The sequence below is a fragment of the Cenococcum geophilum genome (genome assembly GCF_001692895.1).
Source record: "Cenococcum geophilum 1.58 unplaced genomic scaffold K441scaffold_5, whole genome shotgun sequence".
Lineage (NCBI taxonomy): Eukaryota > Fungi > Ascomycota > Dothideomycetes > Gloniales > Gloniaceae > Cenococcum > Cenococcum geophilum.
The window spans coordinates 3,569,586-3,638,099 of record NW_027137563.1 but is presented as its reverse complement, the minus strand read 5'-3'; the positions used below and the strand labels follow the sequence as shown (position 1 = coordinate 3,638,099).

General features: G+C 41.9%; 13 protein-coding genes and 1 non-coding gene across 14 annotated transcripts; 10 read left to right on the top strand and 4 right to left on the bottom strand.

Moving 5' to 3' along the window:
- Positions 1-15,911: 15,911 nt before the first annotated feature.
- K441DRAFT_674053 (uncharacterized protein) lies at positions 15,912-16,581 on the top strand (the record flags this gene model as incomplete). The annotated part of the gene is made up of 2 exons (XM_067650707.1): positions 15,912-15,957; positions 16,064-16,581. The coding sequence occupies 2 exons, from the start codon at positions 15,912-15,914 to the stop codon at positions 16,579-16,581; spliced, it is 564 nt and encodes a 187-aa protein (XP_067508618.1).
- A 1,188-nt stretch (positions 16,582-17,769) lies between these two features.
- Positions 17,770-19,086, top strand: K441DRAFT_258356 (uncharacterized protein). The gene has a single exon (XM_067640813.1). It carries the CDS (start codon positions 18,145-18,147, stop codon positions 18,844-18,846), a length of 702 nt encoding a protein of 233 aa, XP_067508617.1. The 5' UTR covers positions 17,770-18,144; the 3' UTR covers positions 18,847-19,086.
- A 5,246-nt stretch (positions 19,087-24,332) lies between these two features.
- On the bottom strand, positions 24,333-24,790 carry K441DRAFT_540713 (bola-like protein; the record flags this gene model as incomplete). The annotated part of the gene is made up of 2 exons (XM_067642607.1): positions 24,333-24,497; positions 24,635-24,790. 2 exons carry the CDS (start codon positions 24,788-24,790, stop codon positions 24,333-24,335), a joined length of 321 nt encoding a protein of 106 aa, XP_067508616.1.
- A 7,034-nt stretch (positions 24,791-31,824) lies between these two features.
- On the top strand, positions 31,825-34,564 carry K441DRAFT_258147 (carbohydrate-binding module family 21 protein). The gene is made up of 4 exons (XM_067640811.1): positions 31,825-31,954; positions 32,040-32,403; positions 32,455-33,983; positions 34,040-34,564. The coding sequence occupies exons 2-4, from the start codon at positions 32,139-32,141 to the stop codon at positions 34,403-34,405; spliced, it is 2,160 nt and encodes a 719-aa protein (XP_067508615.1). The 5' UTR covers positions 31,825-31,954; positions 32,040-32,138; the 3' UTR covers positions 34,406-34,564.
- A 975-nt stretch (positions 34,565-35,539) lies between these two features.
- On the top strand, positions 35,540-36,662 carry K441DRAFT_693269 (Emopamil-binding protein; the record flags this gene model as incomplete). Its single annotated transcript, XM_067652637.1, has 3 exons — positions 35,540-36,107; positions 36,373-36,442; positions 36,526-36,662. Coding segments are annotated over 3 exons (774 nt in total), but the record flags the coding sequence as incomplete, so codon positions are not given.
- Positions 36,392-37,370, top strand: K441DRAFT_258095 (uncharacterized protein). The gene is made up of 2 exons (XM_067640810.1): positions 36,392-36,442; positions 36,526-37,370. Exon 2 carries the CDS (start codon positions 36,750-36,752, stop codon positions 36,984-36,986), a length of 237 nt encoding a protein of 78 aa, XP_067508613.1. The 5' UTR covers positions 36,392-36,442; positions 36,526-36,749; the 3' UTR covers positions 36,987-37,370.
- Positions 36,743-40,192, bottom strand: K441DRAFT_653553 (uncharacterized protein). Its single transcript, XM_067647554.1, has 2 exons — positions 40,091-40,192; positions 36,743-39,897 (listed from the first exon to the last, which is right to left on the bottom strand). Exons 1-2 carry the CDS (start codon positions 40,145-40,147, stop codon positions 37,009-37,011), a joined length of 2,946 nt encoding a protein of 981 aa, XP_067508612.1. The 5' UTR covers positions 40,148-40,192; the 3' UTR covers positions 36,743-37,008.
- A 2,262-nt stretch (positions 40,193-42,454) lies between these two features.
- K441DRAFT_541305 (mitochondrial 54S ribosomal protein mL46) lies at positions 42,455-43,557 on the top strand (the record flags this gene model as incomplete). The annotated part of the gene is made up of 2 exons (XM_067642640.1): positions 42,455-43,195; positions 43,255-43,557. Coding segments are annotated over 2 exons (1,044 nt in total), but the record flags the coding sequence as incomplete, so codon positions are not given.
- A 446-nt stretch (positions 43,558-44,003) lies between these two features.
- K441DRAFT_628453 (putative phospholipid-transporting ATPase) lies at positions 44,004-48,993 on the top strand. Its single transcript, XM_067646196.1, has 5 exons — positions 44,004-47,322; positions 47,376-47,679; positions 47,743-48,329; positions 48,383-48,463; positions 48,514-48,993. The coding sequence occupies exons 1-5, from the start codon at positions 44,396-44,398 to the stop codon at positions 48,683-48,685; spliced, it is 4,071 nt and encodes a 1,356-aa protein (XP_067508610.1). The 5' UTR covers positions 44,004-44,395; the 3' UTR covers positions 48,686-48,993.
- A 1,017-nt stretch (positions 48,994-50,010) lies between these two features.
- On the top strand, positions 50,011-50,091 carry K441DRAFT_t6. Its single transcript has one exon. It is a non-coding gene; the product is annotated as a tRNA-Lys (tRNA).
- A 409-nt stretch (positions 50,092-50,500) lies between these two features.
- Positions 50,501-52,003, bottom strand: K441DRAFT_540443 (Zinc/iron permease; the record flags this gene model as incomplete). Its single annotated transcript, XM_067642595.1, has 4 exons — positions 50,501-50,708; positions 50,773-51,370; positions 51,501-51,880; positions 51,951-52,003. 4 exons carry the CDS (start codon positions 52,001-52,003, stop codon positions 50,501-50,503), a joined length of 1,239 nt encoding a protein of 412 aa, XP_067508609.1.
- A 277-nt stretch (positions 52,004-52,280) lies between these two features.
- K441DRAFT_603347 (histone acetyltransferase type B) lies at positions 52,281-54,355 on the top strand. The gene is made up of 3 exons (XM_067645300.1): positions 52,281-52,463; positions 52,517-52,801; positions 52,906-54,355. Exons 1-3 carry the CDS (start codon positions 52,442-52,444, stop codon positions 54,159-54,161), a joined length of 1,563 nt encoding a protein of 520 aa, XP_067508608.1. The 5' UTR covers positions 52,281-52,441; the 3' UTR covers positions 54,162-54,355.
- K441DRAFT_258027 (uncharacterized protein) lies at positions 54,259-54,671 on the top strand. Its single transcript, XM_067640809.1, has one exon. The coding sequence runs from the start codon at positions 54,357-54,359 to the stop codon at positions 54,576-54,578; it is 222 nt and encodes a 73-aa protein (XP_067508607.1). The 5' UTR covers positions 54,259-54,356; the 3' UTR covers positions 54,579-54,671.
- On the bottom strand, positions 54,436-56,388 carry K441DRAFT_628444 (uncharacterized protein). The gene is made up of 5 exons (XM_067646195.1): positions 56,168-56,388; positions 55,970-56,103; positions 55,444-55,898; positions 55,145-55,380; positions 54,436-55,079 (listed from the first exon to the last, which is right to left on the bottom strand). Exons 1-5 carry the CDS (start codon positions 56,303-56,305, stop codon positions 54,765-54,767), a joined length of 1,278 nt encoding a protein of 425 aa, XP_067508606.1. The 5' UTR covers positions 56,306-56,388; the 3' UTR covers positions 54,436-54,764.
- Between the last annotated feature and the right edge of the window lie 12,126 nt (positions 56,389-68,514).

Genomic DNA, 68,514 nt, shown 5'->3' with positions numbered 1-68,514 from the left:
TATGGTTTAATATAGGCTATTATAAACCAGGAGCATAATGTAGTTAAGGCTGCGAAAAATACAATGGTTAAGATTAAGAAGGATAATAAGCTTAAGGGAAATTTGGGAAATAAAGATTAGGAAAACGCCTTTGCGGACATTAAAAAGCTCTCTAAGATTACCTATAAGATTAATAAGATTAAGGCGGTGTGAAATACAATTAAAAAGGAGTAGGGAGAGGAACTTTTAGAAGGTCCCTATAAGCTCTTCTACACGTATTATACACTAAAAAGTATCTATATCTTTATTAATTAGGTAAAAAAAAGTTAGATCTCTAAGAAAGATATATTAGAAATAATTAATAATATAATACTAAGCCGCCTAGAACTCTTAAAGGTTAGGATCTTAAGGACCCTATACCTAATACCCTTAGACTTTCTTACCGCCTATAAATTCAGATCGGTAGTTAATAAGGAGTTAATTAAGAAATAGAAGCTCGTTTGTTATCTAAGCTAAGGCTATAAGCTTTTAGTGCTAGCCTTAACTATTAAAACTAAAGAGAAATCTGCACTAGAGCCAGTTGCTCCGGCACCTCTACTATTACCTTTTAAGGAGGTTAAAGGCTTAAACGTAAGAATGCTGTGTAGCTCGTTTCTATTTAGAGGCAAGGTACCTAAAGCGTAAGGAGAAGACTCCAAATCTAATAAATTTACGTCTTTAGAGGATAACCTTGTCGCTAGCTCCCTATAGAAACGTAGGGCTAAGAAAGCTTCTAAGAAATCCCTAAGAAAAAAGTTAAAGATAGGACCTACGGAGCCTCTAGCTTCTGGTAGAGCTAATAGGCGGAAGGAAAAAGCAACAATAATTGCTAAAGAAGAGGTGATTGTTGTAAAAGTATAGCCGAAGCGGAAAATAAAATACTTGTATTATTCTAAAACGCTAGCTGAATTAATTAAGGCCCTTAATTCCAAGAAAGAGCTAAAAGATAGTATCTTTTCTATTTTACACTAATTTATTACAGCCTGGCAAGGAAATAGAACAGAAGTCCGCGCGTTATGCTAGATATATCTTTAGAAAATGGCAGGGTTATTAGGATTAGATACTAGCGTTTCTTCTACTAATTTATATTTATAAATCCACTTAGTCTTTAAGAACTATAATACTGTTAATATTCTCTAGATAGCTAAAAGCTCCTATTTCTAGTTTAAAAAGAATAGTCGCCTAAAGTATATAAATAATAACCTCGGAATTTACGCTTATTCTACTATATAGCCTAGCAATTATCTAGTAGACCGCGTAGGATTAAAAAAGCTTATATTAGGCTTAAAAGGGGAACTTAAATAGGACCTGCTCAGAATCCACCACGCCAATTTATTTAAATAGTAGGAAGACGTTGGAATTCTAGGTATTTTTAAGGAAGAGTTTAATATATACGCACACCATTTACGAAAGACTACTAGGGAAGAGAAAGATGATATCCTCCAGACTATATATTATTCCTTACTATAATAGGTAGTTTATATAGATCTAGAGCACTATAGACACACTATAGCTTTACGCACTAATAATACTACTCATTTCATTACATATCTAAGCTACGCGCTCCGGTTTCTTAATAGCCATCTTCCTAAAAAACGGAACTTAGAAATTAATCTTCTCCAGGTACGCGAAGGAGGGCCAAATTCTAGAGATAGCTAGCTTTATTCTTGTATTTCCTTAGTTAAGGAAGGGAGTTAGTCTTATGCAGAACTCCTACCTAGAATGCATCAGTATATACCAGAATAGGTAGATTTACTTTAAAAGCGCGGAGAACTTAATAGTAGGGGGCGTATTAAGAATATAGAGACGGCCTGGACTAGGGCTAATGCTAAGAGGTTTAAGCTTAACTAGATGCCTATTGCGTTAAAAACTAAAGAAGTACGGTTTATAAAAGCTACTATTACATAAGGAGCATCTTAAGCAACATTAAGCCGCTTAATTGTTACTCTAAACTTAATCGCAATCCTACCAAATACTAGGAAATTAGAAATCCCTAGGCTTAAGAGCTAGTAGGAGGTTATATAGATAAATCTAACTAGTCTTCCCCCGGTTTTAACTCCTACTAGCGAACCTATTACTAGTATTCCTTTATATAAATTCCCAGCCTATATATAACTGCAGGCAAAGAGTGCCCTTTTAAATGCTTTAGTTGGAAGACTTTTATAAGATAATCCTTAAGTAAGGGCAAAACAGCGGGTAATTCTAAATTCTACCTTAAATAATGAATACGAAGCATTTTGGGAAAGACATAGGGCGCGTGTTACTGAGGCTGTTCGTAACAGTTTTAAAGAGCTTAAGGAATTTAAATAAGAGGTATTTAGGGTAAGGTCTTACTTTTTAGTAAAAGAACAAGGCTATGGGCGTCCCGTAGATGACTTAGAATACCTTAAAGACCTAAGTTCAGATCCAGAAAACGAGGGTATAACTTTTAGCGCTTCTTTGTTAACCAAGCATAGTTCCAAAGGCTATACTAAAGGCGAGAATAGGGCTATTACGCCTTAAGGCGCTAGGACTACTGCTCTAAACCTTAGTCCTAATATCTTTAATAACAAAGTAGTGCCTATAGAGATTAATCGTAAATTAAAGGATCTAAGTAAGCCTAAGGGAGATAGCCTCTGGGATACTGCCCCTAAACAATTATTAAAAGTTATTAGTACCTTAGAAGACACTAATAAACTAGCAGCATTATACCGCCTAACGCCTTTACCAATTTCAGAAAGGGGTGCTGCTTTAGGAGAGTAGGTAATTAACTCTAGTATTCTATAATCTCCCTTATAAAAGAAAATATAAGCAGAAATATATACTGTTAGAGAAAGAGTATCTTTAAACCTCTAAGCTAGAGATATTAATATGTAGGATAATAGGAGTGCAGAACTTAAAGTAGAAGGTATAATAGATAAGGATAATACGGAAGAAGTAGAGGCAATAATTAAGGAGGGAGTATAGGCAGCTTTCGATAAGTTGGAGGAGTATTAGGCGTTAAGGTGTCTTCTTTTTTAGGGCATTTATTACCCACTTTGGGAGATATAAGGAAACGTTAGGGGACAACGTTTTAGGTAGGGGAGGTAATATAGTGGTGTTAAATGCCCCTTAGTTATTTTGGTTCGTTTTTTTATTACATATATAAGACTTAGGGTTATATATATTTTAGAAAGAGCTTAGGTTTTAACTTTACCTTACCTTAATATAACTTCTCCTCTACCCTCTATTAATTAACGACTTCTCTAGTATAACTTAAGTTATTCCGTTCTTATATTTACAATACTTAATTAAGTATTATCTTTTAGTGTCGGGCTTTGCCCTTCTATACTACCTATAATAGCAGTAATATTAATCTAGTTATAAAGCCAAAGCTCCTTATATACTACTATATATATATTAAACAGCTTATTAGTAATAGGGCTTAGCGGAACATATAGGGTGCAAAAATATTATTAGAATAGTAATAACTTACCTTCCCTTTATAACCGCGACAATGACTAAAACCTCTTTCTCTTTCTTATATCTAGTATATTCTAGATATATTGCATATTTAGGCTTTATAAGCTTAATGGGCTATATTTTGTAGGTAATAGTACCTAAGTATTGCGCAGAGGAGACTGGCGCGGGGGTAGGCTTAAAGAGAGTCGCGGTTATATAGCGGATACGGTAGCAACTAATATAGCTTAACTAGTAATAGCGGTAGATATAGCAGTATTAAACAGGGAGTTAATTAATAAAGTTTAACTCTAGCTTAGCGTTAGATTAATACTAGAAATCCTAAATATCGCATCTATACCCTATAAAGAAGGGTGTAGTATATAATTATATTTAAGACTGGCCGTACACAGCTTCTGCTATAGACTTTTAGATAGTAGATCTGCGTGCTCCTATTTGTTTATATAGTTATTAAGGTGTTCATATATAGTAATTAGGTGGAATTAATATGCTATTTAATATAGCATAGTATATAGAACGGCAATAGTGTAATATATTGGAAATAGAGTAGATCTACTAATAGCTATAGGTACTGCTGATGTCTAAGCCTATATCTAAAGTCTCTTAAGGATATAATTCTTTTTGGCATCCAGATTTGCCCCCTTTTTATTATATATTTTACGTTTGGGCGTTCTTAACTAAAGGGAGTTATTATAGTGACTACAGCAGGAGCCTTTATTAGTATTGGCAGCAATTAAAGCGTTAAGCTCGGCGAAATACTTATATAGTGTTTCTTTAATATACTTATAATCGTTACATAGCTGGAAAAACTTATCTCTTATCTCTATACGCTTCTACTTGTTTTCCTTTTTACCTCCCTACTTTAACTAGATAGTGTCGCTGGCTAATAAGTCGTCCGAGTTTATAGAATTAACTAACGGTAATTGGGATCCGCGTGATGGTAATGGCTAAGAGGTAGAAAAGGGGTAGAATAATAGTGCGTAAGACTATTACTGTCGGCGAGAATTTAAACGGTATACTACCTTCGGCTTTAGCTATAGGAGTAGGTCTTATTTACTAAAGCACCAGTATTTAAATAAAAAGATTACTTTAGCCCTTCTACCATTGCGACCGGCTTAACTACCACGCTGTAGAAGAAAAGAGAAATGTTATTTAAGCGCCGGTATTACATATATAACCACTCTATAGACGTCTAGAAGATTAACACTAATCCTAATAGCCTCTATAGCAAAAATAATTTAAATCTTAGAAGATTCTGCTAGTTTCTTAAACTTATCTAGTATTAACTTCTTGCTAAATAATAAGGTTGTTTAATGGAATACGGCCATAATTAAGCGGGTGATATTCTTAGTATATTAAGCTAAATATAGCTACTGTAGGTACTTAGATATGCTTTTATGCGCCTCTATAGCTTAGACTCTAGTGTTAAAGAATGTAATAGTCTTTAGAATCTTATGCGGAGTAGCTAAGCGGCTCCCTCCCTAAAAGACGGCAGGATTAATATATGTTTTAATAGTTAGAGGATTGACAGCCTTATTAAGAAGGAAGCGAAGCGAGGTATATTTAGTAATTATATCCTTTAGTATTTAGCTAAGACGAAAGACAAGCTCTCTACGGGAAATAGAAGTCTACTTAAGGTATATATTGGTGTTATTAAAGCCTAAGGACTTCTTTACCGTTTCTAACGTTTCCGGATTAAAAGTTATAGAATAGGTAAACTATAGAACTAAGCTTCTAATTAGATTGCGTATATAGCATAGCTGCGCATACTTGGGGCAAAACTTCTTGCCCTATTATATAACAAGATAAGCTTTATTAACAGCGACTAAGGCCAATTACTTCTTAAACTTAGGGTCTTTAAGTAAATCTCGGAAAGATGGTGTACTAGTAAGCTTAGGACTAATAAAGATATAAATATATAGGCCGGCTCTTGCATTCTTAAGCGCTTTATCTATATCCTTAACGTCGGCGTTAAGGAGTAGCGCATTACCACCAATTTAATTAACCTTTTAAACTTGCTCTTTTGCAATCTTATTTAGAGGAAGAAATATTAGCAATATAGTATTTTTATAAAGGATTAAAATTACTTGTATAATAAGGCTTTTACTAAAGCCAGTTTATATAATAAGGATAATATTAATGCGATTATAGATTAGCCTCTAAATACAGGTTACCTGCTTATTTTTTGCATAGAATTTGTCGCCGTATAGCAGTAATATAGTACCCTAAATTACGTTATCTCGTGCTTAAGTTATTATATTAAGCTTCTTCTTGTCTTAGATTTTTCTTTAAGCTCTAGCTACTCGCATCTTTAGTATATCCTAATAGGCTGTCACGGCACTGACCTGACGCATACTGTTTCATACTGTCTCGTACTATTCCCTACTGTTAGCTGGCCCACCACTAGCGACTTGGCGGCCGGCCCTACTATTTATATATAATACCCCCTTTCTACCTTCTTCCCCTCTTTATACCATAACGTAGTTATTTAGTCTACTTTATTGCAGCACTATGACAGTTTGTGGTATCTTTAATTTACGCCCTATCGCGATCACTGATTCCCCGTACCCTAGCTAATTAACCTCCGCCTTAGAGCAATTATAACCTATATACGCCTCTGCTAAAACCAACACGTCCCTAGCATAGTCCTAGAATAATCCTTAGTTTTTACCTAGTACCTAGATGGGCGACACTAATAACGCCGAAATAGCCGAAACCTAGAACCCCTGCGATGTTTTTGTAGACCTATTTATAGAGATATACCCTAATATCGCGTGGACAATCCGCTGCTCCCTACTATACCCTAAGACCTTTAAGCCTAGCAAAGCTTACCTTACCCTTATTAACTATACTAATAAGTTCCTTAATAATATTAAAGTAGGACTATAGTGTATATATAATACAAACACCGCTAATAAAAAAGCTAACGAAAACCTTAGTACCCTTATCGCTTCCCAAATAGGAACTATTAACTTCTAGATAGAGACTATTACCGTTCTAAAACAATTAACCCCTATAATAACGGTAGTAACCTAGCAGAAAAAACGGAGATCTAAAGACCCGCTAATATTTAGCGGAAAAGGTACCCCGCTAGAATAATAAGCTAATTTTAAGACCTAGTATATTAAGATTAAGGGAGTCTTTAACTAGGACTAGGACTACTTTAATATAGTTTAGTCCCAGATCCTTTACATCTTAGATATACTAGAGAATAAGGCCTATAAGTTTATTAAGTAGGGCCTAGAGCTTATATATAAGAACCTAAACAATATATCTACGTAAAAATAGCCTACTAAGGAAGATATATTTAAAGACCTTACTACTTACTATAAGGTCCTTAATATAACCTAGGTCGCAAAGAATAAGCTTAACTATTTCCCCTAAGGCGAGCGTAATTACTAGTCCTAGAAGGGAGAGCTTAATAAGCTAATAGTCCGCGCTAAGAAGATAGATAAATAGAAGGTGGACCTACTCTAAAAGTTTATCTCTCTAAAGATAGAAGAGCTGGTACTTAGACTAGCCTATAAAATTAATAACAGTAACTATATAGGTTGGAGTAAGCAGATAAATATATTTACTAAAAACCTCGCGAACTATACACACTAAGCTAACCTTAAGAAGAATACTAACCACCGCCTACCTGCTTAAGCCCCTGCCCCTATATTAACCCTAACCCTAGTAGTAACTAGAGAACCTATAGACCTTAATAAAATCTTAGACACAGAACATAAGCGCCACGTTAATAATAAACTGTGCCTTACTTATGGCCTGCCTGGCTACTAAAAGGATACCTATAACCTCACTAAGACAGCAAACCTAGTCCTAATGCCACCCTATTAAATAACGTAAATAAATAACCGCAGACGTGGCGACTATAAAGTCTATTATAAACGCGGCGACCGCGGAGCCTATTATAGCCGCGGCAGACGACCCCCCCCCTTTAACCCTATAGCTTAGTTACTTTAAACTATACCCTATATAGGAGCCTAACCCGTTAATAACGCCTAGTATTAGTAACTTTATGCTAGCAAATACAAACACAGCCACGTCGTTAGTAAGGTATTATCTTCCTATACCCTAACCAAAATAGAGATAGACACCGCTAGCCAGATAGACACTAGACCGCCCCGTTAAGACAGCCTTATACCCTAGTCGTTAAAAGGTAAATCCTTAGACTAAGTTGCGCCTAAGGGTTTAAACTATATAAGGAGGAAGATAAGAAGATTAGGTCCCTGTTACTAGATTAATTAGTCCTTTTTATTAGTAAACTACCACTTAATTTTAGATCAGTAAATAGTAATAAGAAATTAATCCTTATTTAAACCTAACTCTCCTTATTACGTAACCTATACCCCTAAGTTTATATTAATATAGTAAGCCTAGTAAACTCCGGTAGTACTATAATAGTATTTACTAACGCAGAGTCTATTATAAGAAAGTATAACATTATAACTAAGAAGCTGCTAGTACCTAGGCCACTACACCTCGCAGACAGCATCCTAACTTCACTTATTATAAACTACTTTACCGCCTAAATATTAATCGGCCTCTATACTAAAGCTATGCTCTTTTTTATTACTAAACTNTNNCCNACTACCCNAATTATCNTANGTATNCCCTAGCTTTANAAGNANAAGCCCNATCCNAGCTTTAGGAAACTTAAGATCCGCTTTAACTTAGACTACTACTCTAGGCACTACCTCCTATAGGGGATAGCCGACGTTAGCAGGGACGCCCTATATAGATACTTAGCACTACTAAGCCTAGTGCCTAGGACTATATATAAAGCCTTAATAGTAGAAGACGTTCCTAATAAAGGGGAGCCTATATAGCTGCAAAGAAATAAGATAGTGGAAGACTAGACTAACCTAGTACTTAAGACTAAAATAATGGGCTAGCCAGCCCTACTAAGACTAAGGAAGAAGGTCTGCTTTATACTGCTACTACTAAGAAACTAACCCTAACCTAGGCATTATTTAAACCCTAGCTACTTAGCCTAATACCCAGAACTAAGCTATATACTATATACGCATACTACAGCTCGCGTTATAGTAAGGACTGGCTATAGAACTACTAAGACCCGGATAATAGAAACCGCGCTACTGCAACGCCTAACCTTATACCCGTCTCCCGCGCGTACTATATAGGGCCGCCGCCTTGTTTCCGCCCCCCTGGGCCAACTAAGCCGTGCTAGCCTAGCCGTAGCACTAGAGAGTTAGATACGCCCTAACCTAGACAATATTAAATGCACCTATGCTATTAATTTTACCNAGTTCTNTAAATAAAAAGANNTAAAGGTAATNAGGATNTATATNGCGGAGCTNGTAGAACTAGTTAAATAAGATAAGTACTAATAGCTGCTTAAAGAGCTGCCTATAGGCCTAATAGAAGTACCAAACTTATTAGAAAGGTCTTTCTACTAGCTAGTAGAAGGCGACTATATAATAAAGGAAGCCTATAAAGCGCTTTCCCCCTATTTCTATAACTTCCTTAAGATAAATCTAAAAACTAAACCCAAGCTTTTATATTGGAAGATAGTTAACACTAATGTTAAAAAATTCCTAAAAGGTAAACTAGGATTGACCCGTAAAGATATTCTATAACGCCTACTAAAGGAGTTTAGTAAATATATTAAGCACTTCCTCCCTAAAAACGTAGATAAGCTGCCCCCTTACTAACTATAGGACTATAAAATTAAGATCACCCCTAAAAACTAGGCCCCGTACTATAAAAATAGACTACTTTTACCTGCTAAACTTAGGTGTATAAAGAAGTGGATTAATAAGATGCTGGATAAGGGTTTTATCCGCAAATTAACCTTACTAGCTGCTATACCACTCCTCCTTGCTACTAAGCCTAGTGGCGGTATATAAATCTACTATAACTACCGAGGCCTAAATATAGTTACTATTAAGAATTGATACCTACTGCCACTAATCCGCGAGATATTTAACGCACTTTATAGCGCTAAGTACTTTACTAAACTTAATATAATTGCTGCGTTTAACCAGATCCGGATTATAAAGGGCTATAAGTAGCTTATAGCATTTATTACCCAGTTCAGACTCTATAAGATACTAGTTATACCATTTAGCCTCTATAATATACCCACTATATTCTAAAACTATATTAACCATATTCTATATAACGCCCTTAACAACTACTATACTACCTACCTTAATAATATCCTTATCTTTTTTAAAACACGTGCCAAGCACACTAAGTATATAAATAAAGTCATCCAAAGATTTAGTAATGCTGGACTTTAGATTAATATTAATAAGTCTAAGTTCTACTCTACTAAAATAAAATACCTTAGCTTAATTATCTTAACTAATAGTATAACTATAGACCCTAAGAAGATATAGGCCTTATAGGAATAAAAGGACCCAACATTAATTAAAGAACTATAATAATTTCTTGGCTTTATAAACTTCTACTAACAATTTATCTAAGGCTACTCTGCCATCGCTATACCTATAACAAAACTTATAAAGAAGGATATTAAATGGCTATAGGGACTAGAATAAGCTAAATCGTTTAAGGCCCTTAAGGGAGCCTTTACTTTAGCACTAGTACTAGCATACTATAACTATATAAAGAAAATAGTAGTAAAGATAGATATATCGAATTAGGCTTCCAGCAGAGTCCTTTCCCAGTATAATAACAACGGAAAATTAAAACTAGTTACATTCTTCTCTGTAAAGCACTCTGCGCTAGAATGTAACTATAAGATCTATAATAAAAAACTCCTAGCTATTATTAAGGCTTTAGAGGAATAGCGTCCTAAGCTATAAGGGACTAAGGAGCCGTTTAAAATTATTACCGACTATAAGAACCTATAGATGTTTATAACTACTAAGTAGCTAAACTAGCGCTAAGTCTGGTAGGCAGAGTTCCTTTTATAGTTTAACTTTGTAATTATATATAGACCTAGCAGTAAAGCTACGCTCCCTAACGCCCTAAGCTGGCTACTAGGAATAAGGCCTAAGGACGCTAATAATAAACGCCTCCGCTACTAAGCCTAAGTTATTATACCGCCCTAGAAAGTTAACCCTACAATTTTAGAAGAATTACTATATAAGTCCCGTAACTTTAATAACACAGAGTTTATAGCCGCTCTAGACCCCAAAATAGCCGAAAAGTCACTAGACAAGTTAATTTGGCTAGGATACTAGGAGAACAAACTCGTAAGAAATATAGTGGCAGCCCTACGTAATTAAAAAGCTTGCCGTTAGCTAAAGAAAATTAGGAAATTATTCCGTTACGATAAGTTAGAATATAGTATTATCAACGGACAGATCTACTTCCGCTAATATCTCTTCGTCCTTAACACTCTAGACCTCTACCTAGAAGTTACCTATTACTCTTATAGCAGTAGCCCCACTAGTTACTTTGGCCGGGTTAAGACTCTTAACCTCTTAAACTAAATATACTAGTAGTTAGGAATCTCCCAGTTTACGGCTACCTTTATTAAAGACTATGCCCTATACTTTCGTACTAAAACCCCCCGTTCTACCCCGCCCGGTTTCCTAAAGCTACTAAAATTACCCGCCTACCTATAAACCAATATCTTAATTAACTATATCATAACGCTGCTAGTATACTAACGCTATAGCAAGGCATATAAATATATCCTTATTATTATAGACCGCCTAACTAAAATATAATACCTTATTTTAGTAATAGGACTCTTAATAGAGGAGTTAGTTAATAGCTTTATTAATAATATATATAAGCTCTACGGTGCACTAAGCATAATTATCTCTAATCGCGGTATATAATTTGTTAGTAACTTCTGGCGACGACTAAGTAAACGCCTTAAGACAATCTTGTAATTAAGCTTAGCCTAGTACCTAGAAACGGACGGCTAAACTAAAATTATTAACGCCGCCGTAAATAAATACCTTTATGCTTTTGTTAGCTTTATATAGGACGACTAGGTTAACTACCTGCTACTTACTAAGTTTACTACGAATAACTAAGTTAATAAAAGTATAGGCATTTCCCCGTTTTTTATAAACTATGGCTTTAACCCTTGCCTTAGAATTAAGCCTACTAGCCCCCGCTTACTAACACTATTAGCATAAACAAAGAAGGAGTTCTTCCGCGTAGACTCTATGGCTAACCACTTTAAGCGGATATTAATATAGCTTAAGGCCCTAGCCTAGATTTTATAGTAACACTATAAAGATAATACTAATACCTATAGAGATAAGAGCGTGTTATTCTATAAAGGTAATATAGTTATAGTTAGCTTAGAAAATATAAAAATAAATAGACCTAAGAAGAAATAGGACAATAAATAGGACGGCCCGTACCCTATACTCGTAGTATACTAAGGGGCAGTTATAGTAAACCTCCTAGACTATATCTAAGTAAATAAATCCTTTTATATATCTAAGGTCCGCCTCTAAGCTACTAAAGAGATCCCTGGCTAAGTAAATATTAATACCGTAGAGCGCCGTAATATATAAGGACAAGTGGCAGAAAGAGATAATAACGGCAATATAGAAGACAAATAGGAGTTTAAGAAAATCCTTAATATATATAACGAAGACCCCTAGGGCCTAACTTATAAGATTAAATGGAAATATTATAAGGATATAACTTAGCAGCTAGAGGAAGACCTAAAGGGTTACAAATAAGCTATACAACGCTTTTATAAGTAACACCCTAAGAAGCTAGGACCCCCAGACTGGGCATAAAATAAGGAAAAGTTACGCTAAAGTTACGGCCAACTACCGCATTAAAATTTATAGTAGTTAAGATGTTATAGAACTTTAACCAGTAGTCAAAGTTATCTAATTAGCTAAATTTTTGCTAAGAAACGCTACACGGACCGATTTGGGTAGTAGTATAGAGTTCTGCCGACCTTACTTACTAAACTAACTAATTAGGATTTTCTATACCCAGCATAGAAAATCGCTATTAGCTTAGTTAAGGGCGGTAAGTGGAACTAATATCTTTGCGGTAGAAAATAGGCAACCCCGTATACTACCTATTTTTAAGTTATTTATTTGGTTTAGGGACCAAACCATCTAGGGGAGAGGAGTACTGTCACGGTACTAACCTGACGCATACTGTTTTATACTATCTCGTACTATTCCCTACTATTAGCTAGCCCACTACTAGCGACTTAACGGCCGGCCCTACTATTTATATATAATACCCCCTTTCCACCTTCTTCCCCTCTTTATACCACAACGTAGTTATTTAGTCTACTTTATTGCAGCACTATGACATAGGCCAAGCTAGTAGAGAGTTAAGATATTTGTAGATCTGTCTACAGTAACTAAAAAGCTTTACCATCTGCTGCTAGTAACTAAGACGCCTTATTATTAGTGCGTTACTTTTTAAAGACGTTTATTACACTAATAGTATTATCCACTACCTTGCTAGCAGTATAAGGATAGTTGTGTACTGTACTAGGCGTATATCTAACTTTTAGCTTCCTTATTAAGGCCTTTAAGCGTTTCTTTATACTAAACGGTGGTATATAGCTTATTAGTAAATATAGAGTCGGTAGGGGGTTCGTAGGTTAATATTTGGGTAGTATAGGTAGCGGAGGAGCAATAAAGTAGGTAATAAGGCATAGAATTAATCTAGATACAATATATTAGCTATTTAGGTGTTTATCTACTATAAATATTAATATAGGAGGTTAAACGTTAAGGATTGGTGATGGTTAATGGCTCTGGCTAAATATTTACTGTTTAAGGCAAAACGTAGCGGTAACCACTAGGCCGTTTGTAATAATTTTAGTAGCATTAAAATTGCTTTATAAAGCTCTAGAATATAACGTTGGCCAATTATCTATAAAGGCGTTAGTTTATTATTAATTAATAGCAGTAGGGTTTTAGGCGGAGCTTTAAAGGGGAGACCCGCTTATTTAAGGCGAAATATAGCAGTAACCACCAGGCCGCTCGCAATAATTTTAGCAGCGTTAGAATTGCCTTATAAAGTTCTAGAATATAACGTTAGCCAATTGTTTATAAAGGTGTTAGTTCGTTATTAATTAATGGCTAAAAATTTAGTATGGCGCGTGAGTTTGTATAAGAATTATATATAAATTGGCGCGAGGGATTAACAAATTTCTGAACCGTGTACCAGACTTACCTCAGTGGACTCATACTAAGAAATCGATTGCGCTGGCGCGTTGATCTCCTTCGGATATTTAATCGATTTCTTGGTCTGAGGGACTTTGGCGAGATTTGTATGGAAGCACAAGCGTTTTTTGTATGGGAAAACTCACAATTTTCAACGAAATTGATTAAGATCCCTACAACGTCTCTTAAGGTAAAAATTATATCAAATTACTCAGGAGATCTAGCTCTATAGATTAGTGAGAGTTTAGGCTTTTTATACCTTTATGTGGGCCTATATAGGCCTGTATATAAAAGTGCTTACGCTTTTAACAACGGGAATTTCAACTTTAACAAAATTAATCTTAGATTTGGGAGGGGATAATATAATTTAAAGGCATTTAATATATAAAGTAGCCCCCTAAAAAATTATTGACGAGTTTTAAAAGACTTTATTTTATTATGCCGTGGAGGAAATCCCCTTATAAAGTTGCTAAAACTAAGATTTTTGCTTACGCTTTTAACAAAACTCGCCAAAGGCTCTCAGACGTGATTTTGGTGGATGTTAGTTAGCTTGCTGACGGGCCGAAGGAACATCCGCTCCAATCAAATTCACGTCTGAGCTCGCTGAGGTAAGTACCAGACGACAATAACATAAGATGATTAATCTGTTATGTAAGCAGCTTATGATTGGCTGATCGTCTGGGACCGAGATAAATGAATGTGCCCGGAGACTGCCCGCTCCAGATAAGGCTCCATATTTGACTTCGCATAATACATGATTGACGTCGGTGAGCAATTCGAATGAGCCCCTCCCTACCACCAGGCCTCTATCGCGACTCCTTACTTTGGTGTAATAATGGAGCCTCTGTTGGAAAACAAGCCTGCAACGATATCACGTGATGAGACTTGTGGGAGAAAGCTCTTGGCAGGAATCTGACCAATCAGACAACTTCAACCGGCGGTCGAAGTTCCTTGAAATCTCTTCAACCACCTATATAGATAATAAGCAATACACAGAGTTTTAGCTCCATAACCTCAATTTAACAGCCTCCTCCTCGGCCAACGCCCTCTCTACGATTGACGTTTCCCACATCTTTGCCCACCTCCCGTACGAGTCGTAGTAGAATTACAGCGACGCCCGCGATCACGAAGGTTAAGATAATAATATCATATAAGGCTTGCAAATGCGACAGCGGTCGAGGCGTGTGGAGTCGCCATATGACGAGAAGTCGTCACTTTGGCGCATATATGGGAGCTCCAGATTGATATAGAATATGGAACGGGAGCTCGAAGCTACATATTAAAACGGTGCCAAGAACCTCATTTCAACTACTGTATGCAGTATAGCTTACAAATTTAACGCGTTTACCGATATGGAGGAGCTTCAGATTCAGAAGTCGTCAGGTTTACCGAACAACCACCTCATATTCAGATTTGAGCTCCATTTCGGTTACAATATGGAGTTGCAACCGAACACCCCTTAAGATGAATGGCCCTTATCATTGTCATCATCATCATCTCCGTTGCGATTTTGAGACATTCCTCATTAAAGCCGTAACTCTTGGTTATGGCCATTCATTTCCGAGTTATTTGCTATCTAACTTACGGAGGGAATGCAGCGCAGGACAGTCCATCAGTTAGTGTCAAAAGCAACGGGGCATTGTCCGCGCTTAATACCTTCAAGACTTTGTGTGGCTTTACGTGCTAGAAGAGTTTTGGATGTGTCAATCACACGTTGAAGGTCGTCGAAAGTCTTGGTTAGCGCGACTCCAAACGCTTTGGGCGTGACAAATATTCGATCCCCTTCTCTCAATTACCGGGCAGAGTCCACATATGTTCTTCAATCGACTACGAAGGAAGATGAAAACAATTCACAACAAGCTTAGAAGAGGCTTCAAATTTTGAGGAGGATCCTCAATTTAATCCATAACTTCAGTAGGGATTTTAGTAATAGAGTACTTTAAAAGCGGAGAAAACTGAGGAAGCATTTGGAAAAGGCGCTGTCGTATCCCGCTTGCCGAAGCGGACAAAGTAAAGTTACTTACACTTTCCATCTCACTTCATTGTGAGCCTTGTTAACCACATTTTCATCATGGTATCCTTATCACTCATCTTTAGGATGATTTAACAGCTTCTCAGATAATACGGCCACACTTCCCTTGTCGTAACCTAGTTGCTTATCTACGGACCGGCATTACCTGCCCAAACTCTACCTTGTCATATCTTGCCGTGATCCAGTCTTGAAATTTTGATGACCTTTGGAGCAATATCGGTCCCAGGTTTAAGACAGTCCTTTGACCAGGCTATGACCTTCTCGAACACTCTTCAGTTAAATAAACATATCAGGACCGCGCAAGGTCATTTACCATGTCCGGCTCTGCAAAAAGTAAATCCCAACTCCAAAAAGGGCGAGGTGAGCATCCGCCACGTTCAAAATCTTGTTGCAATTACCGATGCGCGAAGGACTATAAGGACACTAATTTCCAAACCCAATCTTCGGCGTTATATCATCAATTCAGTAACTCAGCGACCCGACGACCATTCGTTTCGATATTCCATGAATTGGCACGCAAAGTTGGGGTATGATCAGGAAGCAACAGATGAACGGTCACGTAGGTACTCTTATGCTCAGCAACATTCTGCTCACAGGCTGCCCATAATGAGCCTAGTCCTTCCACTAGCTCAGAGTGTTCCAATCCACAATGGTCATGGGGAAACAATGGACGATTACAAAGGGTCCGATGAGCAATCGACGAGGGATTCAAGCATCCTCATTTCACGCAAACAATTCAACTCTGACCCCAGGGCGACCTTTGAGGGAAACCCACCAAATCAAACCCATCATATGGTAACGCCTTCTAGCCATCAACCAGTCTGCAACACTGAGGGCCTTAAGCGCAAGCCTCTAATGAATCCCTCTCAATTTCAACATCCCTCCAAATACGCTCGCATCGACAATCACGGAACGAATATTAGAACAACCTCTGCCAACCCCGATCATTCAGTCTCAGGTTTAGAGGTCATTGACCTGTCTTAAGGTGCCAACAAGGAGACGGAGCAGCAAGTTACGACGAAGCTAAGAGATGACGTGAGAGGGGGTCGTGCTTGGAATGAATCAGTGCGAGTTTTGCAAGGGGTCTCACGGATGGCAAATCGGAATGGAAAGACGAGAGCGGTCAAGACTGTGGATGAGCGCCCTCTGTGGGACCAGCGACAACATTTGGTATCTTACTCTAGTCCAGGACTTAGAATTCCGGTGGCGCCAAATCAGTCAGGATATATCAGCGACGTGAATGAGGAACACTCCGTTAGCGGAAGTTACAGTTCTTACCGCGGAACAGATGCCAATTGTCGAACGTTGAGGTCACTGTCAGGTACCACCTTATGACTCACACCCTGTTTCTATTACCTATTACCGACTGAGTGGCAATATCGACCTGGTGGCGATTGAGTAATAGTTCCAGAATCGTCGTCAGCGTCGTCGTCAGTCTTTTGCCCCGACCTCATGTATATAGAGAGCTTCTAGAGCCAGCTTCAATCGACAGAGTTCTTATGAGTGACTTGTCCGTCCGACACCAATCTTGCTCGATACAACCAGACCGCAGGAAAACTAGTGCACAGTACACAGAATCCAATATCCCCCCAGCTTACTGCAAGATACCCAGATAGCCCATTAGAGAATCGGAAGGAATCTAAGCGTCGTCAAGTTGATATAATTACCCAAACGCCTAGGATACCCAGATATGTGAAAATTCCACGATCTATTCTGAAGAAGACAGGGCCCTTTGTGGCAGATGATAGTACGGATAATGAAGAATGCTATACAGTCATAAATAGTCCCCGCTGTCATCAGCCTGTTCAGTCTGCCACGCAAACGGTCGGATTCGAAGACTCAGCACTGCCAAATCAGACCAAATTAGATGATATATACGACGAGCAGAATTCATCCATCATTACGGAGAAGTTCAACATATACCAGCCCGACAGAAGCGGTGCAGCTATGAGCAGGTCACTGCGACACCAGGCTCAACTCCAGAGAGGGGACTGCTATGGGGCATCTTTGAAAGATTCGAAAAATCCACTGCACCAAACGCCAAAGGGGGAAGGCTCGGCCCACGGCAGCCTAAAAATACTTAGTGGAGCTCATGTAGGGGCTGACAAAATTGTCCCACGCGAGCATATACTAGTCCAAGCAGATTCGCCGACGTCTAGCCTTATCAATGATGAACTGGCGCTAGAGGCCAAGAAATCTCGCTCTCTGCCACCGTCGAATGCGCTAGGTTCGAGTGGCGTTTTAGCCTCTAATTTAGACCCGGTAATTCCTGAAAATGCAGAATCGGAACTGTTAGTTGGTTTCAATTCGTATTTTACAACCCATTCTCAGTTCAAGTCTCCAATAAGCCCCTGCCTACATGCCGGACTCATAAAAGACCAAAGATCGCGGAACGAAATACTGGGGGAGAATCTTTACACGGAGCTTACAAACGCAAACAACTCGCCTAGGGTAAGCAGAAGAGTGGGCATGTTTCCCATGAAAGGAATGATATATCGCCGAACTTGTCCGGAACGCCTAAGAGGAAGCTACACAAAGCAACTGTGAATGGGCAGCGAGCTCCCCTTGGTCCATATTGCAATAATGATCGGATCAAGGATGGGGAGCCACCATTACTTCCCAGAGCGTCCCAAACTTTGCAGGCAGAAGGAGAAAATACAAGTAGGTTTTGTAGAGAGATGCGAACCTGATACTACGGCCGGTGCCAAGGAAACTCTTCCTGGCTCACCAATCCCAGCCAACGGTATACTGGAGGGTGCTAACCATATTTCTTCGGGTGCGATACGGACTGAGTGGGCTGATGTGGATCCTCTCGTTCAGACCCAGGCTCGACAGTCATCTGTGGTGCCAGACGCAGAAGAGTGCCGAGAGATTTCCAAAGAAAAGGAATTACAGGAGAAACTCACACAAGCTGAAAAACAGTCGAATAAGCAAAAGGATAGGGAGGACCGCATTGCCCGATCTAGAGACAGACAACTAGAACTGGAATTTCGACTGAGAGAAATTACCAATGTCGGAGAGAAATCGGAGACCAAAGAGCAGCGTTGTCAGGAGCGGAAGGTAGAACAGGAGCAGGTCATTCAGAAAACCATCAAGAAGAGGCCATACCAATTCACAAGGAGAAGAAGCAGACTGATCCCGACACCCCTAGAAAGAAGAAGTATACGTCTCAGCAAATCCGTGATATGCATCGTAGGAATGCCCAGCGACGTCTCAATCCGGATTCCGAAGCTACATCTAGAGGTGTAAAATTAACCCCCATTGTGCTCGGAGTCACTAAGCCTTGCGAGAAATCTTCCACGAAAAGCAAAGGACAACAAAGCAATGCGGAAGTTAGCAAGGTTCCTAGCTATTCAACGTCAAGAGATGGCCCAGTTCGAAAGCCTGGAATTGACGCCACTCGTGGTCGGGATTCTAAGCCCTCGGGGCATAAATCAGTAAGGCCAGTAGCAATCCCAGTATATGAAACCCACAGTGAGCTAGGAGTTTTACCGCAAGTCAATACAAAAGAACTAGAGCCACAGGACATTGCAACCCTGGAGAGCGTCTCCACAGGCCCCATTCATCTAGCCGAAAAAGATACAGATAAAGCAATTCAAGCTCAAAAAATAATTTTCCTTTTCATAATGTTCATGACCCCAAGCTTACTTGTCCAATCCTTAGGCACTCGGAAGGTCTCTATTATCAGAAAAACTGTATATAGCGGGATATGAAAATGGTACGTTAAAGGTCAGGTTTGTCATAATGAGGTTTCGGGTTATGACTAGCATGTTTACGGTTGATAATATAGGGGGGTGCGAAATGCCCCAAGCGAATTCTGCACCAAGGCCATCGGAAAGTATTTTAATCACGATCGACAACGCCTCTCGGGTAACAGAAATGACGGCAGCGGCTCGATCGCTCATACTAGCCAAACTATCAGATGAAGATAGGTTGATAGTTGAATGGCGGGATCGTCCTATGAAATGGCAGGAGGTGGAAGGCCTTTGGAATAAGAAAATGGGCGAAGCTCTCACTAAGAGTGGCCTGTAGAAGAGATATAGGAAAGCGAAAGCAGTGTGTTCGACAGGCAATCAATCGCAGGCAGGGACCCCTGGTTGCGATTGATTGGCTAAAATCCTGGTTGCGATTGATCGACTGATGAGAATTAGCTGATTGATTGAAATGATTGCGATTGATTGCCAAGAATTACCCAATTGGGTAGTCCGTGATAGAGAATCTGGGTACTAGATTTTTTTTAGCAGAGCTTTGCCTTATATAGTAAATATACACTCCAAAAATAAGTCCTCCTTATACTCTTTATTTATCCTCATCCTTTTCTAAATGCCCTTTATTTAACTAGCTCTTCTAAAGCTCCAGCGCCTTAATTGTCTTATTAGCTAGGCGGTTCCGGTTATTAGTAATTACGTTATTAGCTTATCGCTAGTATAGAAAGAGGTCCCATTGCCTATACAATAGAGGATTGGATAGACGTGCTTAATACCTTACTAATAAGCAGCGGGTTAAACAATATTTTTTAGCTTTAGTGGGGGTATCTTTAGTAAAGCGCTTAAGTTTAGATTTAAGTCTTTAACGCTTGCGAGCTCTAATACTTACTAGTAAGCATACTATAAAAGTTAAAGCCTCTTCGCCCTATAATAATAAATCTAAATTACGACGCTATTAATATATAAGCCGCTTAGGAGTAACGGCTTATTATCCTCCTATCCTTTAACTGGCGTATACTTCTCCTTAATACTAGCTTATATAACGCAGTAACATCTTTCTTATATTATAATTACCATACAGCCTTACTGGCCTACTCCTATTTAAAGTAGTTAAACTTTAGGCTAAGTAGAGGACAATACTGCTTAGTAGATAGGTGTATTATTGAGTAAGGCCTAAAATATTAATAAGTTTATATATACGTAATAAACTACTACTTTATAGTACTCCAAGTACTCTACCGGCGACGCCTTAATCTTAGTTATTAGCTCGTTATAGGCACCTAAATATATAGCTTACTTACTTTAAAAGACCTCCTAAACGCCACTATAAGAGCCCTTAAAAGCCTCTGGCGTTTACGTTACCTTATAGTATTATTAGTAAGAGTTTTAAAAGGGCTTAAGTTACTTAAACTTCTTTAGTATCTTAAAGTCCTTATTTAAAGAAAGTCCTGTAAGAGATTATACGTATTTTATTGGTAGGCTTAACCCAGCGGGTTTAGGTAGAGTTTAATAGGGTTCTAAAGCTTTAAGTACTATTAGACGTAAGAAGTTAGCAAAAGTTTAATTTTTAAGCAATTTAATGGTAAGAGGCTTCAAGCGTTATCGCCTATTAAATTCCATTAAATCTACTAGTGGAGGTAGGTTAAGCTATAGGCTCTGTATCTACGCGCGCTAAAGGTAGTTTAATGATATAATAAGGTGGTAGAGAATGGTAGAGGTTAAGTAGAATATTTAGCAATGACTAAACTTTATATAGAACCCCCCACCTAAAAGGAAACAATATATATTAGAATATACCTCTCTTAATTATTATATACTATAGCGTTCTAGCGTACTCCACCATCTTTTAAGAGTTTTAGATAGAAGACTTTCTTATTACCTTCCTTATAGTTAGTCTAGTAGTTCTAAAAGGCTATTTACCGCTAATTAGTTTATCTAATATATACCGTAATTATCTTTACTCTACTAATTAGCCCTATCTTACTCTAGATTTAGAAGATATTATTAGTACCTATACTAGCAATTTACTTTTAAAGCTTGCTTATACCTTTACTAAAGAGCGCGGCCTTAATAATAAGGTTAATAATATGTCTAGCGTACCGAAGTTAAGCCTATTTTAGATCTATAGTTAGAAATATTATTATAATTGTTTCTATAAGCTTATTATTATTTTTGGCGTTATCCATTATAAAGGCGCTAATATTATCCTCTATATAATATTTTATAATTATATCTATAATTAATTACGTAATGTTAGAGCTGGTATAGGAGCCAATTAATTAAGGGTGGTAGAAAGGTTACCTTTAGTAGCTAATTTAGGTAAGCGATAACTTATTAATATAGAAGTTAAACTTACTAATCTAGTAAGCAACAACGCCAACGTAATTACGCTTATTTTCTCCCGTCTAAAGGTCGCTACTAATATTAACCTTACTAATATACTTTTTTAGAAGGCCTTTGATTATAAGCCATTACTTAGGTAGAGCTTTAAGCACCTATTCGCTAATAGTGCTAGCTAAGGTAGCAGCTAAATAAGGTATAGTAAGTAGCTTCTTAAGCCGTAAGCTGCATACCTGCCAAAAGGTTATATTATTAGTAATAATCTAATCTATATAGTTCTGATTATATTTCTCGCTATTAAATAGTATTTAAGAGTTCGCTGCTTTAGATTTAGTAGTAGGCTTTAGAGTTGCGGTAATGGCAACTTTAAAAGGGCTGCCTGGTAGAGACGTTAATAATTTAACGTTTTTGCTGTCTCGTGTAATAATAATATTATGCTATTTTCTTATATGCCTTGCTGCTTTAGTAGTACTTTTTAATAGATATACGCCCTCCTAGTATCGTTTAGAGATATAGTAGAGCTTATAAACCCACTAGCGCCTACCCTCTTTATCCTTAATATCTGTACTATGCCTATAGATTGGTAAGGGTGTAAAACTAGTATTAACGTGCCGTTTGTGCCTGGCTTAATAGTAAGGTTCTTTTAATAGGTTTAAATTATGGCAAAGCTTATTCTACTTAATCGTAAAGATATAAGAAGCTATAGCGTTACCCAGTTATATATTTAATGGAGTTAGTTAAGGTAGAGTAGGTGTTTCGGGCACCTTACTACCCTATAATTTAGGCGCGTTGTTAATTAGAATAGGGGAATTATGTGTTAACGGTGTTAAATTTGATAATAATAAAGACGGTAAGGGTAAGGGCGAGGTTTTAGGCCTTTGTTTGGCTTATTAGAAGGGGTTAAGAGGCATAATATTAGAGGTAGTTAAGGTAATAGAGGTTGGAAGATAATTAAGAAAACTCTATGGGGACAGGCGTAAGTAAATATAACTAATAAAACGCGTTCTAGTGGTAGACTACGCTAAACCTATTAATCTTGGCGTATTTAATTGCTGCATTCCCAAGCAATCTAATTAGATTAATACTGCACACCTTATTAAAATCGTATACCTTAATACCAAAAGTCTATTATGAACCATCCCTCCGTTAGTAAGATTTTATATCAATCAATTGCAGGCGCTTGATGAGAATTCCTGGTTGCGATTAATTACTTAATGATAATTCCTGGTTGCGATTGATTGCTTATTAATTAATTAATCGCAGGCGCGCTCGTCGAGCGGCTTGCCTGTCGAACACACTGAGCGAAAGATATTCTGGGTGAAACAGCAATCTCTTTACCTAGATTGTCTTCTGAACCTCCAAACTTTCTGAAGGCTATAGACGTAGAGGACGCTCTTTGGCTTCAGAAACGCCTAGACAACTCGTCGCAAACGAATGGAGTTCGCGAAGCCTTAGTAGAGTATAGTGAGGATTCGGACTTAGATTCGGGTTCAGATGAAAGCAGGACCTCTATACGTGAGGGGCAGCCCGACAGGCTGAAGCAAAATACTGTTACCGTTAATCAATCTCTCTCTAGCGATACTGTACACTTGATGCAAGAGAGAATATCTGCTCCAGTTCCAGGGTCAGCTCCATCACCCATTGTGGTTCCTTATTCCGAGACGATATTGCATGCAACGGCACTAGCACGACCTATTATTGGTGGGAAGACGTACAATATGGAAGCATTGGAAGCATGTTTGGAGTTTATGCGAGAGGGACAAGATACGGGTTCAGAGGCAGAGCTTGATTCCGAGGACGAGCAAGAGGATTCTTCTGTCACATCAGATGATTGCTGCCATTGGGAATACTAAGTAAAGCGGAAAACCTGGGCGCACAATGAGAATGAGGAAGATATCCCATACGCTGTGGCAGCCTCTCTTACACTGCACTGGAAGACGCAAACATGACTGCCAGCCAGGAAGATTTGAAGGAGCATAACGGCGTAGCTATTGGACCTTATACTCGGCAATGGGTTTTCACTAGCCATCCAACTGGTATGGTAAAATACAATGCCACGTGTGCTGTAGGAAACTTCAAAATCGTTGTCGACCGCTTCCTACGCAATGCCACCGATATGGCATCATTCCAACCTCTAAAGCAGGGTGGTTACACAAACAGGTATATGATCTTAAACGCAAGACGACCATCAAGGTTCCCAAACCGGACGATGTAAATGATCTTTTTGAGGATGTGCCCGCAGAGAACGACTTGGTCACCAATGAGCAATTCGACATCTACACTATTCTGGACGAGGCGAACCGAGAGGCTGGGCGACTGGTCTTGGACCTTAAAACAGATAAGCATTCGAAGCGCCTGGACAATGTGCTGAAGCGGACGAGTGAGTTGTAAAGAATTCGGGCTAAAATCGACGACCTGGAGCAGATGAAGAAGATGTTTCGCGAGGAGGTGGGGGTGGGTAACTGAGGAGTAGTGGAGATTTGGGTGGAGGAGCGATCTTTGAAAGGCCCTAGGAATATCTGAATATTATTCATGCTATAGAGAATTTATTTAATAGAATGTCTAATTGAACACCTTGAGTCTTACGTAATGAAATAGGGTTTATATAGCCTATTCTTAAGTGCCAAGGTTTTGTTATATTTATCTTATCAAACAAATTGATTTTATTTGTTTGTTAATTTTATTTCGTCAAGGTGCTCTTGTCTTCAATTGTATACCATGCCACTTCTTAATCTCATTCTCTAAAATCTGGTTTACCAGTTTGTGTTGTTTGATAATCGACAACCCCTTGAACTTGAAGGACTCAATCTCTAGAGCATACATTGATCCGCAACCGCCACTAATGTCCTGGACCTGGTACACGAATATTGTGTTAGTCTCCAGCGCATCCGAGAAAGCATGAGGTATCGCCGATCTTAGCTCAATACATTCCTCTCCCTTTGAAGATCGTGACTGAAGAGGTGATGAAGAAACTTAAACTATATGTGTACCTCAAGTCTGATCGGATCCAACTCCGCCTTGATCTTATTGAAGATCTCTAATTCACCTTCTGAAAGATAGTCTGGCGGCTGGGGAACATTACCTGCTTGAGAATACATCTTCCTGCAGGCTGCAAGAGGGCCTGATGACCTCGGCGATATGTTCATGTGGGGTACGGGATGTGTTGCGAGAGGAGAAGATGGCTTATTCCGTATCCGACATGCTGCAAGGAGGCGAGGTGCTTGGCTGCCTCCCAAGGAAGTTGTGCATTGATAGAGCGCTCGGGAAGGCGCCATCTTGGTGATATGGTGAGGCTTCGTGTTGCTAATGAGCAATTGCAGAGCGCTGGGCAGTCAATGGGGATTGAAGAAGGTCATTGACTTGGGAATAGTTCAACTTCGTGTTGAAGTCGATTGAAGCTCCGGCGTTTCGCCAACATACCCAATTATGGAATTTGACTAGCGGGCTTTGCTTATTCATTCCTCCTCGGATTTCGAGAACTTCATCCGGCCCCATCCGTCATCTTCAACACACACGGGTGCTACGAAAATCCTGCCATCTCAACAAAAGGTCCAGAACCGATAAACCTTCAGGCTAACAGAGTCTGCATGCGGAGATTAGTCCGGGGAAGGTGGAGACAGATGTACCTCGATGTACCTCAAAGTTTCGCGCCGTCAGGTTTTATTTCCATGGCTCTGACACGATCCCCTCGATCCCCCGTGCTTATTACGGTATGACGTTTTGTCGCAATTCTTAAACATCAAAAATGGGCCCCCTCGCTGCCCCTCAGTACTAATCCTGCAGACCCTCAGCGGGGCACGTGCAGAGCTTCGGTCTCGAACGAATCCTCAGCCTGCAGCGCTTCCATAATCGCTCAGGCCAATCACTTCACGTGCCAGCAAACACTCAACCTTAACGCAGAGCTTCAGCGAAGACTACCCAAGATATGCGAACGGGCGCCACGGCGCAAAACTACCAGGGTCCAAGACCCGGTCCCAATTGGATTATAATATTGCTCTCGGTGAGGCAATGACTGACCTACTCTCCTCTACGACGACGGATTAGGTTTGCATGCATCAAGCGGCATGCTGCGGAGACCTCCAGTTGCTCCTAGCATCTGCGCCTGCATACAATTCGAACCGAGCTGTGCGGAGTTTTGGCCCTCTGGACCCACTGCGGAGCTGGGCAATGCACAGCGCTGCACGGCAAGACTGTGCTTGCCATCACTGAAGATAAAGTTGTGTAAATGGTGGGTCTGATACGAAGGGGAAGAAAGTCATCAAGCGAGACCCTGCAATCGTGTTGTCGAGGAAATCAATCCATGCAATGCTGCGCGCGCGTATCTAAAACCTCCTTCAACGCCTAGCCACCGCTGCTGTCGCAAGCAAGCCTCCGACAAGGGGCATTGTGCAAATGCGACCCAATCCAACCATTACCAATTGAAATGCCCGGGATAGACTAAATCGGCAAAGCTACCATAAACACAAAACTTCAGTTCTTACGAAGGCGGTAGAGGAGGGGAGATGGCGCAGGTTGGGTGACGGGTACTGCCTTGTTCGGCGGGATCTGCTTGGGACACGTTGACACTTACATATCAATGAGCCACACCCTTCGGCAGTGCTCGGCCACAAGTCTAATCCGTTGGTATGGGTAGGCTGAATGTGAGCCGCGAGTAAGCGGGTAGGACCCTTGACGGAACGGCAACTACGGTACGGAACTGGGAGGGGTAGAAAGTCAATCACCTTGTTCTAGAAAGATCTAAAGGAGGCAGTGGCGAAATCTGATAACACATAGTATCATTCAAGAATGAAGTTGTACATGAGAAAGGCTTTGGATGCTGCGCGGCTCGAGGCTCGGCATGGCAAGCTAATGCCTCATGAGTTTGAAGTTGCCATGTGCAGAGTGGGTTTGTTACACATGACGGGGGCATAGTGAACTGGAGTTTTGGGTCCAATGTTGTGTGAGCATTGCCGCACACAATGGCTGGTATCAGTCGATAAAGCTGCAGCATGAAGCCGAATCCCGAGAAAAGCCCTCATTGGCGACCGGCTGAGAATGGCTAGAAGCTGCTCGGAAGGGTTTCCGTCGGCGGCGGGCCGTCGCTATCGTTTTAACCTCCATTTAATCTTACTCATCCTCAATTGAGCGCAGAATAAATGGATCTGCGGCAGCGATGTGATTATATTTGTTTTTCCGCCATGCATTGCGTCCAGGTTGACTGCATAACCGTTGTGGCGGCTGTCTCAGAAACGCTTCGAAGGTGTTGGCTCTATCCGACAGTGTTGGCAATTTGCTAGCATCTGCCATAGTGCATCGAACTTTCCGACCCGTTTATTTCCGTAGCCGACTGACGTTTCCTCTCACGACTTATTCTGGAAAACTGACAACATGACCCTGCTTCTTCAAGATTGCTTGAAACTGCCTCGGGGGACAACAACGGATGAGTACACGAGTTACTTGGTGCTTATCCGGTGGTGTGACAAAAGTGGTTTCTTGGCATTCAGTAGTCAGACGGAATAAACTCCATATCACACCAGCGAAAGCAGATCGATGATTGCTAGATTACTTGATCTGTGAAATGCCGGGTGGGGCGCCGCGTCCTGAAGTCTGAACAAACTTTGAGCTACGGCAGACTTTCCGATGTTATTCCCGGGAGGAAAGTGAACGGGAGAGCGGTGAAAGCGATGTGGCAAAATATGTAGAAAAATCTTACTCCAGTGTCGCTGCTGCACAATTCTCCGTGGAGATGTCCAGTCATTATCTGTTCCCCGACCTTCTGACGAGGTTTTACCATCACGCTAAACCGTATCAAGAAAACCTTGGTTGGAAGGTCTGGTAAGCCGTGTCGTGCGGGGTTAAATGACCTATATATACCTACTTTAAGCTTAATTAAATTAATGCATATAACTCCCTAAGCTATTACTAATGGTTAGAATAACTAAATAAACCTGGCGAAGAAGACTGCGTGGTCCGATTTGCCTGATTCAACTCTGTTGTTACATCGTCGTGTGACCGAGTAATAGCCCTCTCTCCTAAACACCAAATACCGCAGTAGCGCTCTTACTGCAGCCAAGGCACGAGCCAGGATCAGGAAGCAGTCAAAATTCGCGCGGATTTATATCCAATCGCGGACAAGTTAATTATGTACCGGCATAGATATGAAAATTCCAGTAGAAATTTATATATAAACAACGGAACGGCAGAGGCAATATGGGAGCAATTAGATGGTTAAGAACATGTAAAGCAGATCTATAGGTAATATATTAGCTAGATTGCAGCCTTTCTACTATAAATATTAAGATAGGGGGCTAAACAGTAAAAAGTGGCCATGGTTAATAGCTTTGTCTCTATAATTGTATCCACCAGGCCGATTATGATAATTTTTACCGTGTTTGATTTAGATCTAGAACATTATATCGCCTGATTATTGATAAAAGCGTTGGGTAGTAGTTAACTAGGAAATCAAAAATTAGTATGAGGTACGATCTTGTATGAGAATTATATATTCGCAGGCTTGTGATTGGTGGAAGTCTAGTAGCGAGATAGTTGAGTCGATGGTGCCTCCAAAGAGGCTGCAGCAATTCAACAGTTTTAGGAGATTAGAGTAGCCTTTCTATTTACCATGATTATAGCATTGTTGGTAACATGCCAATAGAGTCTGTAGTTATGCAAAGCAACACCGATTTTTTTGCGGCTGAATCTTGGAAGGCTGAAGGCGTGCCACTTTGCGATGGAATTGGAATGGTTAATTTGGCGCCTGCTCCTTATCAACCAACCGAATTTTCACAAAGGGTCCGGTCGCGATAATCAACCACTGCCATACCTTACTGCACTTCCATGGTCTAATTATTTTAAAAATAATACGAGGTATAAGCTCTATTTTCTCTTTCTACTTCACACTGTAGCTATATCGTAGCTATTTTATATAAAAAAGTTGGACATGACTAGATGTAAACTTGTATTTCAGACCGGTTCTCAGGTTACAAGCCTTGCCACAAGGCTACAGGGCGACACAGCATGGGATATTTGATTAAAACTGGTTTGTTGTGCATTTACGATGTTAAAACGCTTGAAGGATTCCCATCCGTCATGGCCAAGGCTTCCGGTTGTGCCGTCGCAGCGGGGAACGAGGTCCGCGTGAGCAGGTGCAGAAAGTGCTGACATGAGCAGGCAGTTTACACAGTCACGTTCTCTTAAACAAGATAGAGCGCTGGGAGCTCATTGAATGATGGAATAATATGGCTTGATTCGTGCGTTGTATTCCTAAGGCATCCAAGTTTTGAGGTGATAATTTTCCCCGCAATGGCGTTCGTGAACCCCGACCTTGCACATTTGGCGAGGTTGATTTGCGTCTTGCATGTCGCGTGGGGAATGCCGGTCTGACAGGCGAGCACCAAGCAGAATACTGCCCAATAGGACAAATAGGCAGCGCACGGTCTCGCTACTGGCCTTGATAGTTGGTGATGAGCGTTTGAGGCTTAACTTGCAAAATGGCATGCCTGTAAAATACCTCCGGACACACGTTGCGAAGGCTAAGGCCGAAAGGATTCCTTCGTTGGTCAGTGGCGCAGCCTCTATGTCGATGGTTTTATGGGTCTCTGTTCCACAATATAATGAATCATGACATGCTTTCAACGAAGATACTAGTGGTTCACAGAGCCGCTGGTAAAAAGTATGCCTCTGAGTCTCTCGCACACCTGGAGGTATCATGAGGAGAGCTTCACGCTTGGATCGTTTTAGTAGGCCGGGTGAGATTTTGCTCAATCTGGCTCAGCTCGCTAGGATGCGGAGTGTTTGATAGGAACGTGCAGCTTGGTGTCGCAGAGGTTCGTAGCGCCTGATAAGACGAGATAACAGCCGCTGCAGTGAGAAATTTGTCTCAGTGGGAACTCCTTTGATAACGGTCTTAAACACCCCACTCCCACCTACTGATATGCGTCCAAACCTGGCACTCTGCTGTCAAGTAGATGATTTGGTAATTCGCCCATGCTTCAGCGTGAGGCCAGGTGGAATGTCTTGGCTGTAACCGAGCCGTTTAAGCGTAGCAGCCTTGGCGAGCGGTGAAGCTAGAATCATCTCGAGGCGCGATGAGTGGGCACTTTTCTGCCGGTTAAAAATCGGACGGACATTGGCGGTTGAGATGTGCAGATAGGAACTTACAGGCCACCCTGGCTTGCATTGCATGTCGTCGTACTCGGAGTTTCGACTTGCTCCATGGCGTTAGGAAGCTCGTGCAGTGTACGAGGCCGCAACGCGTTTTAAATTTGGCGATAAGAGCTTGGCCAAGAGGATTTCACGGGCATCGCAATTGGAAAATACGGTAGCTGACTTAGTGAGACCTTTGAACTCTGATGGGAGCGTGAACTTGGTCATTCCTTAGTGTTTGGTTGCCAAAGTCAGACGGAGTCTTCGACCAAACATTGTTATGATAAGATCTTATTGGAGGAGCGCACTCGTCAGCTCATCTCATGTTGATGAAAGTAAATTTAGGTTCAGCCACCAACGCGCTCTGCAACAACAGATCTTTCCGGCACCACCATCATCTCTTATGGGACTCCGAGCCGCGCGCAAAACACGGCTAGGCAAGTGGAGACAAGGACGCGTTCATGAGGGCATTTCAAAGGGGGCTCAAATTAAGGCGCAGGAGAACCATGTGCGCGGCATCCAAAAATGAAGTCGTGATGTCGCTGAGGAGGGCAAAGCGTTCATCGACTTCCTTGGGTCTTCGGGCGGCCGGCCACGGACGGCTCGCTTGCAGCATCCTTTACGGACTGAAGCACCGTGCGCAATCGCGATGCAGAAAGGAATTTGGCAAAGTGGCCTGTTAGCTTGTTGTGGTTGGCGGCCAATGGACCCCGACCGCCCTTTCGCGACCGTTGTCGGAGAAAGGTGATCTTCGCCGTTCTTCGCCACGCTTGGAGGGGTTATGGCATGCCAAGTATAGACTCCAGAGGTTCCTTTGAGGCACAATTGAATAGGCAGTGCCGCGCACGTTTCAAGTATGCGCGCCCAACACAGCGTGAGGACAGATATTTGGGCGCACAGCCCGTCCGTCTGCCATTGAAATTATTCTTTTTGCTTTGCGGTTGTTGGATCAATTGGCCTTGCGCGGGAGCGGCGGAGACGGCATTGGGTTCTGGCATGACATCATGGTGACTCGCAGCGGTGGATTTTAAATTGGCGAGATGACTAACGGCGCGAAAAGTGGGCAAAACAAAACCAGGGCAGCCTCAGCATCGCGGAACGTGGGTGGCTGAAGGTCGCTTGTGCTCGACCGGCCCCATGTCAACGGTGTGCAAAAAGCATGTCAGTCCCATATACCCCGTGCGAGACTCTTCGAGGGTAATAGGCAATGTCAGTCCGCTGCTTGGTTGCTTGGTTACTGCGGAATCAGCCAACGACGCCGCACCGTCTGTCATGCCATGGCTGAGGGTTGCAAAAGGGCAGCGTTACGCCGTTTCGGCCGGGAACGTTGAGATGATGGAGCTTGTGGCGGGAGGATTTTGTTTGAAAGTAGCCACAGCATCCAGCCATGCGCGGCGAAGTGGGTTGGGCAGAAAAAGTCTTAAGAGGTTCTCTGCGGTACTTTGGATTACTCTACTTTCGCCTGCCGAAACTCTGTTGTGTGCGCTGCTCTGCTGCCGCCGCCGCTTGGCCCCCTAGCCACAGCCGTATCCAACCACCATCACGCCTACCGTGCTAAGGTCGCATCCCAGCACAATCCTTGGAAGGCATCCCGGGTCTGTTGGGGTGGATCACCAATCTTGGGGCTGCAGCCCGTTCAAGCCATCCATTCGCTTGTGCAGGCAAAGTTAGAGTCTGGACGTGCGTCGCGAAACTGAGGCCCAGGCCACCCATCGAGGTTATCGAGAACATCCTAGTTCCTCCATCCGAAATCGTTTGCAACGGAACCATCTCCTCACCACTTCTCCTCACCTCCAAAACCCCATCTAGGCCTTCGCCAGCCTGCATCCTATATACTAAAAGGGCCTCCCACTGTGCGGAGCAAAGCTTGTCAATTTCGACATCAGAGCCCTTGGTGGCGAGCTTATCAAACGAAGACTTGATCTAGCATCGGTCCACCACCACAAAGCAGGAGCAAAGCAGAGGGCCAGCCGCTCACCGGATCCGCCGGCCTCGCTTTCCTCGATCAACAATTCTGTAAATTGTCGACAGGATCCTCTTTCATCCCCACCAGCCTCGTCTGTCGCTCTATAGTTCGACGTCACAGCTTTCACTAGCTGTGATCCTCAGCCACCGCGACCTTTTCACCCTACGAGGGCCTTATCAGAAGCGCTTCCGATTCTCGGACGTTTTCTGCCTATCTTTCTGTAAGTTTATAGTCAAAAAATCTCTGTTCGCTTACTCGCCTCATTGACCGATCCAACTCTAATGCTAACCACCAAACCTCGACAGTCACTCCTCGCCTTAATACTATCTCTTGTAATGACCTAGAGCTCCTAACATATACGACCCCATTCGATCAACTTCTCGGACCCTTAGGAAGTCGACCGGATGCCTTACACGCCGCCGTCCCAGCGGTCACCTGCGTCCACAAAACCAAATAGCCCTATCCTCAGCCGGAATCATCCTTACGCCGTCGAACAGAGTGCGGGTTCGCCCAACACTTCTCAGCGACCGGCCCTTCCTCGATCAATATCCTCGACCTCATACCTAAACAAGCACCGCCGCACCCCGTCTATCTCGCGGGACAATGGTACAACGAAGGGTGGTGTAAACTCGTCCTCAGAGTCCCGGGAAAGCCAAGGTCCCTCAAATGGTAGCCTCCGACAGTCTCCTCCTCCTGTGAACAACCTTCTGATTCCGTCAGGTGCGATTACGACTCCTCCTGATTCCTCCGATGACGAAGATAGAGGTCGAGAGTTGGGTAATTTGAAAGAGCTCCACGAAGCACTTCAATCCATCGACCTGAAAAGAGGACACTCTCCAAGCCGAGACGAAGATGGGGTTCCAGCGCCGCCACAGAATACAGCATCAACCGTGTCTCCCTCGAGATCGGCTCTTACACCAGAGGCTAGGAAAATTTCACACTCTCGCTCCTCGAGTGAGATAACTTTGTCAAAACATGCTCCCCAGCTTACCACCGATAATCTCATCAGCTCTTCAGAAGACAGTGATGTTGAGGATGACGAGTTGCGGATAAAACCGCCTCTTCTCCGCAAGAAGTCTGGTGAGTTGGTGAAACCGGCGCTTAGACCTTCGTCCCATCGGCGGCCATCGAGTATGCCTGGCACTCCCACTTTTTCCAAGGCTGTCCATTTCAACGAGGACATTGAACAGGTCCGACACTTTCTCCAGGTCGATAAGCCGATCGCTGTCAGTGCTGGATCCTCCCCAGTTGAAACTTACGATAGCGAATCCGAGTATCCATTTAGCTATGATGATGGATATACATCACGCGCTGTAGAGTGGGAAATTCGGCTGGCAAACTTTCCTAGAGAGACTTTTGAACGAAAGGCAATGCCAGTCAGGGTCGAGCGGATTTTCCTATCTGCTGACAACAAAACCCTCGTTGGTAGCGCCGCCGTTGCCAATATTGCATTTAATAAGCTCGTAGTGGCCCGCTTTACTTTGGATTACTGGAAGACAACGTCAGAGGTTGTCGCCGAGTACAACAACGATGTTCGCAAAAAGCAAAGTAACGATGGGTACGACCGATTTAACTTCAACATCAAACTGACAGATCAGGCGAACTTGGAATCGAAGACGCTATTGTTATGTGTGCGGTATAACGTTAATGGGCAAGAGTTCTGGGACAACAACGGGTCGATGAACTTCCAAGTCGACTTTACTAAGAAGATGAAACCAAGGTCCAAAGGCGGTATGCAGGTACTCGGTGCTGGTTCCTTGGGAGCTGTTCCACGTAGCAGACATTCCCCACCTGCAGCACGACCCCACTCTATGCCCATCTCATTTGACGACGACTTCAGCCAAGGTTTTGATTCCAAGTATCATTTCGGCTTAGCAAGAGGAGGCATTACTGACTCGCCTAATTCTACTATACTCCTGAAGTCCAAGAACAAAAATAGAGGGAACTTCTTCCCGGACCAGGCGCTTCGCCGAGTAAATCCGCATGGACGAGGTTTCTCAACGCGTTATGATTTTGGTGCATCGCTCTCTGCAGCCCTATCGAACGCTCAAACTGCTCTTGGGGACCAGAGTGGCCTGACGCCAAAGGATGCTGCGAAAGCAAATGGTGGTTGCTTCGAGAAGGACAACACACCTAAGACAAACATTTCCGCTGCTCCAGTTCCAGGTACTCGGCCTGATGTTTTTTCTTCCGAGAAACCTGACTTGCAATCAGCGGAGTACAATGAGTTGATTCAGAAGTTTTGTTTCGTACGTACTCCACGGCCTGGGATGGCCTGACCCTTCGATGCTAATTGTCGTCCCAGTTTGGCACTCCCTCTGGAAAGGGTTCCCCACAGATTACCACTCCCACCACCAAAAATTCTTGCATCGATGGGGCTGGTGATTATGTCCATGATTATAGCTCTGGAAGCAATCAAAACTCGGCAGAAAGCAGTCCGTCACCTTCTAAGGATATGTCACCCCTTGTTGATAGTGCCAATGACTCGCGATATCCCTCGAGAAGTCCGAACCATTTCCTGTCCCGCTCCACTTCCCCGGGACCTATGACCGGATCTGGTCCTGGAGACCGAATGACTTCGCCATTGTACTATGGCGGTTCTCTCTACAATCACAACATGCATGGTGGTATTTTCGCTGAGCAGACGCATACGCCTCAGGCTTGCGTGTAGCAACTGCACTGAAGGATGGTGACGGATTCGGTCGTTTTCAAACATAACGAATTTTTTGGAGTCACGATCACGCTGTTACGACTTTATTTGGCTACGACAAAGTGGTGTGGAGAGGCATGATGCCTTAGCTGCAAATACCTCGCAAGCTCACGAGTCTTCTTCAACCAGGTCAACACGGTAGGCTACTTCTTTTTCCAACAGTATTACCTGCAACAATTCATAGCTGCAATAGCGGCTGTCGTCATGCTTCTTGCTTGCATTTTTCCGGAACGGATTGCTTGTGCTGCATTTCCTGGGCGATTCTTGCATGTTATTTTCTATCGTGATGTTCGGCGGGTTTTGGTGGTTATCTCTTTCTTGTCGGGCTTCCTTTCCCATAGACGGGTTGTAATTGTGCATCTCTTTTCCAGGGCTCTCCCCTTCAGACGTGTCTTTGTACCTTCTGCGGATTCCCTATTATTCTTTTTCTCGTCACTGGTATAGGGAAGGAAAAGTTGCTTGTTGAAATGCGCGCTGGTTTGTTTTTTGTTTTTGTTTTCGTTCTGGGTCTGGCATTCTCGTATATATAATATCGTAATCAGCGGCACTACTGGAGAATGACAATTTTTGGTGTCAGCTGTGCGAAGGGCATCCATGGTTCGTGCCGGACTTTTTGGGGTCAGGCTTGATTATCACTAGCAGGTTATTCCTCCGTTGTGTTGTTCAGAGTGTTTCAAGTGCTGGAAAGGCGATTGGGTTTACGGGGTTCTTTCTTTTCCATCTTGCTTCGATTTGTTCTTCCAGGAAGGGTATGGTTATAGGTGCAGGTAGTCCACCAAACCTAAAGAATTCCAAAAAAAATTTCAGAATTAGACGGTGGGGTCCAGAGTGGATTATGTATGTGCCGTGCCTTATCGCTGGAACTAAACCATTCGACAATGGCTGGCCAGCTGACCTTTTCTTGTTTGGAAGCTGCAGTCTTTTCTTCTTTAGGTCAAAAAGAACATTCTGCCGCGGATCCCCACGGGCCGCACACACCGCCCGCCACTTTGGGAAATATATTTTGGATCCTGCAACTACAATTGGATTTCTGTCACGTTTGAAGCGCCAGGAACCCGCATCAGTACCAACCCGCAGGCCTCCACACGTGCAGATATGGCTGCCACAGCATCTCCCCCGCAAAATGTCCCGGTAATCGACGCAGCCACAATTCTTTCCCTCCTTTCTGTCCTGATCCTGCTTGGTGCGGCCTATGTTCTCAGTGTGCGCCTCCTGCCCAGCACCTCCGGGGTGAAGGTCAGAGTTCTCTTCATCTGGCACCTCTTCGATGCTCTTATCCACTTCTTCTTTGAAGGCTCCTTCCTCGCAAACTGCTTCCTCATCTACTACTCGCTCCCGACCTCTTTCTCGGCCTCCACCCCGCGCCCGGCGTCCCCGCCATTACTCCTTACGCCCCCTGATGTGTTCTTCTTAGGCCAGAGTGATAGGTTGTATGGGGCTGCATATGGATCCGGTCCTTTTAGTCGGCTATGGCAAGAATATGCGAAGGCAGATAGGAGGTGGGGAGGCGCCGATTTGACGGTTGTAAGTTTGGAGTTGCTCACAGTGGGGCTGGGGGCACCGCTTGCGTTGTGGATATGCGAGTTACTGCGACGGGGTGAAAAGGGTGGCAACAGGAAGTGGTTTTGGATGATCGTTCTGGCAACAGCAGAGCTTTATGGAGGTGAGTGATTTACCCTTGTTCTTTTCGTGGAAGTATGAAATTGGCAGGAAAGGCGCCTAGAGGTATATCAGGTGCTTACTAAGCAAAATATATCCGATGGGATTTCTTGCTAAAGTAACTTCAATGTCTTGGTTGTAGCGCGTCTTCTATGGACCTCCGCATCTTGTCACTATCCATTTACCAAGAAAGTCCTGAACTAGTAGAAAAGCGAGGTCCATTTGACGCGAACGGTGATTAATATGCTAACGTCAAAATGCAAAAAAAGGCTTCATGACTTTCGCTCCTGAATGGCTTAGTGGATCCCCGAACCTGGATACTTCTAATTGGATGTATCTGTGAGTTTATCACTCAATTCATCCATCGCTCTCCATTCCTCTACCCTATATGGATAAAGCTAATCGTGCGACTCTGTCTCTAGCTGGGTTTACCTTGTCTTCTTCAACACGCTCTGGGTCTGGTTCCCACTCTGGGTTCTCTACGAATCCTACAAAGCCATCAACAGCGCCATGTCGCAGGCCGAGATGGTTGACCTCGTAAACTACCTTGGTAAGAAGGACGATTAAGGAACCCTCGACAACGTTTCTCCACTGTCTCACTTTGTTTGTTTCTGATCTCACGTTTACGCATAGTGATTATTCTAATATGCGCTTTTTATTGTTTTTAGTTGTAAAATTATTTAGGTGCATTGTTTTAACACTCCAGATTGATTTCATATACCATCATTTCCAATTTCCGGACTCCCGTCTCATTCCCAAACACCAAATTATGAATCGTGTCCTTTTCCAAACCAGGCTGATGCAGCCCGAGATCCATCAACTCCTCCTGCGTGCCGAGTCAAACTCAAATCCAAGCCCATTCAAAAATCTCAGGAAACTCTAGGTTGCTCAATCTTTCAGTCGTTCTACAAAACTCTCCCATAATTCCCAGGGAAAAGGCCTTTAGCCCCTGCATAGCACCCCCAAAACCAATCTCCATTAATATTCTCTGCCTCCCTCACTTCTGCATTCTTTGGAAACATCAGCTCATCCTCCACTCCCTCCGCTGGAAAATAACCCCACAGCGTTAGTACTCTCAACCCAACGCCCCCATCTGGGGGGAATCTTCCCGGTGCCCCACTGCTCGTGGAAGCGGCTCCGCCAGCCCCGTAAGCGGTTCGGCTTTTTCTAACCGTCCCATCGACGTCCCGCCAGCTCCAGTTTGGACTCACACCCACATCCGCGTTCCGCCCGGAGGTCCGCACAGCCTGCGAATCCATCCCGTCTTCATCTCGAAGGGCCAGTCCGCCCACAAGATCGCGCGTCACGACGCGTCGCTGTCCGCTATCGCGGTCCTCAAATCCGACAACGACCATGCGATGCCCTCGAAGGCATCGCCGCCATCCCTGATGTCCGTTTTCCGTGCTGATGCGGCCTGAGGAGATAAGGTTATGGTAGCAGGAGGTGCAGATGTCGTAGTCCCCGTTGTTGCAACGTGGGCAGTGGAAGCGCGTGTGCGAAGGTGGAATCGGATAGCGGCAGATATCGCATGCAGTTGAAAAGGTTAGGGGCCGGTAAATTGCATTTGCGATTGCGAGGATTCCTGAACCCCTAATCAGCGAGGCTGCTTTTGGCGTTAAGGGCGGGGTCGTGGGCGTAGGCTCTGGTTCCATGTGCATGGATAGGGGTGCGGCGCGGGTGCTAGTGGTGGCACTGTTCGAGCTAGAGGCTGGAGCGGGGTTGGGTGATTCAGCGTTCTGTTTCGAGGACGTGGTGGCGGCCTTGTGTACCACAGGGAGCAGAGGGTGTGTACAGTGTCGCCCTTGGTTCACACAGTCGTTGCAGAAACCCCAAGCGCCTTCATTACAGAAATCGCACTTCCAATAGCAGGAGTCAGCAAATTTGAGGCACATGTCACAGAACACGCCTGATTGAAGACGTTTTATGGGGTCTTCGTTTGTCGTGGCTTGGCGGTGAGCTATAGTAGATGTATCCGGAAGCGTATCAATAGGCTTTGTATACTTGTGGCCTGTTAGGATATGAGGATGCTCGTGATTGGGAGGATATCCGCCTGAAGGTGCTTGCCGTTCGTACCGTGGCCAGGCAGCATAGCCAAAGCCGTACCAGTGCTTACACCCTTTGCCTAGGCGGTAACAGCTCAAGCAGAGATTGTAATTGCCGTTCTCACATCTTGAACAATTATAATGCAGGTCGTATTCAATGTGTTGTTTTCCACAACAGTTGCACGATATTTCGGGTTCAGTGTATACTGTAGGAGCCGCAGTAGGAGTTGCAGTAGGAGTTGCAGTAGGTACGGTTGCAGCAGAGGTAGCCGGCCTTGTATCAGCAGCCGAAGGGTCTGTAGTAGACCGCGAAACTCCGAGGGAGGGGGAGCTGCTGCTTGGCGACCGCGCTGGCCTTGAGTGTGTGGGATCCGTGGTCCGACGAGATGTAGCAGTTGGCGCCACAACTGCGCCAGAAGATATTGTAAGTGTTGGAGTAGACGAGCCTTCGGAATTGATTGGGAAAGCGGATCGCCTGGGAGATGCAGAAGCAGGATTTGAATTGGTTGTGAGTGCATTATTGGCTCGAAAGAGCTGCCTATCAGGGTCTGTAGTACTCCGGTCATTGTGTGACATACGTCTTCGTCTTGGTCCGCCCGACTCAGAAGTTGATGGACGATCTGTTAACTCACCGGCAGAGCGCGCTGCTTGCCTAGATGAAGTCACAGAAAGCGCGGCAGGGGGGTTAGGGCGAGATATGGAGCGAGTACTTCCTTGGCTTGAGGATCTCCGATGAGGTTGTCGGCCATTATTATTCGCTGCATCAATGAGTTGGGGTCGAGATACAGGCGGCCGCGAAGCAGATGTGCTTTGTGTTGTTACTATTGTGCTTTCCGATCCAGCATGTTGTCGCCTTCTAAATAGATCTCTATCGCGAGCTGGCTGTGCCGGAGTGCTTCTCGTCTCGCTACGACCTTCGCGAGCCACTGGAGAAGATGAAAGAGTTGTGTCACCCCGACTCTCCCTTGCCTGCCGCTCCTGCCTCTCTTGCCTTTCACGCTTTCTCTCTCTCTGCCGTCTCCTATACGCCTGGGCTATTCTTTCGCTGATCTCGTCCTCTTGTGATACATCTATCGTGGTAAGATCGATTCCATCTAACAGCCCCTCTTCCATGATTTGTCTCATAATCTCCTCTTCCATCTCCTGAGAATCGAGCTCAGAGGCGCTTAGAAGAGACCTAAGACTCGATTGGTGCTCCACATGCCGCGGGGGGGCATCTCTCCGGGAGGACGATAATGGTTCAGCTCGACTACGGCTATCATCCCGCGTCCTTCGTTGTCTCCCATCCCTGTCCCTAGTGTCCCGACTCCTATCCCGACTCCTTTCCCTTCTCCTACGATCCCTGGGAGCCTCTAAGCTGGTGTTGCTGTCACCACTGATTCCTACTTCCCTTAAACTTAACTCTTGAACCTCTTGCACTACCCTGCGGTCCTCCTCGGCCCCGGGCTCTTCCCTTCGCCTTAGCTTTGGCAACACATTCTCCCCCGGTTTATATTTCTTCTTCTGATCATCTTTGTCCTGCTCTGACTTCCCGCGACTTGGGTTCGCCTGTAGGAACATGTCTAGAAGAGTGGTAACAGTAGCGTTCGGCTTCGTGCCCCTCACTGAAGTTCGACATGACGGGCAAGTGTACGGATGGATGGACGTTGCGGTAGAGGCTTGGAACTGGAACCATTCCTTCAAGCAGGCGCCGCAGAAGGTGTGCAGGCAGTCAAGGAGGGTAAGAGGCTGGTATAGGACGTCTGTACATATCTGAACAAATAAATTAGCGAAGCGGATCCTGGGTTTGATATAATAGACCGATCCATCTCAGGACAACGTCTACATCATAAAACTCGTGTATGATGGGTATCGTTTCTCAAACGTCTTTGTGGTAAAGCCTATGACGTCCGTCGTTCACAGTCTCCACCGCACCTCCAAAGCGAATAAACCAGAACGCACTTACTGAACAGCTCAACTCTTTCTCTAAATCCACCATGCCTTTTGTCTCTCCCTCAGCCATTGCGATGCTTGCTCGGCGCAGTACGTACGCAGCACAAGTGTGTATGTTGTCGGCAGAGTAGCCGCACAAGTGGCCAGCGCTGTCAGTCAGCGCTGAAGTGGGCCATTAGCTTGGCGACTAGATAGCTTGAGCGAGCGAGAGCCTTCCACCAGCAAATACGACGTCCGCCACGAAGGGCGAAACACTAAGGGGCGTACAGCATTTGTCAGGGGGTTGAGGTTGGTCAGACATTCAATAATTCCCTTGTATCACAGTGGGCATGTAAGATACTGTCTGTAGGTTGCCCTTTAAACCTAAAGGGCCTTACATTCTAACAATTGTTTGTAACTAAATAGCTCTAGTTTACTACTTCCTCTTCCTAGAAATAAATATTCAATAAAGGACTGCAGGTCATCAATCGATAATCGAATGGATTTGATACGGTGCATTCACAAATCCGGGATGTCTAGTGCTAAGATTCCACCACTAGAGTTCTTCCTCATTTTCCTTCGAGGCCATGCTTCTCAGCGTTGTCTTCTGCTATATTAATAGAAATACTTCGTGTTCCGATAGTAACGGACTTTTATTGTTCCAGACATCTCATGGTTGCCACTACTTTCTCCCAGCGGCGAAGAAAATTTCAACGCCTGAATGATGTTTGGGGTTCCCGTTCTAATATGTACAGTAGAGTACATTACACAAAAGAAAATGATCTCCACCGTGTTATCCAGAGGCGCCCTTAAGTGTTTCTGGGCCTCGGAGAAGGGTCTACATGAAGCCTCAGAGTAGATGGGGGAAGTCTTGATTGTATGCTTAGAAATGTAGGCTGGTGAAAAGGAGAGAACATGGAATTAAACGGGTTTTGAAATCCCTAAGCTAACCAAGAACTTGGAAATTCGGCTAAAGGCTTAAAAAATACCTAGCTGACTTCAAACCCCTAACGGCACTGCTATAGCTATGTAGTGGCGCTACTTTGGAATTGAGTTTGCATATTTCCTGGTTGAAGGAATATTCGAGGAGGGGAGCAGCGATGTATGGTCATCCCGATATATGAGCGCGGCCTTGGAATTGGGTATTTCGATTGAGATTTTCTTGCTAGAAACCGGAGAGGGAGTGGGAGGCGAAGACTTCGAAGGCTTAGGTCTAAACAAAGGCTTCGTCCGAGGTATTTGGGATGGGTAGAGACATCGTGCTGCAAAATCTATACTACTGGAAGCGTAAATTTGACACGGGTATACCGTGTAAACCAAGAGAAAATTTGAGGAGTATGAAGATTTTGGAGGGGAGGAATACGCCGTTACATACAGGGAATTACCGTTCCGCACTTTGGATGTGATCCTCAAATGCAATGACGCTGTTCTTGCACCATGCGATCGCAATTTTTGCAAAGTTTACTTGAATCTTTGCGGGGTAATCATATCTGTCCCTATTGCAGGACGAAGCGTTACGATGCTCTTGAGGGATTAGAAAGGACATCTGTCTGACTTTAATATTCCTCAAAGACATTAGAATCAAAGTGAGCTTGGTGATCAAGGATGACCTCTGATACCATGCAGGTTTGGTAAGCAATATTGAATTATGTAACTTAGGTTGCAAAAATACTTGAAGACGTGTTCATTATGGCAAATAGGAATGTCATACCTCAGTGCACCGCTTGGAAGTTGCTGCCCGAGTAAAGTGGTATGTATAATATCAGTCTGCATGAAATTAATTTTATTATTTAAACAATCCAGTATCAAATACTTTCTACTAATTAGCTAGTATATAAGGAATTATTAGTAGAAGGGAAGGAGATCTCGGACTAAGATCTGCCTAGAAAGGAATAGAAGCAATGTGCAAAGTTATGTAATATATGAAATCGAAAATAACAATTGAAGATATGCATAATCAAGCCATAACGATTGAAGACAAAATGTGAGCAGGATCTATCTAGCTGTACGCCTTTGAAGACTTTGAAGGTACCGCTAGCGAAAAAGACTGCCCTACTCTCCTCTTGGCACTCTTAAATGACCAATATCCTCTGGAGCATGATGAGCCATTGGTGATAAGGAGTAAATGCCATTGCGAAGAAGAGAACGAAAAGTTGAGACGGAGCATCAAGAAAGGTTTTGTGTCATCCGAGCTTCTTAGCGATCACGTGAGGAGGTAGATGCATCTTGACTTTTCCTTGAACTTGAGGACGGGATCAATTGAACGCAGCACATCGAGCAATGAAGAAATGAATACTGGGCAAAAAAGCGCAAGGCAATTAGCCTCGAAGGCTGGTTAGCATGCAATACTCTTAATAATTATTCTTTCAACTGACCGTTCCTAGGCTGGCCCGCAAAAGACCCTGTATGCTTCTCCTGCCAACACCAACGCTCCCGGCGGACCTACGCAACCGCAGCCACCACTGCAGTAGAAAACCAGGCACAAGCCAACCTGTCTTATATACATCCTGTCACATCTATATCTCTACAGCAAGCTTACCAAGTCCGAGCTGGAGTCGTCCTTTCACGGCCACCCATTCTAACACGGGACCTCCACCCCTTCGAAAAAGCCTTTTATCTTTACCAGCGCCGCCTTAACGAACGGTTGGCTCTACCTTTTACTCGCTACTTCTACTTTAAAAAGGGCACACCCGCTGATGTTGAGTGGAAGCGCAAAGTTAAGACACGCCTTACGCCCGCTAGGGACATCGGTGTCTACAACGCGTATGGAGACGAAGGCTGGAATGATGAGGTACTCGTAGGAGCTAAAGAGGCAGAGACAGAATGGCAGGTTGAGAGTTTATTGAAGGATGCGGAGGCGCCTGTTACAGGGATACCTGGGCAAGAAAATGGAGATGGTATTGGAACTCCGGATGGGATAAAATTTGGTGGAGAACAAGTTCCTGAAGTATCTTCTAAGAAGGGGAAGGCGGAAACAGTGGAGAAACTAATGCCAAGGGTTACAGCAGCGGATAGAAGGGGTGATGTGAAGAGTTTGGACAGACTGTTACAGAGAAGTCTGTATTTGTTGGTGAAGAACAGAGAAGGCAGGTGGACGTTTCCGGACGACAAGGTGGTGGGGAGGGAGAATTTGCATCAAGTGAGCAGACTAGCATTTTCAGGGTTCAAATAGGACAGTGTAGCTAACGGATTATACAGGCAGCAGAACGAGTATTAGTGCAAGCCGGTGGCCTTAATATGAATACGTGGGTTGTTGGAAATGCGCCGATAGGTCATTACAGCTTCGATTTTCTGACTAGAAGATCGGATCTGCAGAAAAACGTTGAGGAGCTAGGAGAAAAGGTCTTCTTTATGAAGGCGCGTATCATGGCTGGGCAAGCAAATTTGACCAATAACAAGTTTGGGCTCTCAGATTTTAAGTGGTTAGCGAAGGAAGAGATAGAAAGTACTGTTACTCCGAGGTACTGGAACGCTATACGGAACATGCTGGCAGAGAGATGAGGGACCGCAAATGCATGAGATATGATTTGCGCGGTCGTAGAATTATGGATCTTGTGTAGAACTATTTGTAACATCATTTTGGATCTTTCCATTCAAGAACCCTATGGCGAGATTTCTAAGCATAAAACGGGAACCTTTCCGTAAATTACTCTTCAATCAAGGTCAGTAGAGAAATCAACTCCCGTTATAACTTACTAGTCAGATGTTATTTATGAGACTATAATGAGATAGAGTTGCGAAGGATGGACAGTGCAGGGTTCAGCTCGGATATTTATAAACCAGAGAAGGTCTGCAAATCTTGCGAAGGCCGCATTCTTTTCAAAGATCTTGTGTAAGTTACTTGTCTATATTGTCTCTATGTAAATTTCAAACCATTCAGTAGTAAGTGAAATCGGGTCTAGTCAGTTTGTCGTTGTGAACCCTCTGTGAACTGACGCGCGCTTGCTTAGCCTTTGTCTCCGAGCGCTAAATCCTATGTAGAACAGGCCAGCCCCAAAGTCACCTCCAACATACACTTTAAAAGAAAGCCTGATTGAAGATGCTTGCAGTTCTTGAATTTACTTTGAATTGCCCCTTCTTTTGTACCCGCGGTTTGGCCGACTCTTACCTTGTTCAAACAGCTCGTCTCTCGAAACGTTAGCCAAGCCTGGAGGCTGTGCTGCTGATCGAAGAAACCACTTCCTTGAATTTATTCACCTACACCAAAAGCACAATCAGCGCATACACGACCACAACCGAAGAGGGAGGACACTGCGTGGATCACAATCTGCCTGGATGATTCTGCGGTACGCGGCGGTATTGCGAGAGGATAAAGTCCTACAACAAGCATCTGGCCGCTATGGCCGGTAGGCCTCCTGGAAGTCAGGCCTCAGCGAACAACGATGACCTGCTGCTTGACTTTGATGATTCGCACCCTACCTACTCCTCTGGCCAACGAGCGCCGGTGAACGATCAGGATTTATTGCGACAATACGATATAAACGACTCTGAGACGCACCAGCCTGAACTTCAGCATCGACCATCAGTCTCCTACGATGATTTTGTCGGAGGTGGTAGGTCGACTGCTGGTCTTCCAGGAGGACCAGGTGCGTCACCCCCTGAGCCTAAGCCTTACGGTTCTGGCGGAAGCAGGTTATACTCGCAGACGTCTGAGTTACACAACTACCAGAGGTATTCAGACGCGGACGACATTGGCGACGATGACCGATCAATGCAGGGCTACTATGCCTCTGGGGGAGTTGACGATGCGGCCACCCCAGGTCTTTCACACGGCGCTTCCATAGCAAAGAACAGGAACAGCATACTGAGTCTGGGTGGGGGTTTGGTCGGCCGAGCCAAGCACATGTTGGGAAGAGCACCAGAATACTCAGAAATGGACCTTCCATTGACGGAAGCAGGGGCTCGAGAGTCACGGACAGACAGCGGAGGTCTTGATGCTGGCGCAAAATATCCGAAGCGCAAGAGGCGCAGTTCTGGTAAATTCAAGTTTGGTTTCGGACGTGGACAGCCAGATCCATCAACACTGGGTCCACGGATAATACATCTGAACAACCCACCCGCAAATGCGGCGAATAAGCACGTTGACAATCACATATCGACTGCTAAATACAATGTCGCCACGTTCGTACCGAAATTCCTCTTTGAACAGTTCTCGAAATACGCAAACTTATTCTTCTTGTTTACTGCCATACTACAACAGATACCTAACATCTCACCCACAAACAAGTTCACCACTATCGTTCCCCTCGGTGTTGTGCTTTTAGTCTCTGCAATAAAGGAGTATGTTGAAGATCATCGGCGGAAGCACTCGGATAAGTCACTCAATGGTTCTAAAGCACGGGTATTGAAGGGTTCCAGCTTCCAGGATACTCGGTGGGTCAACGTAGCAGTAGGGGACATTGTGCGAGTGGAGTCTGAGGAGCCTTTCCCTGCGGATCTAGTACTTCTAGCTTCTTCTGAACCGGAAGGATTATGTTACATTGAAACTGCAAATCTGGACGGGGAAACAAATCTTAAAATTAAGCAAGCTATCCCGGAAACAGCAGACCTTGTCAGCCCTGCCGAACTTAGTAGGCTGGGTGGAAAGATTCGGTCCGAGCAGCCAAATAGTAGTTTATATACTTATGAGGCAACACTAACCGTCCACACTGGAGGAGGAGAGAAGGAGCTCTCGCTAGCACCTGATCAGCTCCTATTGCGTGGAGCTACTCTTCGAAACACCCCTTGGATCCATGGAGTCGCTGTTTTCACTGGACACGAAACCAAACTTATGAGAAATGCCACAGCCACACCTATCAAGAAAACCGCTGTTGAAAGGATGGTAAACCGCCAAATTCTAATGCTCGGAGCAATCCTGATTTCCCTCAGCTTGGTCAGTTCTATTGGCGATCTCGTTGTGAGAGAAACGGCAAGTTCAAAGCTGCAGTATCTCGACTATGGCAGTTTCAACGCTGCTCAGCAGTTTTTCTCCGATATTTTCACTTATTGGGTTCTCTATTCTAACCTGGTTCCTATCTCTCTCTTCGTTACAATTGAAATTGTCAAGTACTATCAGGCCTTTTTGATTGACTCTGACCTGGACATCTACTATGACAAGACGGATACCCCGGCTAATTGCCGCACTTCTTCCTTGGTGGAAGAACTGGGTCAGATCGAGTACATTTTCTCCGATAAAACAGGTACTCTAACTTGTAACCAGATGGAGTTCAGGCAAAGTTCTATTGCAGGAATCCAATACGCCGACGAGGTTCCAGAGGACAGAAGAGCAACAATTCAGGATGGTCAGGAAATTGGGATCCATGACTTCAAGAGGCTTGCAGAGAATCGGCAAGCTCACGCTTCGCGAGAGATCATCAATCATTTTCTCACCCTCCTAGCAACTTGTCACACTGTTATTCCAGAAAGAGGCGACGAAAAGACCGGCGACATCAAATATCAAGCAGCTTCTCCCGATGAGGGCGCGCTCGTCGAAGGGGCAGTCATGCTAGGCTATAGATTTATTGCCAGAAAACCACGCTCTGTTACCATCCTTGTGGAGGGCCAGGAGCGTGAGTATGAACTGCTTGCAGTCTGCGAGTTTAATTCTACCAGGAAACGGATGTCAACAATATTCCGATGTCCGGACGGCAAGATTAGGTGCTATTGCAAAGGTGCGGATACGGTCATCTTGGAGCGCCTTGCGAAAGACAATCCGTTTGTGGAGCCTACATTACAGCACTTGGAAGAATATGCTGCAGATGGCCTCCGTACACTTTGTTTGGCGATGCGAGAAGTTCCAGAAAGCGAGTTTCAAGACTGGTGGCACGTCTTCAATACAGCGCAAACAACTGTTAGCGGGAATCGTGCCGAAGAACTGGACAAAGCTGCCGAGCTTATAGAACGGGAACTTACACTCCTGGGAGCAACCGCCATTGAAGACAAATTGCAAGATGGCGTTCCAGATACAATTCACACACTGCAATCCGCTGGTATCAAGATCTGGGTATTGACTGGCGATCGTCAGGAAACAGCTATAAATATTGGCATGAGCTGCAAGCTGATAAGTGAGGACATGACGCTTCTTATCGTGAATGAAAATACCGCGGAGGCAACGAGAGACAACTTGTCTAAGAAACTAAACGCGATTAAGAGCCAATCCGCCGGCGGTATCGAGATGGATGTTCTAGCTCTCGTTATTGATGGCAAGTCTCTCACGTTTGCGCTAGAGCGAGATATAGAGAAAATGTTCCTGGAGCTTGCAGTGATGTGCAAAGCCGTCATATGTTGGTAAGTCCACTGAATATCATCTCTCTTGCTCATAGTGCTGACCCCTTCCTGAGTCGTGTCTCCCCTCTGCAAAAGGCCCTGGTTGTGAAACTTGTAAAGCGTCACCTAAAGGCCATTCTTCTCGCTATCGGCGACGGAGCAAACGATGTTTCTATGATACAAGCTGCACATGTTGGCGTCGGTATTAGCGGCGTTGAGGGCCTTCAAGCCGCTCGAAGCGCTGATGTTGCGATCGGGCAATTCCGCTATCTGCGCAAGCTGCTCCTCGTTCACGGTTCCTGGAGCTACCAGCGAATCAGCAAAGTGATCCTATACTCGTTCTACAAGAACATAGCACTTTTCATGACACAGTTTTGGGTATGCTCCTTCCTTCCATCCTCCGTATAATCGTTGAGAATATCTTTTTCTAATGCACACTAGTACTCCTTCCAAAATAGTTTCTCAGGTCAAGTCATATATGAATCGTGGACTCTCTCCTTTTACAATGTCTTCTTCACCTTTCTACCGCCCTTTGTGCTCGGTATCTTCGACCAATTCGTTAGCGCTCGCCTTCTCGATCGCTATCCACAATTGTACCAACTTAGCCAAAAGGGGGTTTTCTTCAAAATGCACTCCTTCTGGTCTTGGATTCTCAATGGCTTCTATCACTCCATGATCCTCTACTTCGTCTCCCAGGCCATATTCTTATGGGATCTGCCACAAAGTGACGGCAAGAACGCAGGTCATTGGGTATGGGGTGCAGCATTGTACACTGCGGCTCTAGCGACAGTGCTAGGCAAGGCGGCATTGATAACGAATATATGGACCAAGTATACAGTATTAGCTATTCCGGGAAGCATGGTTGTTTGGATGATATTCTTGCCAGTTTATGGGACCGTGGCTCCGAAACTAGGATTCTCGACCGAGTATACAGGGGTTATCCCGAGACTGTTTCCAAGCCCTGTCTTTTGGCTTATGGGGCTTGTACTTCCAGCACTGTGCTTGACTAGGGATTTTGCATGGAAATAGTGAGTTCTTGATTCCTTGCAGAAATATGGACTATGCTGACATTGGTGTGTAGTGCCAAGCGCATGTATTATCCGCAAGCCTATCATCACATTCAGGAGATTCAGAAATATAACATTCAAGATTACCGCCCACGGTCCGTATTCCTTCAAATACCTTCACTCTTTCATACTGACGTGTCTATAGGATGGAGCAGTTCCAGAAAGCCATCCGCAAAGTCCGACAAGTACAACGCATGCGCAAGCAGCGAGGATACGCTTTTTCACAAACAGACGAATCGCAGGCTAGAGTATTACAAGCCTATGATACTACACGTGAAAGAGGCAGATACGGTGAGATGGCTAGTTCGAGGAAATGATATATTATGTAACGGCGTTTGGGACCTCGGGCTCACGTATCATATTGTGTATTCATTCTGCGGGTCTTTGTGCAATTGAAACTGAAGATGAACGGAATTGTTAGTAAGCAATGAGAGGAGCATCTAGAGAAAATGGCTTGTAGAGAGACAATACGGTGTTTTCGTAATTTGGCACCTTCGGAGTTGACTTAGTCCTAATTGGATGAGGCTGTTCTAGGCTAATTAGCTCATTTCTCCATGTATATCTCTTTCGGTACTTCGGCAAGGCATTAAAATGACACCATTGTATGATTTTAACTTGCGAAGGCGGGTGAGCTTTGCTGAGCACTTGCCCGATACACATTCCGACCTTTTTGTTTCGATGCTTCATTCTCCAACTCTTACCACAAGCCATGCAGCGATAGCTATTTCTACTAATGAGATTGCTCCCCCAGAAGAGTTAATTGAGCGGGTGGTATTACAAGTTTTCATAGAGGCCTCGGAAGTAAACTTCAGGAACCAAAATATCATGTCATAGTAGTGTTACAGATTAGGATTAGTGCACTAGACGATGACGTGGTGATGTGACGATATACAACTAAGTTAGCTAATGTAATGAAGCCTTGGAATGTAGGCATCTCAAACGTAGACTTCTTGGATGAAATCTAGACGTCGAGCAGCTAGAACGCCGCGTATGTGATTGAACTCATCAATAAGGGCTACTCTATACACCTCGTTCTGTTTATCTTAAGCATTCAGAGAGTATGGCACAGGTGAAGTGACATTTCTCTCTAGGTGTCCACTTGTTGGATACCATTATCTCAACTCGGGACAAGCGTCTCCTATCCTGGCACTTTACCCTTTATTTCCCCGACCCTAAATAAGTGAGATCCTCCTGGTGGCAGTTCAAGTAAGATCCGAGGAATACAATTAATGGACTGTGGATAGCGTCAAGAGCTGTCGAACGAACTCGTGTGTAGATTGATCTATGAAGAAAAGAGACTATATACATGAAATAGATGAGTTATAGGAAACCCTGATCTAACCCAATATAGTAGTGATCGGCACCAGCCGATTTGATGTAAGCTGCAAAGTATCCCTAACCATATGTAATATACTTATTCTTGTCGGAAACTCTTGCGCCCTCCCGATGGTGAATTGCGGTTTTTCGAGTTGATACCTCGGCTTTCCCCGTAGTATCTTCTCTTTTTTAAATTGTGTTGGCGAGGGTACTAAGTGGCACGAGTGGATACCCTAGTTAGGCATTTGCAACCGAGACGCTGGGATATCTACAGCACACGCCAAAATCTACAGTCATATATCAATAAAATTTTCTACCACCAGTTGCTGGGTTAGATCAATCAGTAGAGCGTGTGGCTCTTAAAAAAAGACCACCTCAAGGGCGGGTTCAAGTCCCGCATCCAGCTTCAAATTTTTGTGTATCTCTTTGCCTGGCGAACTGTGTTGTTGGAATGCGATTTTTGGTCTTGCATGGCCTTCGAGGCAGAGACTTGCAATCTAGTAGCTCTGTTAAAGGCCTTTCAGTAGAAGTTGAGGTTGAGGGATATATATATATATTCATGAAGAGCATTTAAATCAGTGTGGACGCAACATTGAACTTGGATACGCATCTTCTTACCGTTTCAAGTTCCATATTCATCTCCAACCGTTCTCTTTGGAGAAGAAAGGACCTAGAATCTTGAAATAAGCTAATTCTATCGCGAACATATTTCATACTCCATAGATAACTCCTCATAGTGCCGAACAGCTAACAAATACATGATATCTCTTCTCTTTTACCTAGCGTAACACCAAAAATGACCCCGAATATCACCTTTAATGCACATGCCCCACCTGTGTCACTAGTGGAACAAGCATTCCTATTACGGCGACTACAATTTCGCTCACTGCGGGCGGGTTCTTCGCGTGAGGCCGTGCGTATGCCACGCCGAGCGAACCGTCCGCGTAGCCGTTCGAGCCAGTCTCATGGTCGTACGAGTGACCAGTGGCAGCGGATTCGTTCATCGAGTGCATGGCAACATACCTTTTTATGCAAACAAATTAATAAGATGCTTATCTTAGGTTTAACTTGAAAGGGAAAGACTTACAAAAATGTTCCTCCGGAGAACAGCAGCACGCACCCTGTCGCCCATGTTAGGCCATCGTCTCCGCCTAGCCTGGCACGGCCAAGGAGGTGAACTGCACACCAGGTTACCATGGCTCCAGCTGGAGCTGCCAGACTAAACAATATGAGATGGGTTCTTGCGATCCGCTTGGAGGTTCCCTGCTTGAGGAGTACTGAGGTGAGTCCGAACGCCGCAGGTGCTTTGTGCAGCATTATGGCCAAGAAGATGATTAAAGAGAGAGAGGTCGAGGGCGCAGTGGTTGACGCGCCCAAAGCAATTCCGTCTGCGAAAGCATGGATTACGAGGCCGATGGTTGTTGCGGACGAACGCGCCACAGGAGGTTCTGGCCCTGGAGGAGGTGAGGAAGGGATCGTTGGCGAGGTAGAATGGTGCGGCCCTCGGGAGAGGTTCGATAGCGAAATATGCAATGGACGATACTTGGGTTGAGCAGGCGCTAAAGCATCTGGAAGGACATCCACCAAATACATGAGGATGAAACCCAAGACTAGTGATACACCAACCCAGGCATGGGGTTCGCGCCCATGATTTTCGTCTTCTGGTGAATCAGACGAGTTCTCATCTGTGGGTCCGTGGGTACATGATTTTCGTCTTCTGGTGAATCAGACGAGTTCTCATCTGTGGGTCCGTGGGTACATGATTTTCGTCTTCTGGTGAATCAGACGAGTTCTCATCTGTGGGTCCGTGGGTACGGTCTTTGCCATCTTCGTGTCCTTCTGTGGAGTCGTCGTCGCCCTGGAGGGATGCTCTAACTATTATTGACGGAGCTTTGATAGCCCCAAGTTTAAGGGAGTCTTCAACAGAACGTCGATCTCGTGTTGAAGAACGGATAGAGGGATGTATAGCCCGGATATTCACGCCTTCGCTGGGGAACTCTTGAACTTCGATCGCCCTCTCTGCGTGGGAATGTGACTGCCCCTTCCCCCCTGCACTGTACAAAGTTTCAATCCCTTCGGGTATGATAACAATGAGTGCTGTCCCAACTAGGACACCTGTCCCTAGTGCAGATATGAATCGCAACTGTCGTGGCGACAGGGCGAAGGATAGAGGAAGAGCGCCGGCAAGAAAGGAGCTATTACAAGCATAATTATTAGCTTCTGGACCCAAGCTTGTTATCGAGATGGGTTTATCTTGGTACTCACGCAACTGCCATTACCGTGCTCAAAGTGAGCAGCATAAATAGACCGTCCCACATGTTGGCCTATGGTCAAGAGTTGAGCTCCTGACGTCGTTGATCAAATGGTGGATTTATAGTCGATAAGTCTTTCAAGGAGTAGCTGAATAACGTACGGGCCAGAGCATTTTACTTTTTAGCGACCCATGCCTTTGGCGTGCTGTGTCGAAGTTGAAGTGGCAGTCTTTCGTGGTATGCGGGAGTGTTGATCAAGCTAGAGTTCCTTGATTGCCATATGCAGGGCTATGTACATAAGAACAAGGCCAACCGAGACGCTTGACGCGTGAACGTCGCCTTCTTTCGCGACTGATCTTCATTCACTTTCTCCATTTTAACTCTTCCTCCGCCAACGCCCTGGTCTTAATCCAACGCCAACAATTGTTTCGCATTCCTGCAAACAGTTGCATCTACCTATTGTACAGTCTACAGCATCGGCGCCGAGCGCGGGACTTAAATACTATGGCGGAAGAACTTGAGAAATGTGGGTTGACTTCAGCAACTTGCTTGATCATTGCGCACTAATTTCTCTATCAGGGTTGGTCAGCTCCAATGAAGCGCTGAACATTAACCTCGTCCGCCCAACTAGCAAATCTGGAAACCTACGAGTCTTTGAGGAGCCGTTCCATCCCACCTTTACCTACCCAATCTTCGGCGAAGATGAGACGATATTTGGATATATTGATTTGGAATTGAACCTTGATTTTCGCGCCAACGATCTCAAGCTTTCTCTGGATATCCAGTATGAAGAGAAATGGAAACCTATTGGCCATACGAAAGCTATGGACTTGAAGGAAATGTTGAAGGATTATCTTCCAGAATGTATGACTCGGCAGTTGCGTAGACAATAGAACTTCCTGGAGGAGTTCTAAATATGGAGCATCTAGTAAATTGAAACTAGAAATTATGAGGCTGACAATCTATAGATGTCTTTGACGCGGCGAATACTTCCGCGGATACGATAGAATCAGATGTGATTGATAGCTCCTGGAAGCCTCCCGGCAAACTTCTGCATAGCTATTTGTTACATGGCAAGCAATTCGAAATATGGAGCGCCTGCCTGGCTGACCCTGCAGCCAAGGAGATATTCCGTCGAATGCAGATATTCATCCCGTTTTATATCGAAGGCGGCACGTGTCAGAATTTAGATGATCAAGACTGGACAATGGAACGCTGGACATTATTTCTTGTCTACGAAGTCACCCCACTGAAGAAATTACCTGGAACCTCGCCTTATACCATTGCCGGTTTCTCTACCTCTTACCGTCTCTGGATCTTCCCAACCCTAGAAATCCTGCGCGCAACCGGCTCCATCACCGATACCTCAAACGGCAATTTGACCTCCTATACACCACCACAACTAGCCACAAATCCTGAAACTTTTAGATATGCCGAACCATACAATCCTCTCTCCGCCCCCTCACGCGAACGGATATCGCAATTCGTGATCCTCCCTCCATACCAGTCCCAATCCCACGGCACCCACCTCTACAACACCATGTTCACTCTCTTCGTCTCCACACCCAACATTTACGAAATCACCGTCGAAGACCCGAACGAAGCCTTCGACGACATGCGTGACTACTGCGACATGCTGTACCTGCGCACACTCCCCGCCTTCGCCTCACTCTCCCTGCCCACCGCCCTACCCGCCTCGACACTGCAAAAAGACGCCGACATCCCCACCGACCTGATCCTCGGACCAGAAGAAACCCTCACCGCGCTGCGCCGCGCCGCCAAGATCTCTCCGCGCCAGTTCGCCCGCCTCGTCGAGATGCACCTACTCAGCACCATCCCGCCGCTCCACCGCAGCACTGCGCGTATCACGCGCAAGGAGAAGAGCGGTCACGAGAATGACCGCCGCTACTATTTCTGGCGCCTGGCGTTGAAGGAGCGCCTGTATCGACATAATGCGGATCAGCTGGCGCAGATGGAGCAGAGTGAGCGGATAGAGAAGGTCGAGGAGACGGCGAAGGGTGTGGAGGCGGACTATACGCGGTTACTGGAGGGAGTGGAGAAGCGGGCGAAGTGGGCGAAGGTGCAGGAGGCGAACGGTAGTGCAGCGCATGGGGGGAAGAGGAAGAAGAGGGTGGTAGACGAGGAAGATGAAGACGATGATGAGGATGTGGTAGGAGGTGCGCGGGAGGTCATTGCGGCGAAGAGGCCGAAGGTTGCGGGATGATTTATGGGTATGGGATGGGCGTTAAGGCGGATATGTTCCGGATACCTTCCTGGCCATTTTCTCCCACCGCTTCGATATAACTGCCCTAGATCGGAATATTGCTATGATTTAGGTACAAATGCAGTTGATAGAACATTTCGAAGTGCGTTATAGATTAGGATTAAAAGGGGTTGGGCTGGTACTTTTCGATATCCCATGGGTAGCTGGTGCTGGAATGCGTTCTCTTTAGCATTGACTGCGCCTAATGTGGGCTCCTATGCAGCCTCTACCTTCGAGGTTTCGGGAGTTATAACTAGTACCGGGATCATGACTAAACTTTTTATGTATATCAGCAACGGTGAGGTTCTTTCGGGATGGAGATGCAAAGCAACACATCAATCACAACATATTCCACTGTCTTGTAACTGTGTACAATAATCTCTATATGACTCGGATGACGTGCGGTAGGAAGAGAAGGCTAAGACAGCAGCAATGTCACAGGATTGTAATATTACAACTTTTTCAGAATACCTGCTAGACTCTGAATCCAAAACTTCCGACCCTTCACTCCCCTACTTCCAGCTTCACCTCAGAACTTCACACCTCGCCCACCAATTACATCTTTTACGTTCTTGCAACAGACTTTGGGCCCGCAGGAGTATCTGCCTCGGTGTAATAAAAGTTCTCCTCTGGGGTCCGACCCCTCAGGTACTCGGGCTCTGAGCCTTTCACGTAAATATCCTCGAACAAGATCTGAGGAGTTGGGTCAGGCGGGGCCATCTTCTCGGCTTCGGCGACTTCGGCATCAACAGAGGAGCGGGCGTCCTTGTCGATCTGCTTTAGTTCATCTTCAGATACAACACCCCAGTCAATGAGCTTCTGCTTCAGGCCGGCGATAGGATCGTTGGTGCTGCGCATGCGTTGAATTTCCTCACGAGTCTAGGTGATGGAAAAGAGTGTTAGTTTTACGGCTTTCAATTGTCAAGTCTAAAGTGAGAACTTACGCGATAAGTGGTACCAGGATCACTCATCGAATGTCCGCCATATCGGTAAGTGACATATTCATAGACCAGAGGACCTTTGCCAGCGCTGGTCCATTGCTTACCGTACTGGACGGCAGCCTTGACGGCCAGGACGTCCATGCCGTTGATCTTGAGACCTGGGATATATTGACCACGTTTGTAGTAATCCGTCAACGCTGCGGCACGATTGGCTGCAGTTCCCATGCCGTACTTGTTGTCTGGTTATTATTATGTTAGCGTCATATTCCAGGCAGTTTTGCGTTCGGAGAAGGCTGATTTACTCTCGCATCCGAAGATAACAGGTAGGTTCCACAGCTTCGCCATGTTGAATGCCTCAAAAACTTGTCCCTGATTCGATGCACCATCGCCATACAACGCCAAGGTCACATGGTTCTTGTTCTCGTAGAGGTTCGCGAATGCAATGCCAGCACCAACAGGGACCTGTGCGCCGACAATACCGTTACCACCGTAGAATCCAGGAGCAAACATGTGCATAGAGCCACCCTTGCCATAGGCGATACCCTCTCTACGGCCTAGTAGTTCGCCGATAATAGACTTGACAGTTCCACCGCGCATCATAGCAAAACCGTGACAACGGTAGGCTGTGATAACGCTATCGGACTTGTCGATGGCATGCTCAATACCGACAGCGACGGCTTCCTGCCCAGTAGACAAGTGGCAGAAACCTCGAATCTTCTTCTCCTTGTAGAGTCTATCGGCGGCCATTTCCATTCGTCTGCAGAGTGGAAGAAATTAGGTTCAGAGACCATATATGGTATCAATTAAGCTTATTTAAGTGGTACTCACCGTACTGCCACCATATCGTAGTACATCTGCTTCAATTCCTTCTTGGTGGTGTCCAGGGTGTATGGCGGAGGATCGAGCTCGTATGTCTCAAAGCTCTCATCAGAGAGATGGACTTTGAAGGGCTTGTCATCTTCCTGTTGATCATTAGCAATTGCCCTCTTAATTGTGTATCCTGTGGGTAGGAATTGGTGGCCCTACCTCCGGTACGCTCTCCTTGTCAGCATGCGAGGAAGCCGCGTCGGTGGTGACCGTCCTGAACGCCGGTCTTGTCACAGGAACAAAAGCGTTACGCCGTAGCGGCGATGCTATGCTTTTCCGTAACGTCCTCGCGAACATATCTGATAAGATCGAGAAAGGGAAGAGGAAGAGAGAGGAGATGTGAGGGAGATGTGGTGTTGGTCCTTAAATTTGGAGTTGAGGTTGAGCTCCCGCCAGCTTTCGGGCACTTTCTCGGGCTTCCCCCAAGGTTTCCCCGAACAGGGATCTGCCCGACGGCTTTCAATATTGTTCACGCCTCTCTTCAATACCGACTTCACTACCTTCGAGATGATAACTATGTTCGAATACAAGGCTCCACTTGATACTCGTTGCATTACCAAAGAGTGACCCCCTCAGCTACGAGTTTTGAGATATGTCCAACTCAACAGACCGGGCCCCTGGTCACCCTCACTGCCAATATAGTCTCCTCTTCTCGATTTAAAGACCTAAATATTATTTAATGCATATAATACAAGGTTCCACTGACTCAAATTACAAAAAAATCCTTTAAAGCCTTAGCTAATACCCAGCTTTAAACCCTAAAAATTAATAATTAGCGATTATAGCTAGTTAAATCTTCTACTTAACCTTAATACAAGCGATGCCCTTACGATATTTAGTCTATTCTTTATAGAGGATATAATAGATAAGCTTATAAAGTAGATAAATAAGTTTATAGAGCTCTATTAGCTATTAGATAAGTATAATAAAACCTTATAGGAGTATTACGGTAGACTGTAACGAAGCCTTGTAGGAAATACTACGGTGGACTTGTTAATGGGCTGGGTATGTAGGTAAATAAGAAGTCAACAACGTAATAATAACTAGTGGAGTGGTTACCTAATAGATTAACTCTAATTATATTCTAAGATTCACTACAAAGAAAAGAAACTACCTATAAAGACTGTGCGTCCTTAAATATATAACTCCTCTCTATAATAAAGGGTTTAGTACGTTGGTATATTAGTACGTTAGTACGTCACGTTTCTATATTCCTATGTTCCTATATTCCGAACTTATAACGTAACTAGCCACGTAACTTAGCTACCCCTTATCCTATAGCTTAATCGGTTCTAGCGCCTCCTATACTATTTTAACTAACCTATTTATGTCTATTCTTAGTAGTTGCGCTACTGCTAATATAAGGTCCGTAATACTACCCCCCTCCTCTTTTCTTTATCCTTAAAGATATCTCCTATCTCTAAGTCGTCTATTAGAGGTATAGCATTTCTATCTTTAATTTAATAACCTTTATTATTCCTAATACCTCCTATTAGATTATTTACGCCTAATCGTTATAACTAGCTAGTAACATTTATTCTATTACTTAGTAAAGTTATACTATCCTATTCTTGTTATATAGAGAAAAAGCTAGTATATATTATAATCGCATCTCCGTCTAGTTGCTAACCTTCTTCTTATATTAAGTATACGCGAGCGAATATACGGTTATCCTATAATGTTTAATCCGTCTCTAATACTAAGTATATATATTTTATTATTTCTTATAATTGTCTAGTTTCTTATCTAATCTGTCTTAGGGTCGCGCGTATTAGTAGCGGCTGAAAAACTAGAGAGTAAGCTAGCCGAGGCCCTTGCTAAAGTTCAGCGTCGTTTTAATAAGGCATCTTAAGCTCTAAAAGCTTAACTAGATATTTATACTCGCCTAAGCCGTCTAGTAAAGGTCCGTAAAAAAGTACGCTTAAAAGAGCTTTATTTAGTAGAGTAAGGTCTATCTAAACTTAAGGCTAAGGAGGCTAAAAAGGATTTTAATTAAGAAGAGGCGGAAACAGCTTATACGCTAGTGGTAAATCCCTTAGATAATTTGGCTTATCTATCGCCTTTAACTAATCCCTTTATCTTTAGCTTTTTCTTAATATTACCTAACCCATTTTCTTTTAATACTCCTATACCTTTTCTATAGCATTCTTTAAATTTTATAGTAGTTCCTAGGTAGTTTTATTATAGCCTATCTACTTAACCTTATACTATATTTTATTGTTAATATCCTTATAACTAATAATCTTTAAAACTTACTATTTATTTTCCTCTTATCCTCTATACGTGTCTACTTTATAAATTAGTAGCTTAATATTCCTATATACTAGCTTTAGCATTGCAATATACTATATAGGGTAAATCTTTATCTTAGCTAGTAGGTTTAACTTAAACGTAACTAGTAAAATCCTCTAAATAATTTTAAAAGGTCCTAGTCTAATATGGTCCAATTTCTTACTTAGTTATTAACTTTTAAAAATTTTATATAGTAGCTATACTTTATCCCCCTCCTTAAGATCTAGTCCCTTAGATCTCTTAGCGTTATAGTACCTTTTTATTCTCTTTTATACCTTTTTCGCTAATTCTATAAGGTTTATATAAAGATTTATTAACATCTTTATTTTTTCTTTAGCTGTGCTACTTGTTTTCTTTACTTATTGTAGTAATAATAATATTCTTAGCTTATATCTATAATTTGCCTTAAATAGTAATATGCCTATTACTTCCTATAGTGTTATATTGTATATAAACTATATAACTAGTAATAGTAATACCTAATTATTCTATATATAATTAATATAATATCTTAAATACTATTCTAGCGTTTAATTTAATCTTTCCGTTTATCTGTCCGTCTGTAGATAATATGCTATTAATATTACTACGCAAACCCCTTATTCCGCTAAGAATACCTCCTAAAATGCTGCTATAAATCTTAGATCTCTATCTAATATAATCTTGCTTAGTGCTCTATATCTTATAAATACTTCTTTAATATAGATTCTAGTGATATCTTCTGCTAAGATTTCTTCTATNCATGCTATAAAGTAGCCCTATTTAGTTAACTTGTCTACTATTACTAAGATTATATTATACTCTTATCTGGTAATAGGATCTCTTAACTTTAGTAATTTAATAATAAAGTCCTATAATATAAACTCCTATAGTCTCTCTAGTATTTTAATAGGTTATAGCCCTCCGTATAGCTTATACCTTATTAGTTTATTCCTTTAGCAATCTAAACACTCTTTTATTACTTTTCTAGCTATACCCTAAATTCTATTAATAATGTATTCTTCCTAAAGTCTTAACACTAAGCCTGTCGCTTTATTATGTCCCTAAGTTATTTCCTTATAGAAATCTTCTATAAAATGCTCTACTATGCTTTTTAGGATATACTTTATTTTTTAATTTTCGTATATATCCATCTATAGATCTTCTAGTTATACTTCTAGAATTCTTTATACTTAAAAGCTCTCTAGTGTCTTATAGACTCTTTTTAGTTTATTATCCTCTTAAGTTACTACTAGTTTAGGGTAATTATATCTAATTAATCCATCCTTATCTCTGTGTAGTATTACTCCTAATAGTTTCTTATTATTTTATAGTTTAGCTTTTTTACTAAGTACGTCTACCCTTATATTTTTAGTTCCTTTAGTATACTAAATCTTAAAATAGTATTCTGTAAGCATCTCTGCCTATCTAACCTATCTATAATTAAGTTCTTTTATTATTAGAAACCCCGTTAAGTTCTTATAATCTATTTTAATTATAAATAGTTTCTCTACGCCTTATAAAAATGCTCTTTATTCCCTAAGTGCTATAACTATACCTAATAACTCCTTATTATAGACGTTATAGTTTAACTTTAGTAGTATTATCTTCCAACTATAGTATATTACTGGGTACTATACGTCCTTATACTTCTATAGCAAATATACTCCTAGTATAAAGTCTAATACGTCCGTTTCTATAACCATGTCTAGTCCTAGTTAGTAGATCTTAAGAATTGGCTCCTAGGTAAATAACTCTTTAAGTTCTTTAAATAACTTCTTTTATTTATCTCCCTATGCCTACAATCCCTCTTTCTTTATAAGCCTAGTAAATAGTTTAATGTTTTTTAACCACTATGCTATAAACCTTCTATAGTAGTTATAAAACCCTAAGAATAACCTTAACTGCGTTACGTTCTCTAGTTCTTACTAACTTACTATGGCTTTAATCTTCTTTGGGTCTATACTAATATAACCTAGTTTAATAATAAACCTAATAAAATCGGTCTTCCTTATAAAGAACTCGTATTTCTTAATTGCTACTAGTATCTATTCTTTTTATAGTCTTTTTAAAACCTATTTAACATGCTCTCTATATTCTTCCTTAGTTATTAAGTAGATAATAATATTATTAAGGTATACTATAACAAACTTATTAAGGTATTCTCCTAATATACTATTAATTCTTTTTTAAAATATTACTAGTATATTTATTAACCTAAACTGTATAACTAATGGTTTATATAGTCCTTCTCTTAATCTAAAGGCTGCCTTCTATTTATCGCCTTTCTTAATTTTAATCTAATAGTATACCTACCTTAGATCTATCTTTGTAAAGATTTACATATTACCTATCTAGTCCTAGATTTCGCTAATTAAGGGTAAAGAATACCTATCCTTTTAAGTAATGCCATTTAACTGTTTGTAGTTAATATATAGCCTAAGTTTTCTATTCTTCTTTGGTATAAATAATACTAAATATTCCGCTAATAACTGCGATAGTTTAATATATCCTTTTTATAAGTTTTCCTAGATAAACTCTTTAAGTACTTTTAACTCCTCTTAAGTAAGCTTATAGGTTAGAAAGAACCTTAGACTTATTTCTAGTTTTAACTCTATCTTATAGTTCTATGCTATATAATCTGCTAGCCTTTTACTTTTTAGGCTTTATAACTTTTTGCTATACTTATGGTATCTCTTTAGTATATAACTTAAGCCTCGCTTAATCTCTTTATATATTACTCCGACTTAGTACTATACTAACTTAGTCTATTATTATATCTTACGCCATTAAGTATCTCTAATATCGACCTAACCTATAATCTAATTAATTTTTGGATTATATTCCTATAACTAAGGCATTCTTAATACTGCCTTATTTTGTCCTAATAGTAAGATATTAAAAGATATCTTAATTTATCTCCCTTTAATGTTTATTTAAATAGGTCCTGTTTTAAGGTTAATAATGCCTCCTCTATAGGCTATTAGATCTCCTAAAATTGTAAATAATAGGTAAGGTTGTTCCTTCTATCTATAAGGTAATCCTATTCTCTTAACTGCTGCTAATAAGATATAGTTCCGTATTACTCCACTATCTATTAGTACTTTAAACTGCTAATCTTACTATTTAACTTATAAATTTAGGTGTTATCCTTAAATTCCTTTAAGGGTTTAAGGGTTTATTACTGGCTCCCTTTAATCCCATAGGCATTTACTTTTCCTAACTATTAGCTACTAGATCCTTATATACTTGGCTTACTCTTTAGCTAATACCTAGTTCGCTTTTTATCTTTAATATACCATAAATAAGTATTCTCTAGACATTTTTACTACTATTATCTATTTAAGCATTTTTCTGTAAGGAATCTTTCTAATTAAAGTATTAAGTCTCCTAACTCCTAAACTTCTACTAGATGCTATCTATGTATATACTTAGCATTCCTATACTATCGCTTATTTGGCGCCCAATATATCCTTATAGAGTACTTCCGGTTTTTCTCTTTTGGATTTTTATACATTTTATATACGTTGTTTATATATGCGATCTATAATAGCGTATAGTATACTAGGTGCTTTAGGTTAACTCTTAACTTATCTTTATCTTTAAGTTTAAACCTTTACTATATTAATCTAGACGTTACGACTTTATTTACAGGTACTAAGATATATCTCTTACTTCTCTAGTCCTTTAATCGTTCCTTTAGATCCTTTAATATTATAATTAAGGCTCCTTTAATATAAGTTATAGCCTTCTCTATAATAGGGTAGTCCTAAATAACTTTTTTACCCAACTATATATAGAAATATTCTTACTTATTATTATGTCGTTGCCTATACTATTTTTAGTATAGCTGTTGAAGTGTATACAGTTTGTCCATAAGGAAGTATCTTCTTATTACTATATCGTAATAGCCCTTTATATGTTGTTCTTTAAACCTAGTAAGGATCCCTAAATCCTCTTTATCTTCTAGTTTAGTAAGCTACTTAGCTCTTAGTATACCTGCCCTAGGCCTATTAGTAATTCTTTATATAGGTGCCCTATCCCTTATATAACCTAGTGTACTAGTTTTCTAATCTAGTTTCTGTTCTTGCTAAGTAAGGATTCTCTGTCTAAATTTCTCCCTAATTTCTTTTGGTTTTCGCCTTATAAGTAGATTTTTAAAGTCTTCTTACTTCTTAATCTTAGTATTAATATTTTAATCCTGTTGCTAAGCCTTGCTCGTAATTTCTTTAATAGTCCTTATTTTATTACTAAAATCTTAGTCCTATAGGATTCTTAATTCTAAGCTTACTTCTTTCTTAAGCTTAGCTCTAGCCTTAGTTTAATTAGGCTTCTATAGTGTTCTTATCTTATTTTAAAAATCTTAAATCTTACTTATCTCGTCTTAAGAGTCTTATGCCTTTAGGAAACTTCGTCCTAAGCTTATTTATATGTTACTAAACTAAGCCGTTGCTCTGCTCCATTGGTTATTATCTATTATAGGTCCTTAAGCTTATCTCATCCTATCTTAGGAATCTTAAGCGTCTTATATCTCGTCTTAAGAATCTTAAGCCTTTAGCCTTTTGCCTTTATTAAGTACCGAAGTAGTTTATCGTCCTACTTCTTTTGCGTCTTATAAAGCGATAAACATCGTATTTAGTAGGGTCTTAATCCCTACTAATATTCCCTATTCTATAGTGGAATTATCCTCTATTTTTTTATAATATCTTTAAGATCTATATACTTCTAGTAAGCTACTTTTATTACCTTATTATTACTAAATATTTCGCCTATATTAAATTTATTATCCTTAATATCCAATTTATAAACTAGTTTATTAGTTTCTCTAAACTCTACTAATTTTAGCTCCTATAGCCAATAGCTTACGCTATACTTAGCGTCTTATAAATTTAGTATACGTTATTATAATAAAATGTAAAACTTTTAATTAAATATTCTTTTGTTCCTTGTAGTATATTATCGTCCCTCTATATATATATATTGTCTACTAGTCTTATTTCTTTTACTATATAGTAACTCTAACTATTTCTATAGTCTTTAATATAATAACCCTATTTTCCGCAATTTATATAAACTCCTTTTTTAAACTATTTTTCTTACTATAGAGTCCGCCTAAATGTCTTTTGCTACTAAAATCCCTAGTTTAGCCTTTACTCCTTAGACCTTTAATTATTTAATTCTTATCCTCTGGGTTTCTATAGTTGTTTATTTTATTTCTTATTTTCTTTAGTACCGCTTAGGTCTATTAAATCTGCGCTATACTATAGTTTTTAACTTTAGCTTTATTATTACGTACCTTACGCCTTATATAACTATAGAACTCTATCCTAACCCTTTTTAGTCTGCTCTCTTTAATAGATCCTATTATTAATCTTAATTACTTAATTAATTAATTCCCTAAAAGTGTCCGTATCTTTTATTAAAATAATTATATTTTAGACTTTTACCTTAAGTCCTTACTTATACTATACTATAAGCGCCTTATTATTCTATTTAACTTATATTACTAGCGTTTAAAACTATATTATATACTTAATTACTAAAGTTCTTTATACTAGGTTTTAAAGCTTTCTTTTTACTATAGTAGTTACCTCTAGGTCTTTAAATATCTATATTAATCTTTCCACGAACCCGTTTTAACTTAAGAATATATATTATACCTCTTAATTAGTAGTTATTATGCTGTGCTCCTATACCTCCATAAGGTAAGATTTAAACCACTTAAGTGCCCTTTCCGTTAAGAATAATCCTGCGTAAGCGACTTAATCTATAGGCGTTCCTAGTTTAACTCCTTCCTACATAACCTTAAAGTGTATTTATATAAGGAATCCCTTAAGTTTTAACTTCTCTCTTAAGAATCGCTTAATTAAGGGTAACTTAACCTTAGCTGCTCCGATTCCAGTAATCCTTTCTTTAAGTATTCTATTATTATCTATTAATTAATTAACTATTTCCTATAGTTATCTAATAGTAACTAGCTAAGAGTTAGTATTTACTATACTAGTGTTATTACCTAATCCTAATATAGTTGCTACCGTTAACAGCGTCGTAGCGGCTGCTTTTAGTGGTATATTATTTAACTTTATTAATACTATAACCTTAGTAGTAAATGTATAATAAAGCCTTATAGGAAATACTACGGTAGACTTGTTAATGGGCTAGGTATATAGGTAAATAAGAAGTTAATAATATAATAATAATTAGTAGAGTAGTTACCTAATAGATCGACTCCGATTATATTCTAAGATTTACTATAAAGAGAGAACTATCTATAGTAGGGATTAAGGGTCCTTAAATATATAACTATACGCCTAGGAAACCCCTTATTATAGGACACCTATTATAGGACACTCCCGTAATACCTTATACACATTTACCCATTTCTACTAACTTAGCAACTAGAGACCAACAACAAGACGGCAATTTGATAACAATCCGCGGCAGCCTGACGGCAATCTGCTACATTTTGCTATATTTTGCCAAGTTCCACTAAATCCTGCCAAGTTCTGCCAGGACTACTGCTTAAATCCTATTCTACTCCGTGTATATATTAACTAAGCAACTAAGCTAATAATATATACCCTTTCTTCCCGTTTTCTCACCTTCTTTCCTTATGTAACGTCTTGACCTTATTATACAGTTCATATATATAGCTTATGCTTACTCCGTAATAACACCCCAGTAATACCTTATATACACCTACCTGTTTCTACCGACTTAGCAATAAAAGACCAACCACAAGACCGCAATTTACCGTAATCTATGGCAATTTACTGTATTCTATTGTATTCTACCAAGTTTACTAAATCCTACTAAGTTCTGCTAGGACCGCTATTTAAATCCTATTCTGCCCTATATATATATTAACTAAGCAATTAAGTTAATAATAAATACCCTTTCCTTTTATTTCCTTACATTCTTTCCTTATCTAATGTCTTAGCTTTATTATATAGCTTATATATATAGGTTAATAATATCTACTTTGCGATATATTATTATCGCTTATACTTACTCTATAATACTATATTGCGTTAAACCTATACCTTATACCGCCCTATTTGGTATATAAAATAACTTAAAAGCCCCTATATTTATAACTAATTTATATACTATATTTACCAAATAAATAAAGGGCCTATAGTAGGTCTTTATAGAATCCCTTACCTGCTAAAAAGCTTAATATTATAAGACGATTAAGTCTTTTAAAGAGGAAATTAAGGAAATCCGTTAAAACCCACGATCTACTATATCGTTACCCCTACTTACCCCTATAGGTATTAACCTATAAATACTAGGTAGAAAGAACACGTCTAAAACTAGCTCCTTATTACGAGACTTACCCGTTTTTATGTCCCTACGCGTTCTAACGTTCTTAATCCGTGCTTATATTTATCCTATAATACCTATATACGTTCTTCTATAACCTCTATTTATACCTACGTAAATATATATAGTGGTGGGAATGCATCTGTTTTTGGGGGTTGTTGGCCGCCGCTTTTGGCGGCGTTCCTACCTCGCTTAGACCCTATCACATCGCCGCTTTAAAGAAGCTCTGTTTGCTTAAGCAATCCCTATTATACCCCGTCTATTATTCTAAAGGGGCAGAAACGGGACACGAGCTTTAGCAAAGCTCGTCGGCGCTTATATTAATTTAATATGGTATAGCCCATATAGAAAAGCCAGCGTCTACTTAAAGAAATGGCCTGCTCGCCTTCTCCCCACACTTCCTCCCTTTACTACCCTCATTCTACTTCCTCTCTCTCTTCCTTTACTATCCTCGTTCCACTTCCTCTCCCGCAATTTAATCCTTATTTATAATGCTTACCTTACCTATTTAGCAAACTCGCCGTTGCTAGAATAGTGGTACGCCTATTAAAGTAGCTGCTCCGGCTTATAGGACGGAGAGGAGAGGAGCACTCTACGCCGCCGCTGTTTATTAAAACTTAAATTCACGACTCTAAAGTCTAGACTCGGATATAGATACCGATCTAGATATATATATTCGTTTAGAAGATAGTATAGATTCAGATTCTGGAGAACTAGACACGGAATTAGATGCGGAATTAGATACGGAATTAGATGCGGAATTAGATGCGGAATTAGATGCGGAATTAGATGCGGAGTCTAATACAGAGTTAGATGCGGGATTAGACGTGGAATTAGACTCTAAAGCTGAGGAAATACTAAAAGATATTGCTGAATTAGAAGAGGAGGGACCCGCGAAACTAAACCATACTTCTTATACTAAGAAACTATGGAAGAGGGAAGGCGAAATCTGGGAGATGTAAATTATAAAAATTTCTGCTAACTCGTTATTACACCCTCTAATTACTATAAACTAGGTACTGCCTAAAGATTAAAAAGAAAACCTAAAAAACCGCAGATAATTAGCTGTATAAATGCGCCCCGATGGTTTTTAAAGCATATCTCCGCTAGCGGAAGAGAAATTTTCGAATTAAGAAGGAGAGCTTAATGCGAAGCTATTGGAAATGAATTAGTATGTGCTATATAGACCTTACACGTTATTAGATGGATAGTAATATCCTTAATAATATTTACAATATAAGTTCCTACCCCTCCTTTAAGGTAGGCTAATAGCTATAGAAGTGGATCCTAAGCCTTAAGCTTAATAAGTTGTAAAAGGAAAAGTACGCTATGTTTGTCTAAGACCTTTATACTATCCTCCACGCTCTCTAGATTAACGATATTAAGCTACTCTATAGCTTTATTTAAGTTTAAATTTCGCTTCTTCTCCTATTTAGTGCAGCTATAGCTATAAGACTAGGCGCTTTAGTGGAAAGTGCTAGTGTTAAAGGTAGTAATAAAGCCGTCTGGTTTAAGAATATTAATATTATAGTTGTTTGTAGTAAGAAACACTCTAATAAGAGTATAGTTGTGGTGAATATAAACCTAGAATATATTAAGAATAAAGAAAAGGATAGTAAACTGTAAGCTTTATGCTGTGTCTAAATAATATATCCTACTAACTGTAAATTTATAGAAAGAAATTTACCTTCCGTTTAGAAGACCTTCCTACGTTTTGTATTGTTTTATATATCTTAGCTATTAGCGTTAGTTAAAATGCATTCTAAGATAACTTTACGAGTGTTTAAGATATCTTTAACCTTAAGGTACTGGCGCACCGCGACGTGCTATATATTGGGTAAAAGGACGAAGTACTAGATTGGCTATTCTTCTATAACGTTAGCTATATAACTAGGGGTGGCAATATTATAAAAGAAAAGGCCTTTCTATACGCTAAATACTGTGATATATTTATACGCCTAGGGCTTATTACTGGGTTTAAGGAGGCACTAGAGCTGTACTAGCTGCGATAGGCTTTAGGTAAAAATATTAACGGTAGGTCCGCTTAATAATTACCTCTAGACCTAGTTATATATTAATTATATAGATAGACACTCTTACTTTAGAAGAGCGGAACCAGACTATAGGCCATCTTAGTAGTATATACGAGAGATATTATATACTAATGTATATTATAAGCGATTACCAGAGTATCTATTTTAGAAGTCTTTTATAGAATCTCCTTATTAAATCTGTCGCGAAAATGGGGCTATTATAAGATCGACGAGCGCCTATAGAGCTTAATAACGACTAGCTAGAAGAAGTCCGCAATAACCCTAAGCTTAGAGCGCTTTGTGACGAACGAGAAGAATATAAAAACCTTATCTACAGTAAAGGCCTCTACCCCGTTACTAAGGCTAAAGGTACTAAATTATACTAGTAATATAAAGAGACTAAGCGGAATATTGGTATAATGTATTAAAAGTTATAGAGGGAACGATTAATAACCGCTATTTATAAATTCCACGACTTAATTAACATAATTGAGATAGCTAGGCAGCTTAGTGGGAAGGGCCTAACTAAGGTATTAATACTGCTAAGGTAGGAATTTAAACTTCTAGAGCGGGCTACCATTGCTAGAATACTTTTTATATCTTTTAAAAATAAAAATGCCCGGGTTAAGTTTATCAAAAACCTAGCTTAACTGTGTTATTAATAAGAAACGGCTTAACGCAAACCTTTAAAATAGAAGAAAATAGACTTTGTTATTTTTAAAAATAAGAAAATATCTTACGTGTAAAAGCGAAGGGATATCAGTTTTAAGAGTACCTTAAATTACTAAACTCCCGATTATGTGTCCCTAAAGGAAGAGTTGCCGGATAATAAATATTGTGGGACTATTTAATAAGAGCTTAGCACTTTAGACGCCG

Excerpts from the sequence above, each read along its gene's own strand:
- K441DRAFT_628453 (XM_067646196.1), top strand. The coding sequence starts at position 44,396 with ATGGCCGGTAGGCCTCCTGGAAGTCAGGCCTCAGCGAACAACGATGAC. Across the intron at positions 48,330-48,382 it reads AGGGATTTTGCATGGAAATA|TGCCAAGCGCATGTATTATC; the intron begins GTGAGTTCTTGA and ends ATTGGTGTGTAG. Across the intron at positions 48,464-48,513 it reads ATTCAAGATTACCGCCCACG|GATGGAGCAGTTCCAGAAAG; the intron begins GTCCGTATTCCT and ends ACGTGTCTATAG.
- K441DRAFT_258027 (XM_067640809.1), top strand. The coding sequence starts at position 54,357 with ATGGGTAGCTGGTGCTGGAATGCGTTCTCTTTAGCATTGACTGCGCCT.
- K441DRAFT_653553 (XM_067647554.1), bottom strand. The coding sequence starts at position 40,147 with ATGGCTGAGGGAGAGACAAAAGGCATGGTGGATTTAGAGAAAGAGTTG. Across the intron at positions 39,898-40,090 it reads AGAAAGAGTTGAGCTGTTCA|ATATGTACAGACGTCCTATA; the intron begins GTAAGTGCGTTC and ends TTATTTGTTCAG.
- K441DRAFT_603347 (XM_067645300.1), top strand. The coding sequence starts at position 52,442 with ATGGCGGAAGAACTTGAGAAAT. Across the intron at positions 52,464-52,516 it reads GGCGGAAGAACTTGAGAAAT|GGTTGGTCAGCTCCAATGAA; the intron begins GTGGGTTGACTT and ends TTTCTCTATCAG. Across the intron at positions 52,802-52,905 it reads GAAGGATTATCTTCCAGAAT|ATGTCTTTGACGCGGCGAAT; the intron begins GTATGACTCGGC and ends GACAATCTATAG.
- K441DRAFT_258095 (XM_067640810.1), top strand. The coding sequence starts at position 36,750 with ATGCGCTTTTTATTGTTTTTAGTTGTAAAATTATTTAGGTGCATTGTT.
- K441DRAFT_258147 (XM_067640811.1), top strand. The coding sequence starts at position 32,139 with ATGCCTTACACGCCGCCGTCCCAGCGGTCACCTGCGTCCACAAAACCA. Across the intron at positions 32,404-32,454 it reads AAGCCAAGGTCCCTCAAATG|GTGCGATTACGACTCCTCCT; the intron begins GTAGCCTCCGAC and ends TGATTCCGTCAG. Across the intron at positions 33,984-34,039 it reads TGATTCAGAAGTTTTGTTTC|TTTGGCACTCCCTCTGGAAA; the intron begins GTACGTACTCCA and ends TTGTCGTCCCAG.
- K441DRAFT_258356 (XM_067640813.1), top strand. The coding sequence starts at position 18,145 with ATGGGCAGCGAGCTCCCCTTGGTCCATATTGCAATAATGATCGGATCA.
- K441DRAFT_628444 (XM_067646195.1), bottom strand. The coding sequence starts at position 56,305 with ATGTTCGCGAGGACGTTACGGAAAAGCATAGCATCGCCGCTACGGCGT. Across the intron at positions 56,104-56,167 it reads ACAAGGAGAGCGTACCGGAG|GAAGATGACAAGCCCTTCAA; the intron begins GTAGGGCCACCA and ends AATGATCAACAG. Across the intron at positions 55,899-55,969 it reads TACGATATGGTGGCAGTACG|ACGAATGGAAATGGCCGCCG; the intron begins GTGAGTACCACT and ends TCCACTCTGCAG.